Here is a 60948-nt window from a genome sequence, read left to right on the forward strand (position 1 = left end):
ATCTGCAACTGAAAATGTCAAAGCACAGGCTCGCTCCTTTCAAGTGTGCTGGTACTTCCAGCTGCCAGCATGGAAATTCAGCATTTTTGATAAAGCACAAATGAAAAGGATGGAGCTGGGAGTGGGGGCCTACACTGCTATGGTACATTAAAACAAATCTTTGAAAATTAAATGATAATTGGATTAGTTCTAACTAGCATAATTTATCCATTCTCTGAAAGCCTGTGTCCTATGCTGTGGCTATTAGTCTGAATACTGTTATTTCAAAATAAGGGAAGAATTCCTACTTTATTCTAGAGGCAGAACCTAGTGCAAGGCTGGATATAGTCTGTATGGAAGGATCCCCAATTCAAGATAAGAAAGGCCTTATTTCCCAACATGTGATCCTTTTGATAGCACATGCTTTTCCTTCCATACCTCCTACACTCCACAATGTTCTCATACCCTTCATCATCACTTCCCCATCTTGCCCATCTCCCTTCCCTCTTTGTTGCAATATCCTTGGTTTACTGGATTTTCCTACATGATACCACAGATCTCAAATGTAGGTCACACTCAGACTGCAGCCAACCCACCTCACCTGCTTCCCCACTGCAGCACCCCAGGGTCCCCCAACTTCCCTACCTAGACCACACCATAACCTCTCAGTTCCCACCCTCCACATCCCGTGCCTCCCGCAATGACAGCCTCAGCTGCCCCTCTCTCTCCTGTGCTCCCTACAGCATCTTCAGGATCCTTCCCCACCATCTTACAACGCCAACCTTAACACCAGTTCCCCAGCATTTGCCAAGGAGCAGCATGTATGCACCATAGATGGTGTAGAGTCACCCAGGCACTAGCTGGTACATGTGTGGCAACAGGCCCGACCACCCAAGAATTTGGGAATGGGAGCAAGGTGTGCACCAACCATGCCAGCTGCTGCTCGCAGGCAGCCACTGTGACACGCTGCCTACCAGATGCCTGGCAGGTCTGACAAATGGCTTCAAGGTTGGCATCTATTCCCCAGGCCACTGCTGCTCCTGCCAGGTCCCATTCAGCTCACTGGGAGTTTTGCCAGCTGTTTGCATGAAAGTGGCATCTGATCCTGAAGAACAAAAGGGGAGCCAGGCTCCTTCTCCCATGATGTTATCTCCCCATAGTATCCTTATAACCTGGCAGCAGCCTTACAACCACCACCTCCCCACTCTCCCCTGGTGCCCTTGCTCTTAGAAGATGCCCCGTGAGCAGCCACCGAGCTGCTTCTTCATTCTCTTTGAAGAAGTCTTTTTGTCAAGATGCAAACAAAAACATCAACCTGGAGATCAGAATGTCTCTCCTGTCTTTCCTTCTGAGTCTTCTTCCACAAGATCTCCATTGGGCTCCTTTGTTGATCTATATGCCTCTGCTGGCTGACTAACATCCAGAGCACACGTGCTTTTTGGGAACAAGGACTGCCTTTTCATTCTGTTCTTGTACAGCACCAGACACAGTCAGATCCTGATCTGCTCAGGATCAGTCATCAAAATAGCTTAGTTAACAACCAATAAAGTCTTACCAGACATTCAGTTTACAAACACGTAAGTGCCTGAAATTGGAAAGGAGTCTTTGCCATCGTATGCTCAAGTGGGAATCTGTGAGTTTATGCTTTCTTCGAAGAAATTGCTTAGAGGGAAGAAACACTGTACAGTAAGAATGGGGAGTGAGCCCTTTTTCCAATTGCTGTCAAAAAGTCTTGAATCAAAACTTCCCATAAAGCATGTAGGGCGAGTAGGGCTCGCGCACACACCCTCCCCACCCCCCCACCCACACCCCCACACCTCACCCCCCCCCCACCCCCACACCCCCCCCACACCCACACACCCCCCACACACGCACCCCCCACCCACCCCCACCCCCCGCCCACCCCCACCCCCCACACCCACACCCACCCCCCATCTCCTCAGAGGTGAACTCATGCTGCCTTTGCCAAAACGAGGTGGCTTTTTTATTTCCTGTTATCATCTTCAGCACTTCTAAATCCCCAGGAATCATCTGCAGGCGCATTCCAGAGGGGATATGGAATATTTTATTGACAGGCAAGCACTAAAGAACTGGTTTCCATAGTCACTATCTGCAAAAGTCTTCCCCTCAGGGCTCACACGGGGTTGGGGGGGGGGGGGAGCGTGTCCCTTCCTACACCATTCCTACTGAGAACAATGCCATGGAAGCCCACCACTTCCAGAGAGGCTCACAAACCTCCCTGTTGATCCCTGATGGTTTTGCTTGCCTTGAAGAAGGAACAAATACACATGCTTGAGATGAGGATTCCTGACTCATTACCTGGCCTTAAAGGTGCCAGCTGCATTAATTAAAAATAGCTCAGGTACCCATGAGAAAAAGTTACCTGCCAAACTCTGAGTAAGCTGGAGAGGCTGTTGCCCAATACACCTCTAACAGCTAGTCTGAGAGACAGCACTCTCACACCTCAGAGGTTTGCATATGACCTTTCTGAAGAGGAGGTATTCAAAGTGAATTCATTAGGGTAAATACTATGTTACTGGGATAGACATCAGTGCACAGTTCTCTTTAAACTTTTCGTCTTCAAGGCTCTCTGTAGCACATCACATCTGCACTAGATCTTGCATCTTACTATGCAAATATTTCAGGATCATGATGGTCTTCAATACAGCACCTTTCATACAGCAGGTCCCGTTTGGACTAATTAATGCTGCCTGATTGCCCACAACAGCTCTCCGGTCTCCCTCCAATCATGCCAATTCACTCACTCTTTTCAATCTTTCTGCCGTGACCTTTTATGTATAAGCAAAACACCAGAAATGGCTTTCTAGTAACAGATTTCTCCTGAGTACTCCTTTTTTTGACATAAATCCCAAGCCCGAGCCATGCCAAGCAAACAGATAATTAGTCCATGTTCTGCCTTGCGATCTTCTCCAAGTCCATATGCAACTTGCTTCATTTCTGTTGTCCATTCAGAATGTGTCTTGTATACCAGGCACTTCTTGGACAAAGCTGACTTTTTTCATGGCTCATGCAGCCACATATAGACAGGAATAGCTATATTAGCAAAGCTGAAGGATGTAGTTCATAACACATTTTCTTCTTGGCAAAGCTGGTTTAGGAGTTCTTGTTCATCCCTTCCAAGACCTGCCCATTTCTCTGCTATGCCACAGCCTTGCGTGCCTTCAGTGGTGCCGTGCACTCCTCTCTGCAACCTGGTTTGCAGCGTGTCCCATGAGCACTTCTATCAGCACCACTGAAAGGGTGGTGGCTGCAGAGGAGGGTGGGAAAGAATGAATGAATGAATGGCTGAGGGGGAAGAGAGATTTTTCAAGCTGGCTTTGTTGTTGAAGAAAACATATGGAATGACATCCTCAGATGGGGAAGATTTTTCATCTCTGCCCTCCTGCTGATTATCACCCCTCCCATATCCATAACATGAGCCATCACAGCTACACAAACATGTAGGAGATCGCAGAACAATCGGTTTAACTGCTGCTAGAGGCCTCAGATCAGATCAGTTCTTAGGAAATGTTTGGTAAGGGGAGATTATACAGCTTTTTCCAGACTACCATTGCTAAGCATGTAGTTTGAACACTGACTTTTTGAGGCAAAGGGCTTTTGCATCTACCTTCAGGCTGTACTGTAAAGCCACACTCTGGTGATACACCAGCTGTGTTCTATATAAAGAAATCACACCAACACCACAAAGCCCACTCAGGTGCTATCAGCAGATTAATTCAGATTTAGCTAATGGCAACATTAAACAGGTTAAAAACCAGGTACAGTGCCTCTGACCAGAACCCCTGCATACTCCTCAGCCCCACAAGAACCACCAGTCTTACTCAGCCACTGTCAAGAAGCCCCACATGAAAGTCCATTTGAACATGCAGTTTGTATACATAGACTGTGTAGCACATCTAGAAGGCATTGGGCTTCTAGCAGATCTGTTATGCAGTGTATTGGGGCATGTACTGAAATCCTACCTCCTAAACACATCAGATTTACTGTGCTTGCACTAACCAACTGTGCAGAGCATGTGCAATACTGACAGTCGTTTCAGGTGGCACAGTGTCCCTGCCTGGGGCTACAGCATAGAAATACGGAAGTCCCATAAGTGCTTTTCCCCCAGCTTCGCCCCCAGCCCTCTCCTATATAGAATGGTCATGTCCACTGCTAGAGAAAAAGCAGTTGAAAGGCACAAACTGTTCAGCTGAAGTGCAACCATGCAATATGCTGCCTCTGAGACGATCAATTCATTCTCCTAGTCCTGGCCAGGATACTCTGGTTGTCTCCAGGTAGCTTCACATTTTCAGGGAGAGCAAAGGATGCAAGTTAAGAACATGGGTCAGCAGAGGACTGACTGTGGGGACTGCAGAGTACACATGAATTAGTCCTGCTTCATAAGTAAAGTGATCTCTTGAGCTGATTACCAGAGAAAGCAAAAAACATAGGAAGAGAACGAAACTTTTTTTTTTCTCATTCTTTAGGCAGAAATGGCGTAAGAGCTGTATTTGGATTAACTACATTATCACCTTAGGTAGATAGCTCAGTTAATTCCAGGGAATCAGTGGCAAAACTCCCATTGATTCTAATGAAGCCTGGATCAAACCCAGACATCGAAAACAATTTGCTCTTCTTTAGACTCTGTTTTCACCAAAAGTTACGTGACCCAAAATGTATGGGACAGACAAGCTAAAGACATATAGAATTAAACAGAACAGCATTCTAGACCGAATAAGTCTCAAAGTAACAGTGTATTTCACATAACCCATGCATTACAAAACTTACATGTTAAAAGTAAAAGAATTGTATATCAGAAAAACAGAATAAAATCATTATTAGGGGTAAACTTCCCTTTCTTTTACTTGCATAACCCATAACTCTGCTGAATCATATTTACTGGCAGGTAATATATGAGTTATAAGTACAAAAACGCTGCATTGAAAAAAACCCAAACAAAACAAAAAAAACCCTCCACTATGTAAAAAATGCCCAGTGAAACTCCTCTATTGTGGCAGGAATCGATGGGGACATTCCAATAGATTTCTTTGACATCAGAAGGACCTGAGATAGCAAAGTGATATAAATACCAGAGCACAATTGTTGCCAACCTTTGGCTTTCAGTTAGCCCTTTGTAGAACCAAGATTATTAGGGATTAATGCATGAGTCCACCTGCTTAAACACAGAACTGCACAAATCAGAAAAAGAGTATCTCAAGACACAATGAATTTACTAGATCAATACAAGAAAGGCAGGTATTCACATTTAAATGTTAAAACATAGTAGGAGACAATACAGACAGAACAAGTTTTTCTAAGAAAGTTTCATGGGAAGCAATTGTGGATAAAACAAATTATTAGGGAAATAATCTCACTCAACGGACAATGAAGTGACAGGGCCAGAAAAGGAACAAAGGATTTACAGAACGTAAGTTTTCTGTCAACTCACTCTAAATACAGGGTAGCCAGGAGTTCTTTCAAAAGTACGCAGTTCTTATACTAACACTGAAAAGGCAAGATACAGTAAAATAAAAATATATGTTAATGGAAAATTATGGAAAAAGAAACATGGCTGAAGGTAATGACTGCTAAGCCGATAATCCGCTTGCAGGAAATATTTCAAAAGATCCCAGAGGCAACTTCACAATATTCCACAGATAAAAAAATTGCAAAGATCATCATAGGTAAAAGGTGAGGAAAAACAGAGAGCAACTGCCTTTAAAAAATCTCACCAAAGCTCTTTGGTTCTACCGTAGCTGTTTCAAGGCACTTTGAAATCATAAACAAAGTGTTCTGCCACAAGAAAAATGAAGATTTTTAGCATGATTATTACCAAATAGCAAGAGATGTTTAATCATTTCCCCCGGTAGGCTTATGAACTGTCTTTTGGCCATATTTTGGAAGAGTAAATACTGTTAAATGAAACTTCCAGTTCCACTCTGACTAGCCCAACTGCAATGATATTGACTCTCCATATGAGAAAATCCTCTCTCTAGTGCCCTTTCCTACAATTGTACTCGCATATTAAGAGATATTTCCACCTCTCAGGTAAGCCATATATCCACTAATATGAACAAGAGAGCCTTCTGGAGCACTTCTTACATAGCCCCGGAGAGGGAGGAAAGCCCAGTCTGGACACACCATCGGTCACTAGAAGTCAGAGGACAAGCAGAGACCAATCATGTGAGCTGTAGGATGTTCCTCCCCAGGATTACTCTGGTGATCTGCAGTGATTAGAGTCTGTCTGAGCTTAGGGAAGTACCATCCCTTTAGCTCAGCACTCTTGATTGACCCTTTCTCATTGTGTCAGTTGATGACTACAGGTTTATACATCTCCTTGGGTTTTGTTCCCATTGCGCACTAAGGAAATTTGCAGAGACAACTCCACTGCATTCACCTCACAGCTCCCTGCTATCCTATTCCCAGTGTGAACAAAGCCATACAGCAGCCAAGAACAACCTATGCCTTGTGTGATCACTCATTTCTGCATCCCTGGAGCCGTGAGACAACAAGCCTTTTCAGCAGTCAGCATGCTGGCTTCTCTGAAATTGAGATGGTTTCCTGCTGCTTTCTGCTAGCAAAAAGTTATTTGAACTTTCTCCAAAATGATGCACAAACAAATCCAAAGAGAACAAACAAAAGGTCTGGCAACCTACAAGTTCCTCCAGACAGCAGGTTTCTGTTTTGAAGGTAGGATGATCTCAGCTGCAATGAGGTAAATGCAGTCAGATGCCTCATGAGGTATCTCAGTGGGGGCAGGCAGGGTGTTTCTGCAATACACAAAAAAGTTGGGTCCCTGTGCTGAACTTGTTTTAATTCTTAGTCTCCACTTCTCCTTGGTGCTTATGAAGGGCAGAAGGGTGCTGGCCCTGGCTTTGGCCCATAGCTGATTGAAATATGGGTCCTGTATTAATTTCATTTTTAAGCATCTAGCTGAAATAAGGCTTGGGATGATTGATATGGGGACAGTGTTGGAGAAAGTTGTGTTACAGCTTAAAGCATAACAGATTTCACTTGGCTCTATTCAGTGGGAAATTGAAATCAAATACAGTAGCAGAGCAATATGTCAAAGAAAACTTGTTTGACTGAGCAGCAGAACCCACTTAAAAGTGTGTAACACCAATATATGAAACAAACGACATTTTCATTTCTTCCATTCCTTATGCCTTAAGGATATGGTATCTAATGCATAAGATCCGTTATTATAAATCAGAAAAACTGTGAGTAAGAGGCAATGTCAATAGGTTACTCTGTGCATTTAAGATTGTTCTGCAACTTTACCTTCTTCCCCAAGGCTTATCTATCCCTAAGCCACATCTGTCTTAGTAAGAATGACATAATGGGGAATTGTTACAGGTTTCAAGAATTTGTAGAAGAACGACTGACTAAAGGATTAGTCATTGCACTTCCTGCATTCCACTGATAATGACAAGGTACAATCTTCATCACTAAAAATAAATTTTCAGGGTGGTATATTAAACTCTATCAGGTGACTTGGAAGAAAGGGCAGGCTTTTCACAAGAACAACAGAAATAGTTTGTCATTCAAAGTAATTTCTGGTGACTCTATGGTATGAGTCTTGCAGGAGAGTCTGTGAGTACGTGGTTTAGGTTGGGATTTCTGAAGTCTACCTGTGCAGAATAAAACAGGCAGTTCAGAAGTATGTAGATGCCCAGTGTGTCAATGTTGATTACTTGAAGGCATGAGCAAAATCATAGAATTCTATTTTTCTTTTTGTATAGAAAAGGGGCAGCTTTAATTTTTTTGACAGTCTGAGGGTGTTAGGCTCTTCCATTTCCTGATGGTTTCAAAGGCAGTAGTGGAGACAGGTTAAAACCACTGTAAGCAAGCCCTCACTCAGATTTTATCACCTCAGAAGAAGCAGAAGATCACATATATTGCCCAATAACTTGAACACAAGTGCATAGTAATTTAAATTAGTAGGCAGGGCTGTGCAGTGTGGTACCCTTTGGCAAGAGGATGACTGGAAAGGCAGGGACAGTAACCTCCTTAGCCACTGCAACCAAAGCAGACAGGAACCATGGCTCAGAGACCTCAGTAATTACTTTCCTTTTCTCCTACCCCTCATCACCCCTTTCCATGCATATTCTATTCCTATGCTCATTTGGATCCAATATAGAAAATACCATTTATGAGACTTAATTTGGGGTTAAGTTCCTAACCTTGTCATATTAAAACACCTAAGCACCAAACCCAAGCGTCAGCGCTCTCCACCCTGTTTTAAACCCTCACTGCTGTCTCCATGCCTGCAATGCTCTGACAAGTCATCCATGCAGTGCAAACATGTATATCACACGTAAGATCTCTCATGCAAGAACATGCATTCCTCATGACTTTTCTTGTATTGATAAGCCTGTGTTTTCCTCGTGACGTTATGCCTGCCACTTTATGTTAAATCTGAATATTACACTTCTGGAGTGAGGGAGAAGTTTCCAGGATAGCAAAAGTACTTTATCAAGAAGAGAAACGTGCAGAAACATGTCAAGGATACCTTTGACTGTAACCTTTCCTGTTACAATTTTTTTATTGTATTATTTGATATCAGAAAAAAATTGCATTTGGGGACTACAAATCATTAACTGCAGGCCCATCAATATTGTGTTTCACGGTGTCACTCTAAAACTAGCTAGAAAGCAAAGACATACCGATCCATGCTGTTGCATGATTAGCAGCACATCACTTTTCAGTTTTGCACTCCAAACTGTTTTTCTGCTGCTGAATACCATCAGATTTTAGTGCAAGTTAGCAAAAAAAAAAAAAAAAAAAAAAAAAAAAAAAATTAAAAATTACTATTTAGGATGGGAAAAGGGATAATTTTTTTCTTGTTGTGTCCTTCAGTTATATAAAATGTAGCACAAAAGTATTAATGAGGAAAGTATGTACTCAAAGATATCAGAAAAGTAGCCCACCATAGTAAAATGATATGGCTATAATGTCACATGAAGTCTTCATTCCAAAATCTTCGGTTTCTCATCATCACACCCAGCATATGTCACCAGGCCAATTAAGTGTCTTCTCTGACCCTCTGGGAAGGGAACCAGACTCTGAGATGGGAAATAGATGGTGTGGTGCACCAGCACCGAGAGGTAGGTAGCAACACAAGTGGACTTACCTCAAAGCGTAGAAGAGAAACCCAGATTTCTCAGTACTAGTGTGTTCCCACTTATCAAAGAACTATGCAACTCATCTGCCCAGACTGTGAGAGATGTTGCTCTTAACATCTGCCCGTTATTAATAGGTACCATTTTCTTACCCAGGTAGATCATGCTGCTGCACTGCCTTTGTATCAAAGGCACTAACAGTCTCTTTTGATATAGTACCACCACACCCAAGAGCAATGAGGAAGAAAGTTATCTGATGATCTGATGGAAAGAGCAAAGAAAGAGGGAGATGATGGAGACAGCACGGCTGCACAAAGCTCCCTGCCACCAGAATGGGAAAGATATTTCTGACTCCAGCAGACAGCATGTGACAGTAGTAGTGGAACAAGCCCAGAACTGGCCATAGCATGCAAATCCTACTTCCTGGGAAACTGCATGGTTTTGGAAAATGTTTTCCTTTTAAATCACACCAAATATTTGATGAAAGGCTAGAGCTGCATTTACATGCTGCCATTGATACTATTCGTGACACTTACCTACTGGGAAGCCCACACCGCAGCTTTTGTTATACCTGGTCTGAGGCCAGACTTGGGACCTGCAGGTAACAGCCCTTACTGTCATCAGGGCTGCTGTCTGGCTGGAATGTGCTCAGCTTCTTCCTCTTCCTATTACTTTTCAATGGGGAGCATGCAAAGAAGGATCACCATATGCATTCTCTATTCTTAAATTCTTTCCATGGGCCTCTAGTTCCAACCTCGCAGAAAACAGGATCCAACAGTCAGATGTGTGTGCTCCCCCATTTCATCCTCCCCCTCTTCTCTGGCACCCAATCCTGAAGTCCCAGTCCTCTGTGAGAAGCCTTTCCTAGTCATAGCTTCAACAGAGCTGATATGTTTCTCAAGAAAGTTTCCTTTTCAACAATCAGCACTCTAAAATAATGTCTCTCATGACAGGAAAATTTTCTAATGCAGGCTTAGTAAGAACTTTCTCTGAGACAGGCAGAAGTTTATCCTTACACTTTGCTGATACCATTTAGCTTGTCATGCAAATAAAGTCTTATTGACTGTGTGTGCAAGCCCTTGAAGTTAAAGCCCTGGCTTTTCCCTGTGTAGCAGCAGTCTGTCTCAGTCAACAATGTTCCTGGCATCCCACCAAAGTCCATGGAAAGACTGCTATATGTCTCAGCAGGCTTTGGTTTAAACTCCCTCTGCATAACCAGCAGGCTGGGCCAGTACAAGATATACCTACCTGCATTAAAAAAATCACAGCATATTAAAATTCAAAACCAAATGGTACCTAGTGATTATCTTACTTTGACACTTGTGTGGCCCTCTTGAAGGAGATCCAGCTTGTTTCAAGAGTGTTCCTGAGAAGATCCAACCCTTGATACAAAATTTAAAACAAAATACATTTTTCCTCAAGGGAACTAAATGTGGTGCTCTGTGCACCTACAAGAAGAGGGTGGGTAGAGATGGCAAGTGCAATCCTCCAGTTCTGGAGCTGGCCCAAGAACTGCAACCGTAAGTCGGGACAGCACTGGACAGACTGCTGCTCATACCAGCCTGCCCCAGCATGTCCCCAGTTCAGAACAGGGAGGAAAGATAGGGTTGAGCTGTCATAGCTGAGACTGCTCCAGGCTTTTAGTGCAATGGACCATCACAAAAGGGCCATAGATGCTTTAGGATCCCATGGCCCTGAAACGCTCTCTGGAAACTAACTGGTTTTCAGTGACCCAGATATCCAAACCTGAAAAGATCAAATAATTACTTTACTACATTCACCAGTGACCCAGAACCCAGAACCGCGACCCTAGAAACTTTGCTTGCTTGAACCTTGCAACCAGCAAGTCCCCAAATAACCACAGCAAGTAATTTTGCAGTATGTGGAATTCTCGTTCTGACTCCAGGCTCCTAAAAGCTCTAGCGAAGGTGACTGCCTTTTTCCTTACAAGCTGTCAGGAATAACTGCTCTGAAGGCAGTAACCACACTGAACGAACTGCCTGCCAGGGCAACACCGAGCACCGAGTCCCACAGTGCACCCGCAGCCGTACGGCTGACCAATGCTCAGGGAATTCAGGCTCTTCTGCCACACCGAACACATGCATTGTTCTGCACAAACTGGACACTGACTGCATTCCAGCAAGGAGGCAGATGATTGTACAAAACAGAGCTGGAAAAGACTGCAAGGGGTCACCTCATCTGACCCCCTGCCCCAAGGCAAGCTCAGCTCTACCTAAACCATTCCTGACAGATGTTTGTCTAACATGGTCTGAAAAACATCCAATGACAGACATCCTTAGGCAGTAAAAATAACTTCTTCTGATCTTCCAGAGCTGTGCTCAACTCATGTACCAACTTACTTAAAGTAAAAAATGAGGGGGACGTCAACTTTTAAACATGCAAATGTGATTTAACTTCTCGATTTTAGGGAAAGCCCTCATGGGTCCAAGTGTGACAGCACAGTATTTCACACACATTTATATTGAAAGAGGACGCCTTCCAGAGCAGCCAATGAAGGAATGTAGGCCAGCAGCTGGGCTGCTCTGAAATAACAGCCATAATTCTGGACTATGCTGTTCCTTCTACACCAGTGCTGCTGCAGGCACTTAGTAAGTACCTGTGATCCACCTGAGCGCACAAAGTGCATCAGCCTCTCTGCTCTTCGCAGAGCAGACTTCAGCTGCAATGCCAACAAGGCTCACAACCCTGGTGCCTGGTAAGGACTGGTCTTGGGGAAAGTCCCCAAGGTGGCCCCAGTGTGACATTCCCACACATTCCTTTGCTTGGGAAGTCACCAGGAGCAATCAGTGCAGATGGGTGCTGACATTTCCATGGGATCTTCCCTTAGCTGGGAGACAGGAGGGAGACTCACCCCACAGTGAGATAATGGTTGCTTTAACTGATGGTGGAGGAAAAAGTGGAATAAAAGGATATGACCCTGTATGACAGTACTTCCCTATTCAGTATAGATGTGTATGTATGTGCATTTCTGTGAATGTGTTCAAAAAAAGTGAACAAGTCTCATAAAGGTCAGTTCCTGCTTTCAGCCTTTTCTATAACTACTGTCTTCCATTTTGCTAGCTGGAGTGGAAGAGACCTTAAAAAAGGTCCTATTTGATTTCAAGAGGTTTTTGGTTAGTTGTTGGTTGTTTTGTTTTATTTGTTTGTTTGTTTGTTTTGGGGGGAGGGGGCACTGGGAAAGGAGGAAAAAAGGTTCCTTGATATCCTTTGTCACAAAAGGATAAAATTTATTCTGCATGTTGCCTTCTTCTCCGCCGCTAGAGTGCCTGCACACTGGTGGTGTTGGACACAATTAGAGTTTCACCCTGCATCTCTCAAAGTCAAAATGTCTTGAAGTTGTCTTCAAAATGGCCCTTAGGCAATTTATAACATTTTTCGGAAGCCTCCAGAATGGAACTTATTACAACAGTTAGGAGAATAGCTGATTGATTTTAGTGTAATTAGGCAAGCTGTCCTTAGAAAGAAGGGGAAAGACAGGATGACTAAAAAGCAAGTAGTGGAGTTTATAATGGAGAACACAGCAGAGGGGGAGAGAAACTCCCCTGTGACCGGTGGATTGATTTGCCTCATCCAGATAAAGCACATGAAGAATCTGCATCACTGCTTTTCTCCCTGGAAAGGCATGGTTAGGTGAGACATAGTTAAGTTACTCCCAGGCAGAAGTGTAATTCCTGAGCTACATGACTGCCCTGAATTTATCATGTAGTGCTAGCTACACAACACTGGACACCCCAAAGCTTACCCCTCACACGTGGCTGCGAGTTGCTTTTGCAATATCAGTGACCTGAATATATGAGAGCAAAACTCTCAGAGAGAATTAGATTCAAGAGGCTTGAAGCTTCCCAGGAATCTGAAAGAGCTGGCATTTAGGTCTTCATGGCCCACTAGAGCCAGTTGAAAGGTCATAAATAAAAGGTTATTGACCTGTAGATTTTCTTGAGACTCAGAGGGCACCATGACTTCAGCCCTTGAGTTCTTCTCACAACACAGGGATCATAAAGGGGTTTGCAGGTCATTGACCCCACAGCATATGAAATCAGGAAAATAGCTGGTAAATTCACTCTGCATTTTATTTGATTGCCATTGAATTTAAATAAATTACTAAACAATTATCACTAATCAAGCAAGCTCATGAAGGGCACAAGTAATTCTCACTGCAAGAAATACTAAATTACATTCTTCAGCCTAAATTATACAGCCAGTCCAACGATGAGATCATAAGGTCCTATCTGACCTTACAGTCTACGAATCTCTGTTGTTTCCCTGGAGCAAAGCTAAGTCTCTGTGTCTGATTTTAGTTTTTCCTGTATTCCTTAAACTACATCTCTCAGGACCTTCCTAAAATCTATGCAGTTACTCTTTCTTCAAAAAAATACAGTCTATGCAACAAATCATATTATCTACTACACACAAGAAGGGTTTGTTCTTGACATGTTGCCAAGAAAGCTTGAGAACACAAGTCTCTCTATCACTTTGATCATGAAAGACAAGTGGCTCCAGTTATTTGAAACTCTATTTGACAGGATGGAAGTAAGATAGGAAGTGAAATGTTAAACTCCACCGTAAGATCAATGCTTGAGAAACATATGAACAAAACAGAAGTGGATTTTCAAAAGGCAATACAGGATGAGCAGGGAAAGACTCTAGCATATGTTTTATCAAACAACCCTTTAAAAGCCTGGCCCTGGTGCAACTGAACTCTTGATTGTTGCTGTGCTCAGAGTACTCTCGTTAATTCTAGAAAGCCACTCACTGGCAACAGCAGATTGCTAGTGTTTAGCAGTGTTAATTAGCATCAAAATGCTGCTGCAGCTTTATGAGCACCTTTTCACCCACATTCTTCCCTCACAGCAACTAAATCCTTGAAGTCAGTAGAATTAGCCCTGATCAAGGTTGGTGGAAATGAGAGGAGAATCAACACCTTGTCCCTTCGGGTGATAATCCTTGTAATAGTCTTTTCCTAACAGGAGAGCAAAAGCCACTGCCTGAAGAAGTTACTCCAACTTTCAGCTGGACTTTGAATATTTTGCATACTAAAGAAAACCTTGGAGAAATTAAATCAGAAATAGATGTCTATTTTAGTGCAGTTCTCCTGACACTACGGAGCAACTAAAATTTTACGTCAGGCTGAAAGTACATTATATAGATGAAAGACTAATAGCTTACCTAACCAACCTGATGACTATTAAGATAGCGCAGACCAAAAGCAAATTTTTAGAATGGAAATAGTTGCTATTTTTAAAAGTGTTCTAGAGCTGAGGAATTCTTTGATTTTTTTCTTCATATGGAGTTTATGTTTAAACATCATTAGCAGCCAATATACTAATGAAACAAAAGCAGGCATCATGGTGACTGCTGTTTTTATGATATTCTCAAAGTAAACTGGACTAATAGCCCTGGAAGCAAAACTCATCTTCCCTCTAGCCAAGAGCAGATAATGCCTTAAGCAGTAACCGCTTTAGGTCCTGCTACTATGGATCACTTCACATGAGAGAGCAACACAACAGCACAGCTGCCTTAGCTGTTAACACTTTCTGCTTTCTATTTTATACTCCTGTGGGTACCATGGAGAAGGACACAAAACATCTAACCATTGAATAGCAAGCTAGCAATCATCAATTTTTTTCCCCACAGAAACTTCCCCTTCATGTGTGTTTTCATCCCACAGTATCACTTGGAAAATGCAAATTAGTCCATCCATTTTTCATTAAAGGGCACATAATTCCTAACTATCTTACCCTTACCATGGAGGAGGTGGCAGTATGGGAAACCGCAGACCAGCTGGTGCAGAGTAACCTGTTATCTCCAGTGTCTTCTACACATAACCAAGTTTGAGAACTCTCACACAGTTCTGTAATATTGGCACCAACCTACTGGGAAATCCGTTTTCAGCTCACATATGAGAAACAACAGCCTCCAGTCAATTCTAACCAGAGGTCTATGATCCCTGAGCCTAAGCCACCAACCTTCCTACTTTGTTTTATCTAAGAAAATCAGTTTCAGCTGTTAGCTTTTTTTCCTCTTCCAGTGAAAACTTGATCATAATTCCTTTGAAACCAACATCAACATTTATGATATGAAGCCTGGAATAACATATTAAAATGTCAAGAGCTGTTGTAGAGATCTCTAAAATACAATCAGTGACAGACACCACTGCAGAAATGTGGTTGGCAGGCCAAATCAGATCCTGATATATTCGCTGACCTGCTTTCACTCTAGCCACTTCTGAGCAGAATTTGGAGAAGCAAGGAAAATAGCACTTGCCCATCACGTCCTGCTAAGGAGAACAAAAGAAATGAAAACGTGGCAGTAGGCCTCGAAATGAGCATTTGAGAATGCACAGCACTGGCCTGATGCCCGTAACTCTTTCACGGCAGCATAACAGCAGAGCCACCAAAACATATCTCCACCTCATCTTTTCATCATTTCCTTACACTCTGATATCTGACAACACTTGTTGTTGTTGGTTGTTCCCCATGCTGGACATCTTGCTCGGGGTGTAGGAAACATCTCTTGGTCCATGTTGGAACATCTGCATGCAGCAGGCAGATCTCATTGTGTGGGGCGGGATATCCTGACATACGGTATTACAAGAATAAGAAATTACATTTTGGTTTTGTTGTATTTAATAATAGCTAGAGATACTGCAGCCATTAATCCCAGCTATGATGTGAAGCCAGCAGGCCTGGATCTTTTCTGTTTGTGTTGTTCCCCTCCATTTTCCCCTCTGTAACCTTCCTGTCAGTCCAAGTATATCCATATATCCTCTCTTTTCATTCCATAATTTAGCTGTTACTAAGAGCTGAAAGCCTTCTCCTCCACAGCTCATTATTTACTATCTGTTTTCAACTGACATCCAAAAGCTGATCTAGCTCACACGTACCCTGAAGCAACAGAGACAGAAAGAGCAGGAGAGAGAGAATTCCCCTGAAGAAAGAGCCACAGGACCTCATTGTGTTCTCCCATAGCTGTTCCAGTTAAACAGTTTCCTCCTGCTTCCTTAGCTTTTCTCCATCCCAGGCTTGCAGAGCTGAGGATCTTGGGCATTACTGCCACTGAGGCAGCAGCTGGGCAAACCCAAGGCACCAATGCTGCTCAGGAACACTTGAAATAGAGCTAAAGGTTCATCCTAGCGCACTGTGGTGGTGACTGGAGCACTAGGGGTATTTTCACACAGATTAATCCAGTAACACTAGTACATTACTATTTAAACTGTTCTCTGAATTGCAGTAACTGGTAAAACCTGTTCTAACAACAGCTTCTGGCTTTGAGAGCAAGCAACTCCAGTGAAGTTGCTGCTGGAGGGGATCTGATGTTAAATGGAAGTATTTTACACCAATTTGGACTTTTTCCAGGCAACTGTAAATGATTTTTGGGACAGGGCAAAGTCCTACAGCTATCTCTCTGACTCAATCATCGTTCTTAGTTTGCAGCATTCAATACATTTTTTTACCACCTTAGGAAAACATATAATTGCAGGCAGAGTGCATATTCCCACCAGGTGCTTCAACATAAGCTGTTAATGACTTGTGACTTCCTTATGCAGTCAGGCAAAGAAGATTTGTTTCACGCTAAGCAGGTAAGCAAAATTTAAACCAGATGGTTCTGAAAAGGAGGGGCACTGAGAGGAGCAGGATTAACGTAATTTTATATACCTAAGCAGTGGCGCCAAAGCATTGGAGGAAAATAGCAATACATTGACAGCCTTTAGTGCTTACTTGGGAGACAAGACAAGCAGTTCACCATCTGTAGTCCTAGAAAAATGTTTTCAGTTACAAAGTTCCTGAAACTACTAATAAGCCTTGTCCTAGAGCATCCATTTAATGTAAGAAGGTTCTTGGTCAATTTCTGGCTTGTACAGCTGGACTGTAAAGACACACTGCGAGGCATTAATCATATAACAAGGAGAAATCAGCCATGAGACCACTTTAAATTTCATGAGCCATGTGAATCCAATTTCACCTGCCTTTCCAGTTCAAACAACAGAACTACATGGATATGTGGATTTAAATGAGTCCTGCTTTTATGTAATAGCAGCTTCAGCTGGAGTGGAGGGATGATGCAAATGAAAGCGTTTCGTAACACTTTACCAGCACCTCACTTCACTTGAACAGGGAGCAAACTGGTATTTGCAATCAAACTTAAATCTGGCTCCAGTAATTAAAGGGATCTTCTAAATCTCTCCTGAGTGGCAAGAGACTCTATTTACTGGTTAATTAAAGGCTGTTTCCTAAGCCCTTTCAGAAAAGACTTAAAAAAAAAAAAGAAGTGAGAATGAAAAGCTGAAATTATTGGTTAGGCTATAAGCAAAAGCAAAGATTTACATTTACCATTAGCTCATGTGTGCCTGAGTTTTGAAATGTCTTGTTTTCTTTGATACACTGAGGATGAGAAGGAAGGTGCTTGTATCCTAATAGCTTCATGGGCACAACTGAACTTACCAGAACTCCATACCCCAGCTGGGGTGGATGATAGGCTACAGTGCCAGCACACCTGGGCTGGCTGCATGGCAGGTCACTTTGCTATCAACACCGCAGGGGACCCTGACCACCCTCCAGGTGTCTAGAGATATACTGTACAAGAGAGGTGGAAGAACAGTGAGGGACAGATTAGCACAGGTGCAATATTAGTACAACTTTATGACAGTTAGACCTATCAAGGAAAAAGTAACATATGTGATATCTTTAGATGTCAACATTATTTAACTTTGAACATACTTTCCTGTTTCATTCTAGCCCTTGAGCTCATTAATTTTCAGAGTAAGGGTGGTTCGTCAGTCTGGATGCTGTTTAAGACTCTGGAAGATCAGGATCTGTTTCTGTCCCACACCACAAACTTCCTTGGTAAACCCTTGCTATCACAGGTAAGACAGTACAAATTACAGCTTACATGGATATACTCCTGTGACTCCTTGTACTCAAGTGATTGCTTGGTAAAATTACCTCACGTACAAAGGGATAAGACTGTCCCTTTTTGCCAATGCACAGCAGGGAGTCTCCCTCCTCATGGGCCTGTTATAAGAACAAATACACTAGAAAACATCTCATTTCTGGGATCCATTTTAGTGGATGCAAAACAGGTGTGTCAGCCAGAGGAACATGCTTGGGCTGTGCTTAGATCCTAACACTAAACAGAAAAATCACTTCCCAAAGCCAAGATCTTAAAACATTTTGCTAATGCATCTAATCAGTTGAAGGTAAGCCCTTTAATTTGATAACACTTTTCTACCTCACAGCCACAATTAGAAAGATTTGTTCAATTCCAACGTCTGTTCTGTCCCATGCACCATCTTTGTCGGCATAAGACTGAGTGAATTCAAGCAATATGCTGAGCACATGTGGATGTTGCAGAGGACAGCTGAGTATGAGGGCAAGGGGTGCTTTGTAGGTATACACCTGTATAGGTGTAGACATGGTATATATGTATACATGCATATATATATATACACACACACACACACGGTATATATGTGTACATATGCATGTATATATGTATACATGCATATATATACACAGGCTGCAATGTTTTGGTTTAGAGAACTTGAGTAAATGTAGGCATAAAAGCAATTTGATGGTTCTTTGATTCAAAGGTATTTAATTTCACAGTTTTCTAAAAACCCTGTTCTTACTTATTCCCCCATGCACCCCCGTTCTCCCTTCCCATAAACATCCCATCTCCTGCCCAGGCAGTCCTACCCTTCCTGTGAAGGTGCTGCAGAAGCAATGCAGACTCCAGTCCAGCACCTGCAACGCTTGGTGAGCTGGCAAAACACCGTGCACTGCAGGAGTCACACACCACAACACAGCCTTATGGAGACAGCCTTTGGCTACTGTAATATCTTAGCAGATAGGCATGAAACCAGGATAAAATCTGATACAAAAACATCTTGGCCACTTGCATTGTGTATCTGAATCAGCTGCCTTTTTTTCATTTGCTTAAATTTTGCTAGGCACTTCAGAATAGAGGCTGCATAAAAGATCTCCAGGGCTCCCTACGCTGATTGCATTCATAGTCCTGGATTTTGCCCACAGCTACACTCCTGGTCTTCAGAGAGCCCTCTGCCTTGTTCCTGGCTCTTGCAGTTCATCGTCATTTGCTTTTCCAGCAGGTGTAGTCTCCTATCTCCACTGGCTTGAACATCAACTTGTCCTCTGTATAGTTGTGGCTGTTAGGAAGTTTCTTTCTCTACCAGCCAGGTTAGCTTTCGGAAAGCTCTACCTCAGCCTCCTCAGCCCTCCCCACATACCTCCTTTCAGTCATTCTGTTTATTTAATCCTCCCTTTGGACTTCTTTCTCATCCATAGCAGGGAAGTGTGACAGACAAGTAAATCTTCAGCTGTCGTCACTTCTCCCTGGCGAGAAACTGACAACCTGGCCTTTTCCCACGGCTGAGCAAACTAGAACCCATGGGCTACATGTTTGCCAGTAAATTAAACCACTAATCTGTTGTGCTTAACTGTTACAACAGGTCTAGGCATACTTTCTGCCAGGGCAAATTCACATTCTCCTGAATATTGCTGACTTACATACATTATTGATTGATTAGCGGGTTTGGTTCTTGTAATAGGATGTTTTATCTTTTCATTGTGTACTTTCCAACAGGAATGATCTGTCTTAATTCACTGACCAAAAACTGATACAACCTGCAAAAGGCAAACCCTACTGTGCTTAAATTCAGCGAAGTGCAATGCCATGTAGCTTGCTCTGTTTGTGTAAGTCACTCTAACGCCCAGTGTCAATCAAAAGGTGAAAGCTGCTGACAAAGGCCACCTTTCCTAAATGTTTCCTCATCCCACCACTTCCTCAGCCCTTTCTTTCTCCCTTGGGAAACAAGTGGCCTTTTTGCTTTGCTCCAAAATTCTTCCAAAAACTATGTTTCCCAGCAGTGCCTAACAAAGTCCCACCTTCCCTTCAGAGTACATCACAGCTCCTCATCTCCTTCTGGTGGCCAAGACAGTCAAAAAGTTATGAAACCTCATCCTTCCATTATTCACAGGGCAGACCATACAGAGGTCACAGAGTGTCCTCTCTGCACAACCCTGTGAGGTCCTGCAGCAGCAGCCACATACAGCCAAAAATCCTCCTTGCAGGTACAGTCAAGCAGTACGAACCACTCTTTAGCCAAGACTATCCAATACTCCATCATGAACTAGACACAAAACACAAGCCTATTCAAAGCATGTGAGCAGTCTTCAGCATTTAGAAAAAACAGGCATGAGGCATCAGGTAAAGAAAAAAATCCCTGTTTTGGAAAAAGATGGGTATTTGTGAAGGCTAGTCCAGAAAATTGCCTCTGAAATATAAAAAGGTCCAAGGGAAAGGAAAATGCTTCTTTAGGCTCTTATTTGGTTATGTATCAATGTAATCTTTCAAGTTAGCTGTATGTCTAACTAGCTGTATATCCTTGGGAGGGTCTCTAAGCTCACAATTTCCCAGCCACTGAATGTTCCCTGAACACTGAAGGTACCTCCATCTCCCTGGAAACACAGGGGCAAATACCTGAGATGTGTTATTTGTAACATTATCAACAAATAACATTAAAAGAAAATAGTATGATACCAACAAGATAATTTGATTAAATTACAGTTATGGGTGCCCTCGGATGGGAAAGACTTCTTATCCTTTAGAGGTTATACAATAAGAAGAGGCAGTTACTTCCACCCTTTAGTCTTCATAGCCAAAAATGAACAGTTTTCACTTGATTCTACTGGATGTGCGTTTAAGATTTTTAGCAATAACAGTTAGACTTTGAATCTTCTTGGCTTTGCCGTCAGGAATGAGTCCTGACCAGAGAACATGGGTTTGCACAATTCTACATTTTCACAGTGTGCAGACACTCCTGAACATTTAAAAACGTTTGGGAGATAAATAGTAGCACAAGAGGTTTTCAAGTTTCTCAAGCTAATAAAGACAAATTTCTAAATTAATCTAAATGCCAAATTCAACTTTGACAGCAAGTTTGTGATTCTCCCATTGAAGGCAGAGAGATTCCAGTTCCTAAACACCTCCATCAGGGCTTTTGAACAAAAGGCACCCTGTTGGAAAGACTACAGAGAGATTGTGTATGATCAGAAGAAAGTGAGGTTGGATGTGCACTGAACAGATCCCTTTTTAGCTACAGCCCATATCACTATGATCACATTTTTTTAATGCAGAGAGAAAAACATGAACAACTAAGGTGGATTTTTTGAGGAAATCACATTCAAGTTTTTGGTCAAAAATTGCTTTTTAAACCAGTGGGGGGACCAAAACAGCAAGTGGAAAGTTGTGGCTACAATTTATGGAAGAAGGAAACAAGGATAGATTTGAGTCTTGAATCTCCAAAGACTGTTCCCTAGAAAATTCTCCCTGTTCTGGAGATGTCCTTACCCACACAGACCTGTTCGAGAGGATGCTTGTCAACAATGGCCACAGTCAAGGCAAATTCCGCATTTTTTTCTTTTTTTTCCCAAGAGTACTGTTAGAAGTTTACACTGTCAAGACAAAAGACAAGCAACTACTTCTCTCCTTCTGATCTATAACACAGGTTTATTAATCTACTTTTTAATTTACCATTAAACCAGCAGTTAACTATCTGATGGCCTGTCCTGTCTTCATGGCAAACTATTTTTGTAGCCTTGGTATGATGTTTTAGCTAATAAAATGGAGGCTGAGCAGCACCTTTTCCTTCCAGACCCTTACAGAAATATAAAGTATTTGGCTACAAATATCTAGCTAAAGAAAACCAATCTTTTGATCCTAAAAATCCCAGCAGCAGCATTGTTGCCACCCTCCAGCTTCACAACAGTGTGTGCATGTGGTTTTTGAGTGAGTCCAAAGTGGAGGTACAGAGATCTGAAATGCAACAGGACAGTTTAGGTCTGAAATCATTATTTTCTCAAGGGCTGACACCTTTCTTGATGATTTCCGTTTCCTCTCTGCACAATGGGCTGGTGAATAACTGATCTCTTCTACTCTCAGTATCAAACACAATACACTATTTACTTTCTTGCTCATAAATTTATTCCTCTTAATAAAGTCTCTCATACTGTCATTTTAGAACTTGCATCAGTATCTTCTCTGCCTACAATATATCAGTGCCATCACAATGCACTATTAGCAAATTTTGTACCTTGTTGGCTATAGGCCTATGTAAATCCTGCTCTGTTTCACACACCCATTTCCTACTATTTCTTTGTGAGCACTACATTACCAGAAAGATACAGAATCAAGATCTCAGGTGCTGGCAGAAAGGGACACTACCAGCTAATAACAAGAAATATTTTCCTTCCAAATCTTCCGTATTTTAATGTGTTTGCTAGCTAATGTCCCCCTACCCCTGAGATAATCTACCTTGTCCATTGGAAAGATATACCCCGCCTATAAAATAACACTGATTTCTAGGTCTCTGCCTTATCATAAAAAGACTGATCTTTATTTTATTACAGCACACTGTATCTCTGAAGCTTGTATACATAGTTAATATAGCCAGGGTTCATACAGTAGAAGTCTTAGTGAAACAAGACACAACACATGGAGTTTGTAATTTGAATAGATACTGCCCGTTCCACAAGAGACTCTAAATTCAGCAGTTATATTATAATACATCATTCTCATTTTAATTTAGTACCAAATCTTGGTTAGGTGGGTCATAGCTAGCCTCTACTAGCTTATGCAAACCATACACACTCATTGTGAACAACTTCAGTAAAACATACTTCCTACTATAATGACATTTCAGCTGCTGATTTAAAAAAAACAACAAACTTTCATCTATTTTTAAAACACAGATCAATTTAAAAGACATAGTCAATGACCTGATGGGAGAGTGTGGACACGTATCTGGACTCCTCAGACCTGTGCCCAGTGACAGCACAAGAGGCAATGGGCACAAACTGAAATACAAGAAATTCTACTTAAGCATAAGCAAAAATACTTTACTGTAAGGGTGGTAACACACTAGCACAGGTTGCCTGGAAAGGCTGTAGCATCCCCATCCTTGGAGATATTCAAACCTGACTGGATGTGGTCCTGAGCATCCTGCTGTAGCTGACCCTGCTGGAAGCTGGGGCAGAGGTTGGACTGCGCCATCTCGAGAAGTCCCTTCCAACCTCAGCCCTTCTGGCATCTGGTGACTCAGTGATGCTTGAACATGCTGGATAGAGACTTATTTTCAGCTCTTCATACTAACAAAACTATTGAATTATTATAAGAACCATTGTCCAGGTCCTGCATGCACGCAGGTCCTGGGCTGAGATCTTCTGTCCCTTGCTGCAGGCTCAGGTGAAAATGAGGTGGGGACAGAGCTGCTGGCAGACAGGGCAGCTCCGAGACCGGTCACAGGCTGCTGTGGGACAGGTAGTACTCAACATAGGTGACTTCAAGGAAACTCTTTCCTATTCAGGAAAGAAAAGAGAAACTTCTCAGGAAGGTTAGGTATGCCACAGGTGCCTGTGTAGGGTTTCTTGCAACTGTTCTGATGCATTTTATAAGGTGATTAACCCATGTAGGATGCTGAACTAGAGTAACAAATGTCTGCCCCAGCTTGGTGGTAGCCCTAGTCTGCGCACTTGAACCTAAGATATGCTCATTGCTAAGCGCATTCACTGAGCACATCTCCCTCAGAGGTGGTGTTGGTGTTCAACAGCACCAGAGAATGGGTGGATCACTAGTTACTGTGGCCATAAGAACAGAAAGAAATACATTTATGACTTTTGCATCTAATTCTTCACAAATATTGTGAACTCTCAGACCGGGCTGTAAAGATCACTAAGCAGCTGATCTCTTCCTGTTGTTTATATGCTTGGTATTATGATTTTCCAAACCATCTTAGTTGCTTTCTGTCTATTGTGTTGCTCAAGCACCCTTGGAAGCAGGTAACCTCTGTCCAAGGAGCAATATTTTGATGCCCTCACAATTTTTTTGATGCCCTCAACAGAAAACCTAAACAGTCCGGCCATGCCTCAGCCCTTTATATCAGTACCCTGCAGTGCTGCATCATGAAATCGTTTCCTATTAGCATGGGTCTCAATCCTGGAACAGGTGCATGCTAACATGGTCTCTGAATGAATCTGCTGAACTCAACAGGAGCACTCAGGCTGCCTGAAGTTAAGCACCCACAGACATGCTCACAGGGTAAATGTTGTATCTGAGATGACAAGGGAAAGCTAAGGTATTGTATGGGACAGCTTTTAATCAGAATAGCTCAACAGAAATAGGAAAAAAAGTCTTCACCTAGTTTAGAGATCCAAATGAATCCATTGTTTGCTACTCCAACTAAGTGAAAAATAATTCTTTCACATTTTTATTTAACTATTCTTGTTATGGGACTTGGCTGTACAATGTCTAAAGAGCCAGCCAGCTTACCTCTGAACTTACAAAGCCTATATCACAGGTTTTAATTTTTTTTTTTACCCATCAATATTTTTCCTCTTTGCAACTTTGAAATGGATTAGAGCAGAAGAAATAGCTTCTTCTTCCAAGGACTGAAGCAGCTGCAAGGAGTGAGAGAAAGTGCCTCAGCTTATTGGCAGCTGCACTTGTGGTTATCTGAAGTTGAGCCTCTGAGTAGAGTCAGGATCCGGGTCTGCATCCCATTTCTGGGGCTGGCATCTGTCCACCAGGGCCAGCGATTACAGTAAGTCCATTTCTCCACATTTTCTGTCCATGGGCCTGGGCAAGAAACAGCAAGCGGCAGCTCAACATGATCCTGAAAAAGGCAGAGGCTTGAAGTGAGCATGTCCTACACTTCCCTGAAAGCGAGACGGACCATAGATACCCACAGGCTTTTGATCAATAAAGTCATATTTTATTATAGCATCAGATAACATAACTTTTAAATAGAAACACCCAAATGCACTGCATGAAGTAACAAAGTGGAGATGCTTGGACACAAATATCATGTTTTCTTGGAGAAAGAACATAAGGCAGAATAATATGTATTTTTTCCTGCAGCCCTGCCCGCTAGTCCAACAGCTGTGAGCACTGAAGATACCCCACAAAATCTCCTCTGGTTCTCTATGAAACTCTATTCCTTCAGCATCTCAGAGGCTTTATGTTAGGACTTATCCAACTGGAAAAAAGCTCCTGTATTTCTCAAGGTTCTGCAGTCACCACTTGGGCTATCAACAGCACCATCCCTGCCTCCTGTGCTGCACATACAGAGCATCTCCCACAAGCATCTGCTTTTTATACGAGCAGATCTCCCTCCACCCCACAGTGTCCACCTCACTGCAATGCTGCAACCAGGACACAAGCAGGTGGGTTTCCTGGCCACTGCCAAGTTACACCTTGAAAAAAACTTCCACTATTGTATAGAAAACCAAGCAAACCAAATATCCATCACAAGGAGATTGGCAAAAAAAATCTGCAAAAAACATCAGGTGAGGAAAAACAGACTTACCTACTCTGTTGCTAAAGGGGTGGCATTTTCATCTGGGTAGGAGGTGGGAAGAAGGGAACTGTTTCTATCAACTCAAATCAATTCTGAAAATGCAAAGTAGCTAGTAAATCCCGACATAAAATACCTTCAGTGATGGGGAGGGTGTTTGGACACCCGTGAGCTGGGTGAGGTGGTCCCTACGAGAGCATCTGCATGTGCCCAGCTGTTCCAGAACCCCATTTGCAGGATCAAAGATGAAAGGCATGTTTCAACTAAACAGAAAAGGATATACATCAGCACTGATGACTAACCCTTTTAAAGCTAACACAACACATCTTACTTTATGACATGAGTATTTTCAAGGTTTTTGCAAAGTTAACCAGAAACAGCTACATATAGGCCTGTGCCAAACAGGGTTACAAACAGCTAACGGCCATAAGCCATGTGAAAAAGGGGCTAAAGCTCTGTTGTTCAGGTAGAGCAAAACAAAGACAGACCCTCTGCAGATTTATCAGGTCATGAGATGCAGCCCCTGGATCACATTCAGTGGCAATATGTAAGCAAATGCTGTACAAAGCTTTTCATCTCCATTGCTCCTAATGTCTGCAAGATTCGCTGCTCCCCCTCTCTAACTGTGTGGGCTGTGGCCATGGGTCTGTGAGGAGTTTATGCAGCAGTGAGCTGAAAGAGCAAAAATGGGGGTGAAGGGAAAGTAAGGGCAAAGTTGGCATGGAAATGAAAGCTGGACCACCATCCTGTGCACCCAGGGACACCTCCACCAACCCACTGACCTCCTCTTGCCCAGCCACTTCCCAAACCTGAACCAGGCCACCCCAGCCAGCCATTTGTCCTAGGAGAAAGTCTGCATTGCCGTCCCTTTAGAGTGATCCCCAGGGTTTAAAATACTCTTTCCATTGTTTATAAGGCAGGATGTTTCTATTTGTGGAATGGGAAAGAAAGCCTACTGCCTTTAAGATAAGAAGTCCAACCTGCCTTTTGCTTAGTACCTCTCCATACTGGGAGGGATGCCGAGGAGCAGGATAATGTTTTGAGTCAGTGTAAATACTCTGCTATGAGCAACTCCCTAAGCCTGTCTGCGTCCTAGCAGTGCTCTTTAGCTAAAGAGTAACTGTTTGCCTCAAAGAACTATTGTCCCTCACTGCTATATAAAAAGCCATCTCGCTTCTGTTTGCCTTGTGGCAAATGCTCCCTAGTTCTGTCAGTCCTGGGAGACAGGACTGTAACTAGTTTAACCCCTTCTCAAGGCAATTACAATGTGAATGAGAAGACAAGTTTTCACAGTCTTGCAGAGCAGCCTGACACCCTATTGACCGGTGCAGTGCACACAGTGGCTCCAGGAGAAAGTGCCGGGAGACCCGAGGAGGATCTGCTGCGACACCTCTCGCATCCTTTGACAAAGTCCCTGTGCCCCAGCTTCCCGGCCCAATGCTGAGACTAAATATTTTTGCTCCCTCACAAACCTGTTGTTGGGATGAAATGTGATGAGGTACCTTGAAATCTCATGGAAAGAGCTGCAGATTTGTAAAATCTTAAGTTCGTGTTTGTGACTCTGGCTTATATAAATATATAACTGCAACTAAGTAACACAGTCGACCATAAACTTTACTTCTGATTCAGAGCACAGGCTACAACCCACAAACTCCGCGTGGTGATTACAAAATATCTAATGAACTTCAACTAATACACAAGCTGTAATTTACTAAATGTCTAATAACATAAGAGTAGGATTAGGAGGGGTCCTGGCAGAAACTCCAGTGGCTTTACCTCCTTCACAGCTCCCCATTGTTTCAGAGATAAAGATTATGGTTTCTAGGGTAACTAGACACACACACACACACACACACACACACACACAAAAAGGACACATTGTCTAATTTGGTTTCCTGAGATTGTCAGAGCATTGCCAGGCCAGAAGCATAGCCTAAACATGAGAAAGAGATTTGTTATTTATTTAACCACTCATTTTAATTCATAGTCATGCCTTATGTACATTTTTAGTTTTAAGGGTAATTCTCATATTTAAACGTACAGTTTCTAACAAATAGTGACACTTTAAAATTCACAGACCATTATTAAAGGCACACAGAGGACAGATGGTCCTGTTGTGTATGTGCATACGTTACCACTGAGGCAGCTTGTGTTTGGCTGCATGCCACACCCACACCTAAAGATTTAAATAAACGTAATTTTCCTAGGATATTTATGTTTCTGTATGGTTTATGTGCATACACATAGGATAGACCAGATTACCATTTCAGATGGCAGCCTTTGGCACTGCAGAGGAGGGTTAATTATGCAGGTCTTACAGAAGTGTCAGGGCCAAAAGTGATGATAAAGCTGGGGACTAGTGATCCTTTAAAACAAGTGACTTAATTTTGTCTCATTCAATATTTGCTAGCCAGGGGTATGAGCACACATTTCTGTTCTCATGTTGACACTTAAGCTGCCTCCCTGTGACAGAGCTCCACTCCATTTTCTTTTTTTGAAACCAGAAGACGACACCATGCTGCTGCTGCAAAGCCCACAGGGCACTGCCACCTCCTACCTTCAGGTACACCAATCATTCTCCACCTATGTGTACACACTACTGCCCTCGTTGCACTTCCAAAGCTTCATGTCACGGCATATGAAGAACTGGCGTGTTTCCACCTCTTTGGGACCCATCTTTTCTACTTACCAAGGTTCAGGTGACTCAGAGAGCATTCCCTTCTCCACCTTCAACGGCATTTAGGTCACTAATGTTGGGTCAGACAACTTCCACCCAGTTATCCAGGACCTAAACATGAAGTTACTCAGATGTCCTGGCTGGGATGATGGCAATATATTAAACCACACTTGGGAATGTTCCCAGGCACTGGAAGACGATCATCAGTTCTGCTAAATTGTTTGAGCAGCCCCAGCATGTTTTTGGCCCATGCAAACTTGCACTTCTCTGGAGCGGTCCTGGGCAGGGTTCAGGAGCCAGAACGCTCCAGCAGCCACCTCAAGCAGCTCACATGCAGCCACTTTGTCTTGCCAGGATAAGCAGCTGCTCGACGAGCTCACGGCTGTTCTGTGCCAGCTGGCCTCAGTGCCAGAGACTGTTTCCAGGCATGTTCAATTTACTAGTATGGACAGAGCCTTCTAAGTCAGGGCTGATCATCCAGGTATGCTTGATGGAGCCATACTCAGTGCTGATTAGCTGATTCCTTTCTAATCATTCAAGGCATTTAGTATTCATACTTATCATAAATAAAGTCAATGCCTTGCAGGTATCTATTTTACAGATTATCAGCTGTTTTAAATCTAAATGTTATTATCTATTTTAAATTCTCACCATAAGTATCAGACCTCCAGTATGAGAAGTCTTCTACATTCAGAGCTAAGCAAAGGAGTTTCAATCACGACCAAAGTCCTCCAATAGGTAATGTGACACCCTAAAGTTACACCAGTGAGTGTGTAATGAACCAGTCTGTTCATCCCCAGTGCTGCTGTAAGCATCCCAGGCCCTAGTGAAATCCAGATTAAAACAAAACAAAACAAAACAAAAACAATGCAGATTACTGTCTAGAAAAGAGCTTGCAATGAGCACTGTAACTCATTTAACCTTATCCTGTTCTGTGGCAAGGTTGATTTCTTCCAGTATCCTTCCTATGTCAAGATTCCCTGAGGTAAGTGTCCTACTCTCTCAGCCAAGACTGATTGTAAATGCCTCAAACACAGGTTAACCCAGCAGTACCTAGGCCTGAAAGTCCCTTAATACTGTGGCTCTGACTCTTTTGGGCAGATAAACACCCTGAAGAAACAACTTTCAGGGGGAAGCTGCAGGAATTTTAATAGAGGTAGATTAGAAGATATAAAAAAAAAATCAGGATTCTTGCAGAAAGCAATGCTTCCTGCTACTGCCTTGCCTTTCTCTATCTCTGCTAAACAAGCACTACGATTTCATTTCCAGGGCCAGGAACCCAGGTGCTCAGTTACACAAGTCACGCTGCACACGCTGGAAGTGATGGCAACTGAAGCTGTGCTGTGACCTGTAGACATCTCCTCTCTTTTCACTTCCTCCTTCAGAGCTGTATAGGCAAAGGGATGAGATGGTAGGTAGTGAAACAATACAAGCAAGGAAGAAAGCACTATTCCTTTGCTCTAATGCATGCACACTCGAGGAAAATCCTCCTCTAGGCAGGACAGCATGTACTCAGCAGACCTGAGCAACTGAACCTCCACGGTGTGTGCATGAGTGCCCCTACATGATGTTATTTTAGACCTGGACAGTGGTCAGTAACACCTAAGACAGTGGTTTTAGAAAGGTGTTAAGCCAACACAGAAAATCCATAGCATTTAAAAGAAAAGAAAATAAAGCCAATGAAAAAACACACCACGCTGTACACACGTAAAAATATAAGTAAGCTTAAAAGATCAAAGAATTTGGCTATATGTGTGAATTATATAGAAAAACTGGAATGATTTAGACACAGCCAGCATTTTTTGCCTTGAAAATAATTGGGAAGGATTTGAGATGCCTAATTCTGCTTCCAAGCCGTATCAGGCACTAGCTAAACTGTACTGCAAGCACCAACAAACTTGCATTTCCTGTTCTTAAATGTTTTGAGGCTCTCTAGTTTTAACTGCTGAACTTTGAGATAGAGATCATAGTAACAGCAGTACAACAGAACAAAGGGAAGGGAAGTGCAACTGATGCAGAAGCTTAAACCACAGCAGTAAACTGCATGTTGTAGATGTGCTTTTATTAAGAGGACATGAAAAGGACATCATAAGGGAGGGATTCAGAGCATTTGGAGGTGCAGGAGGGGAGGAAGAGACAACATTTGAAATAAATGTTCCATGGAGAGAAAATCTCTAATAATTTATTGACCTTCAGTTTCACATTGTGAAAAAAAAAATGCAAGTTTTACAAAACCTTAAGACGTAATAGCAAACAAAAAACCACAACATAGACAATTTTACTTCACTTGCAGTTTTCTTTTAGCACATGAACAACATTTCCAATAGCCAGGAAAGGGAACATTATTCTGCTCTAATCATTCTTATTCAGACAGGTGTCAAACCTAGAGAAAAGGGGCTGCACAATTATACCAGAAGAGGAAGGCTGTCCTTTGTTATATGTTTCTATGGCAACCAGCCCACAAAATAAGAGGAACCTTCCCATCTTATGCCAGGGTTTTTGTGTGCACTCCACTGTGAACTGCATTTGCTTCAAAGTGTAGGGTGTTTTGCAGGACTGGAATGGTCAAGTAGCTGGCCAGGATTCCCACATCAATTCAAAGAGCAGGAGCCTAGCATATTCCCTGCAGAGGCAGAGGCCCACCCTGACTTCAGCTTCCTTCAGCCTACACATAGGAATTAATCAAGGACTTGAAAGCAGACCACAACTTTGGAAACAGCTGCAGAAAATTCATCCCACTTTTGGAAGTTGCATGATGCTACAAAACAGATTTCGTAAGCTGAGTAGTTAGATGCATTGCTGCTTCTTCATGTCTGGACTCTAATCAGCTTGACGGAGAGAACTGTCTCAAACCTATATGCCGTTATTCAAACAAGGGGTCCATACCCCAGGGACCAGGTTCACTCCTTCCTTGCACCTCACCCATCACTAGTGCCTGGGGAAAGGGCAGGCAAAGCGCGCCGGGAGTTTGATTTTATGGCTCCTTTTGCACCCCCAGGAACAGCAAGATGAAAGGCAACAGCAGTTCAAGGCTGTCTGCTTCAACAGGGCAACCTGTGCAAGTACAAGAATACAGGAAGACTTACCCTAAGATGTTTTCCTATCACTTAAAAGCCATCTAAGAGAAAAGAACCGGGGGGGGGGTGGGGGGGGGTGGGGGGTGGGGGTGGGGGGTGCTGGGCGCAGCTGGGGGGGGGTTTAAACATTTTTTTTGATCTGTCATTTTGAGAAATCAGTTTAACCAGAGGAACTGTCACTGTTCATATCTACCTGGGTCTCACCCTTTAAAAAACTGCTAATGTCTTTGCTAATTAACCAATGTTCTCTCAGTACTCACAGAACTCCAAATACTCTATTCCTGAAATGTAAGGGCTTACTCCAAACAGCAAGTCAAATATAAGACAGCATAGAGAAACTTCCAGTGACCAGTGTAAACACTTTCAGATGACAAAGCTTTCACAAATACAGCTACACACTGTCACACAGAAAGGCAAGCATCACCACCAATGTGACTATTTTTGTTTTGCATGCACACATGCAGCTGTTTACTTACACTGCAGCACACACCAACCATGTTACTGAATGTGCCAGTTAAGTTGGGCTCCAGAAACATTCAGGAAAAACCACAACACAATACATGCTTAATGACAGGATCTGGCAAAGAAAGCACCTGTGAAACACAAGCTTCTGAAATCCAGAAGGAAAAAAAAAAAAAAAAAAAAAAAAAAAAAAGAGTTGCTTCATCTCTTTCTCAAGACCAGACTGGTATGAAACAATTTATTTAAAAAGTAAAGTTTGGTTTCTCAGGATTGTATATGACACTTCTGAGCAACCAAGTGTTTAAAGACACACCTGGCTAAGGAAAACAAAAGGCAGCAGAGTCTGAGGGCTACTTTTAAGATTAAGAGGTTTGAAATTCATTTTTATATCCCCATAAGAATTTTGCTAAAGCACTTGAGTCTTTCACACCTGGTCACTCAGATGATCATCTGAAATCCAGATGGATGAGGCAATCCAGTCAGTGCAAAATTGCTGCTCTTCTTTATTCTTTTTTCTTTTTTTTTCTTCTTCTCCTTTTTCTTTTTTTTTTTCTTTTTTTGTTTAATAACCTACTTTGAGGTTTTTTGTTTTTATTCTTGAATCACCATACTCCACTCATTCAGGTCAATGTGGCTATATTGTAGGTATCCCTCTCCTCCAACCTAATAAATAAATAAATAACTTTGGACAATGACTTCATCTGGGCTTGGTATCCAGAAGCTCTTCCACAGTATTTGCATTGCAACCAGGAAGCTGCACAAAGAGAGAGCTGCAAGAGATTTTGGCTATGTCCAGATTAGAAATTGAAAGGCATGACCAACAAATGAAATGTAGCAAGGACACCATCTACAAGACACACCACATGCAACCTGGGGAGCTGGTGGCCTGAGAAAGTGACCTCCATGGCTTCTTCCTTTAGTATGTGTGTAATTTGAGATCTTGCCTTGTAATCCTTCCATTTCCGACTGGGAAGCCACTCCTCCCTCCCACCTCCAACTGTTAACCCAACAGTTCTCTTTCTTTGTGCAGCAGAGCAACTCAGCAATCACAAAATGTGCAAAACATAAAATTCACACAAGCCCTTGCAACATGAAGACAATTGCAGGCATTGTTTCAGCATGCAAGCACTGAACAATAAATAACTGTATCTACAACAAGTAACATAACAGGAATGGGACAATTTGAGTTACTTATAAATACAGGGAGGAAAGGGAACAAGGAGGATTTGGGGGATTTAATTTTCATTCCCCACTGTTCCAAAAACACTTCACCACTGGGCTGTCCCTTATCAAGCAGAAGGTCACTCACTGCACACAGGACAATGCAACGCAGGACCTAAGAGATGCTGTAGGCACTGCCTACAGACAAGCACACTCCAGTTGGCAGAGTTCAGCAGCAATACCACTGTATCTTCATCCACAGTGGCATCTCACCATTTCAGAGCTGGTCTGCTTCCCCTGCAGCTGGCGCTGGCACTTCACACCACCACAAAAAGAGGTGACAACCATTTCAAATTTCACATATCAACAGCAGAGTCCATGGAAATAGGGTGCTGTGTGCTGCACAACTCAGAGAAGTTCTGTCTCTTCTTTTTCTCCTGTGAAGGACTGATTAATATTGGCATTAATCCACAATTACTAGCACAAGGACCAGATCATTGGTTCATCTATTCATATTTAAACCATGTGCTGAAGCACTGAAGACTGGGTTTTCTTCCTCCCATTCCTTCATATCTAGGTTAGATAATTTACAAGGTGCAGATGACTTTCTTCAAATGCAAGAGATGCTGAATGATCTTTCTTCATTAAAACCGTTTCTCCAGATCCGAGGTTCCAATTCTCTTCTCCAAATAAAGGAGTAAACTAAAAGCATGGGAAGGGGCAGGGGGAAGAAGAGAAAATAAAAGACTTAAAGGGTTTAAAGGGTTTTGCCGAGACAATGAACCATAAGGTTTTTGTTAGATGTCAAAGAAAATCTAAAAGCTAGGCTTAGGATACAATCCATTTGATAGGCTTCTCCAACCCACCACCACCATTGTGCTCCTGTGCAATAGTCAAATACTGATAAATGAGCCAGCCACAAAGATAATTATTTAGGGTGAGATTCTGACTTTATTATTCTACTAGCCTTACTCTGTAAACCATCCTACTGACCCCAGGAAGACTTTTTAATTTTCTGCCTATAAATCCAGTCATTTGAAACCTAAATCAGACTGGTCCAATATAGTTCAACATGATGGGCTTCACATCCTGCACACTTCAACATTTCTATGTTCCCTCAAAATCTTAAAAGTTTGTGGATTTAAGCAAGCATAAACTTGTGCAACTTCTCTTCCACAAAAGCCCACATGAACACTTAGTGTAAAGAGTTTTTCTGTCCTTGGGCCAAAGCAAACCTGGCTGGAATAAAGCCGAAGGGGAGATGAAGGTGTCTCACCCCAGTGCCTCTGTTCACCATGAAGAATTCCGCATTGAAATTATTCACAATATAGAAAGGGACATATAATCCCCTTACTTAAAACATACCCACTATTCATTACAGCAGAACTCTGCCTCATTTCTTTTCACACAGCAACGCACCATGCATCAATAATTCCATACTAGAATCCTTTGTAACACTTGATTATTCAATGAGAAATTCAGCCTTTGGATGCTGAGATTGTTTTGCTTTTTCACTATGAAGCTGTATTAAAATGCCAGCTTCCAACCCATCACCAGCTCATCAGAGCCATTTCTGACAGCACTGCTAGAATTTTAGGAGGCAAATCCCACATCATTGCAATGCAAAGGAGCTCCAGCGAACTCACAGTTCACTTAAACCTATCACACTTCTCTCAGGCTGTGATGTCCAAGAACAGGGAACGCTCACAGGAGACACTACAGCCTGCACAACAGCCCAGAGCATCAAGCCTCTTTGCAACCATGGACTTGAAATACACTACCTTCAATACACTACCTTCATTATGTCTAAAAAAAGGCCTCTGCACTTGTTGTTGACTAGTCTTTTCTAGACATTCTTCAGTGCAGTGTGTCCTTCTTCCCACTGAAACAGACTACCAAGACTGAAGCCAAAACAATGTTCCCTGTCATGGGATGAACTTAAAACAAATAAATAAACAATTCCAGAAGGGGAGGAGGGGAAATCCCCAACCTACTCAAAAGTCCCAAGTTTGAGGAACAAGACAAAGCAGACTGAAGTCCTCCTAAAAGCTGTCAGGCTGGGGCCACACAGCACTATGAAAACAGAGAGTAATCAGAAGTAATTTCCTTTTTGTCCCTCCCACCCACTGACAAAGCAGCAGGAGTCAGTAGAAAAAAACCGCACTACTTGCTGGATGAGCACACAGCACTGGAGAGATTTCACTCTACAGCTGCATTCAGCCAGTTATCTCGTGTGTTAGTTAAGCCAGTTATCTTGTGTTAGTGACACTAAAATAATGGCTTTTAACAAGATACTGCAGACCAAAAGAAAGCTTTTTGCACCGTTATATTCTGAGGACTCTTTTTCAAAATAAAACACTCCCTTTCATGTACTGTAAACTTCAGAACAATTAAGTCGGTCTCAGAAGAATAAGTCAATATTTTTCTTGGCACAAACCTGGGTCTGGGCATTCGATACTGCTCCTCTGATAACACTGAGAACTGCTGAAAGTCAGTAATAATAGAAATTATTGAACTGAAGACGTCAAGACTTTGTTCCCCACTAGGGAGGAAGCCACCCCACAGAAATCAGGCTTGGCATCTGCTGGCTGTCAGGGGTGTGATTACTGCCAGCACGCAGGATCTGGTAAGTCTCAAGGGTCTGCCCTGCTTTCCCAAAAGTAAGTCTGGGGAAAACAAAGCAAGGAGAGAAGACAAGGCAGCGTCTTCAAGACAAATGACCACCTGAGACAAGAGCAGCTGATGCCACAACACAGCTCAATTTCACACCAGATTTCCACACTGACCTGCTGCTTTGCATGGGCCCAACCATGTATTCTTTACTCAACCAAAGATTGCAGTCAGCTGAAAGACAACTACAAGATGAATCCTCAGTGTACCACAGAGAAAGGAATTTCATGACTATCCTACATTTCTAGGTATATAATTCTATCTACACTGCTTCAAAGACATTTAGGTTTTGTGTTTACCATTAGTCGGGCAAATGTCTCCAGCTGCAAAGACACCAGAAGAACATATGATCTGTCCTGAACAGAAGAACCTAGGGAAGTCTTTACACACAAGCTGTTCTTCCTATTTTCTGGAGAACCTCCATCAGTCTGGACTTCTAGGTAACTTAGATGCAAATGCAGAGCTTGTTTAATCACTACAACTGTATTTATTTAACTTGTTACTTCTAACCTGCCTGCCTTCATGGTTACAGTATACACTGTTCAAATCCAAAAACAAATTATCAGTCACAGGGCATGGATTATTTAGGACTAAGCATGCCACTATATTTGTTTGGTTGGCTGGTGGCAATTGTGATTCTGTACTAAAGTCTCAAGGTTGGAGTAAACAAGCAACACAACACTACGGGAATTATGCCAGATATGTTGCAGAGATTAGTAGTCCTGGAAAATGTCAATTACTTATTTTAAGTGATGTAACCCTAGAAAAGATAAAAATAAGGAAAAAGTTAGTAACAGCTGAAGTAAAAGTTAGTAGTTAGCATGGAAAAAAAAAAAAAGAATTGAAAAATATTGGCAATATGGTTAGGTACCCAGACTTCTTAGTGGCCTTTTTTTTCCATCAACCTTTTCTGTTCTCCTCCCCAATACCAGAAATCCACAACCACCAAACAAACAAGGCCAAATTCAGACTTGCTTGTGAGAAGATACAATGCTGAAGTTGCATCTGGTAAGAGCTTGGCCCATTATGTATAATTAAATTGTTTTGGAACAGTCTGTGCTATAGACTGGTAATTATTTCAGCCAGCAATATTAATTATATGTCTTCCTGACACTGTATCTAGTCCAACATATATGACCATAACTATTTTGAAAAATTTGTATATCAGTGGAGCAAATGCAACCTCAGTCCATGCAGGTGCAACCACGCTGTCTAGGTGAGATGGAAAATGGGGCCTGAAGTGCCTGCAGAACACCTTTCACAAGGCAGCAAGTTTCCCCAAAGGCTGTCTGCATGGAGAAAACATGCCGTCTGCCTGGAAACTCAAGTGAATTCACTATCAGGCTTCAGATCGGAATTCACAGTATCTTTTTGGGGCACTGTTACTGGATATACAGAGTGACCCTGCCTCTGTCAGGGAAATGGCACCAAAACCTTGTTTTGCATGAGGTTAGTATTTAAACGCAGGGCACGACTCAGTTTCCAAAGGTTATCTGCATTTCCCTAGAAGTTGAAGATGTTATTTTTGTTCAGCCCTTTCTATCTAAATCATGCAGGAAGAGGTCCTGTAAAGAGAAGTGGGTGCAAGATATCTTCTAGCATCTGGCTATGTAAGAGATGTGGTGCCTGACTTACAACGGCCTGTGAATGTGTGTGTCTCAGTTGCTTCAGCTGTAAAATTGTACTGAACACACTCACCCTCCCCAGAGATGCTGCTGAAAATTTTTGTGAAAAGCATTATTATGGTGGAATTCAAAGGTGCTGTTTCTTACCTGATAATTTGTAATTGCAACATACACACAATTATGAGGGGAGGTGCTTCCATGTGCTGACAAATGCCGTGGGAATTAGCGAATATGGCACAGTTGTTATGCTGTTCCACACATCTAATGTGGGATCGTAGCAGTCCAATGTCTTGCACCTCTGAATGCCAAAGTAGCCTCCGACCACATACAATTTGTTTCCAGATGCCACTGCATGGCAGCTCATTCGCTTAGCTGTCACATCTCCCACCTTAGTCCACTGGTACGCCTCGCTATTGAATTTGTAAGCGGAGCATGCAGAGAATTCAGTATCTCCACCCATAATAAAAATCTGGTTACCCAGAACAGCTGCAGCTGTGTAGCGCCAGGGCTGGGGGCAGGTGGCTGGTACTGTCCATCTGTTTTCACACTGATCGTAGCACTGAACTTTGGGCAGCTTGTCATGGCTAACGCTGGTACCTCCAAAAGCAAACAGCTTAAGCTTTGCACTTACTACAGCTGCATTGCTTACTCCCTCTCTCAGTGGGGCAACCATGGTCCATTTGTTGGTGACTGGGTCATATTGTTCCACTTGCTTTAAGGATACTGAGGGGGAAGCTGGAAGACAACCAGTTGCTGCGGTATGTCCTCCTACTACATACAGACAGTGCTTAAGTTCAGCAGATCCATGCCCAAACCTAGCTACCAGCATGGGAGCAGCCTTCGACCACTCCTCATGAAGGGTGTCATACACCCACACATCTTTGGAGACTCCGTTTTCTGACCCTCGTCCCCCGGTGATATACACTTTGCAGCCTATGGCACAAGCGCTGAACTCTTTCCGTGGACTTGGTATGTCAGCCTTTGGAATGATCTCTTTTGCCTTTTGGTCCACCAGGTACAGCTTGTCACACATAAAGGTTTGGCCACCCAAAAGAAAAAGCGAGTGGCCAGTTTTACGGGGTCTGGCACACAAACTAGTGACAACTCCATCATTCTGTAAGATCTTTAACTTGCATCTTATTGATTCTTCTACAATCTCTTTGCTTTTCCTTTGCTTGGTGATAAGTTCTTCCATGGCCACATTCTCCATAAGGTATATGGCTGGCAAGAGGGCCAGTCTAACTGTCTGCAGTAGCTCTGGCAGGTAACAGTGACGCTTACTCAGGTCATAGTTGACCCAGTTGATAGCTGATTCATATACCAGCCTTTCATCGTCAGTTTCCAATTCTTCACTGGAAAGGAGCTGCACTACCATGTCTTTTGGCAGCTGGAGGAAGTCTTCACTTTTACTGATACTCTGGAAGTTGCTTAGGCACATCCTCCAAGAGAGTTCGTAGAGCTTGGTGCACTGGTGAGCATCTGACAGCAACAGCATGCCAAGACAGTTGGTGGGATGAAGGTTTTTCTCCAGAAATTCTGCACAAGCATCCCGAATGTCCTGAAACTCCAGCATGTCACCGGCCTCCAGCAACGACTCCGCATTCTCCTCGTTGATGATAACCCTGGAGGAATACGCATAGTCCAGAAGAAGCTCCAAGACTTCTGGATGAATGGAATTATGAAAGTTGACTTCACTGTCCTGGCTCTCTTTCAGCCCTCCACTGAACATTGCTTCAAAATAACGGCTACAAGCAGCTAGAACAGCTCTGTGGCAGGGGAATGACCTGTTCCCAGCATGGAGAAGTACATCTGTAAAGAGACACTGCTGACGCAGAAGGTTCAGGTGAGTGAGGACACTATCAGCATAGGATGACTTGTGGAATAAGTATATGTTTATGGAGCCAGTACTGGCCCTAGATTTGCGATTTTCATGCATGCTGACTGACATTTTCTTTCACACCTATAAACAAAGAAAAAAATTAAGATCAATGAGACAGTTAAGTTCATTTTTACATATCAAAAAGTGTATCTACTATTCACCATAAACGGGGAAAAAAAAGTCTTCATTTATATGAGTGGACTGAGAATTGCATCTACCTTTGGCATGTGTTTATTTTTTTGTAAAGTGAGTTTCATAAATTACATACTCTAAATTTGTTGCCCAAGAGCAGGTTTATCTTGAGAAACCCGATCTCCAACTTTTCTAGCGATGCACTAAGCAAGTAAGTTGAATAAGAAAATGAACCAGGACTGATTTTCTCACCCTTCCCCAACCTAGACCAGCTGATTCATTACATACATACACATGCACATGCTTGAAACATTCTCCTGTACTGAATCATAGCAGGAAGAGCTACCAGAGAGAATACCTAAGGAATGTCAAAAGCTGCACGGGGAACAAAAACCTACTAATCCCATTAGGAAGCTTCCTTTTGGTATAATGATTCCATATGCAACAGCAGAGCATGAAAAAAAATCCCTTTTTTCATTCTCTGGGTTTTTCATTAGAAAAACCTAGCAATGATCGTAAGTTCAGACTTGTGAAACCGTAAAAAAAAATATGACGACTGAATTTAGAGATTACATCTTGAACTCTGCCAGCGGCTGCCTGCTACAGTGATACAGCATATACACTGCCAAATATAGAGTCAGCAGAAAGAAGTGTTTTGACCATCAGGTGAAATCACCAAGGCATCACCTCTGAAGCTACCTTGAGTCAGGTACTCAGAGCACAAGCCATTAGTGCATTCTGAGGTTTGGAGGAAGCATAAAACAGAAGACATACCCTATCCTACCCTATTCCTAACAAACACAACGCAGTTTGGTCCCTGTTTGAAGGTGAATGTTACGTGCCATGATATGCAGGTCTATGTATGATTACAGCAGCGAGTTTCCAGATTTAATTAAGAGTCAAGCCAAAATAGTACAGAGTAGGGAAAGGGAGGAACACTGGCACCCATATAAAGCTAACGGCCAAAAAGCCACAGTGCAAGTAATAGGAGATTAAGCATACAGAGCCCAGAGCTGTGGCTGTGACTGCTACTGTTAATAATCTCACTTCTCTCTCTCCAAACTGCAGTGGAAGCTTGGAGAAAGATGAGAACCAAACTTTCCTCATTACTACAATATTTGAACGCCCAGCGTCCCTTTTACTGCACCTTCAAGTAAGGAACAGGGCAAAAACCTACCTGGGAAGCACCCAATGCTAAAAGTCAGAGCATGACCTGGGGCCACTTGTAGGAGGTTTTTAATGTGGATACACTTCTCTCTCTCACAGGCTTTAACATTTTCATATTCCTGAGCATGTTTAAGCAGTACAGAACTGTACAGCTCTATTCCCACATTTCATGCTTCAAGATGACACAAGGGTTTATGAGCCTCAAAAAAGCATGTTTTAATAAATAAGTCTATTTTTCTAGATTCATATGACCAGAACATTCAACAAAATCAAAATCATGTACGATTAATTTGGGCAGCAGACTCCATTTCAGAACCAGTGATCTGTGTATATGAAATATGCAACACCTGCAGATTAACTACAGCATAGCTGATTCCATCCTCCTTGCTAGTTGTGCTAACATACAGAATAATTGATTCGCCACATCCAACAGCAAGTTTGTGATACACCTTTCCCTTCAGTCACAGCAAAAAAGCCCCTCAAACTAACATCGATTAAGGCATAAAGACACCTTACAGTAAACTACCTAGCCCATTTCCTTTAATCTGAAACAATACTTCCCTTACGAAATATAACTGGGATTGAAAAGAACAAACACAGCTCAATACACAGTGCCCAATCCAAAATCCTCCAAAACAGAGAGGAATCCTTCCCATCAGAGCCATAAAGCAGAGTATCTTTCTCACTCTAGTATGCAAAAGTTCAGAGAGGTATTTTACCAATGCTTCCTCAACCAACCTATCAAATGTACTAACACTAAGCACAGAACAACTTGAGGAAGCTAGAATGTCTTCATAACAAAAATCCTTCTACAAAGAAAATTATATTACCTTTAATGCAATCGCATTGTCTGGCAAATAAAGACTCAGATGGCATTCAAGGACCCTGAGCACTAATCTCAGACTAAAACTACCCACTTAATCTACAGCCAGAAAGATTATACCAACCATACACTGGTTGAAACCTGCCGGAACTGAAGGATTACAGAAAGGGTCATGGCTTGAAATACTAGTACAGAAACAGTTTGGATACACAGATGGGAAGGTGAACCTTATGGCAAAGCACCTCCTGCAATTTTTTCACTCTTACAGGCACTTTGCCACTTCAAATGCCATTATGATGCAGCGCAAAGCCTTCACTGTATCTCTACAGATTGGCCTTCCTCACACTGAGGACCTACTCCTGCAAAGGTTCCTCACCAGGGAGCAGCATGCCGGGGAGCAGGATGGGAGCTAAACACCCACTGATCAGAGACAATAGAGCCACGAGGATCTGAAGATGCTCTCCATTCCATTTAAGCAAACATGCAGACACCACGGTCCAGGCAGGCATGTCAGGATCTCTACGAAAACACAGGACCTCTGCTTCCCCCTCCCCACGCCCCCCATACTGGGGAAACGCAGAGTATACTGAAAACTTCCCTTTACCATGAACAGATCAGGGTTCAGAAATAGGGCAAGTAAAGTTCACATCAGAGAATGGAAACGCAAACATTCAGATCTTTCAGCAGGGTCTACTCCTGTGAGTGCCACTTGCTTAGCACCATTCAGAATGAGCCCATAACCACAACAAAATAGAGGCAAATGTAAGAAACCCATCCTGTAGTTATGCATACGCTGGAGATTAGTGAGCTACAGACCATATGCAGAGGGGATGTCACCTAAGCCCACCCACAGCACTAGTAACAAAGACCACTGCAAAAAATAATAATAATAAAAAAAAATTACGAGCCACTCTCAAACAGCTACGGAAGACACTCAGCGTTTCACCCCACTAAAATAGAAAATTTGGTCTTTCAGTGAACAAGGCCCTTCTCAAGAAGTACTTACAGATTTCACATATGCTGGTCTTTAACTGTTCCACTAACATTGCCTTTATCATCACAATGTTATCTACTGAGAAGAATTCAATGTATGCCAATTCACACTTAAGATAAGCTAAAGTATTTCCCCAAACAGAACAAAGATACATATCTATGCACATCTTTTTCCTCCCCTGTGGTTGCTGAGATGAGTTCACCCATGGACTAGTCGGACAAACACCCTTACAAGCAATTATCATAATTTACTAACAGGCAGTGTTTCTGTAAACATGTCCTTCTGCAGTTCATGACAGTTAGCTCAGTCCTGAACTTTACAAGAATATTACAATGTATAAATGGCATCTCCGATTTCTCTATTTGGTGTTGGAAATTATGCAAGCCTTAAATACTTCAGCAGAGTAACTTGCAGTCAGCAAATGTTCATCTTGAATAATTTAAGTCAACTCCCTTCAGGCATTTTTTCCTTAGAAATAATATTTGTATGTAAAAGACAAGAAGTGGTCAGTAAATTACTGATACAGATTTTATCTAGGAGCAGAGGCTGAACCAAGACTTTGATTTATAATTACACTTCAACAGGCTACTTGTCACAGCAGCCCAGTGGTAAACACTACTTTAAGATTGAACAGGCTGCCTGCCCTACTTCTAGCAGCTCTGCAGCACGCCGGTCTCAGCCTAAACCAAATGAAAAAACAAGTATTTTCGAATTACTGACACATCTCTGATGTAGGCTCGTTTTAATAAGACCGTAATTACATGGTGGTGGTTGTGGTTTTGTCTAGAATCAGTGAAACAGCTAAAGGAGAGGAAATTTGCTAAACATCACATCGATTTAACTAATGCCGCTTTTAACTCCTAAATCTGCAGCGATACTACCAGTTTTGCAGAGCCTGACCCTACCTAAAGTCCTCCAGCACAAACTCAGTGGCTTCGTAGGACCTGCAGCGAGATGGAAAGCAGAAGAGGCTGCTCCTGCTAGGAACACACTACCGCTCACCACATGCAGACAAAGAAATCCAGCTCTAAATTCCCCTCAGTTCACTCCATCGCAACGCCTCAACAACTCCGTCTCTGCAAAGAAACTCGCTGGGTTTCTTCCCGAACTGGTAAAAAAACAGTACGAGAAGCTGAAATGCACTCGGTTCCCTTTGCAGAGCAGTAACCACGTGCAGAAGTTTCAGTGCCAGCGCCGGGAGCGCAGCGCCGCAGCCAGCCCGGCTGCTCCCTGCCCTGCGCCGCGCCCGCCGGGAGATGCTCGGGCCCCGGGCCCCCGCAGGAAGCCGCGGCCCGCCGGGCAGGCCGGCAGCCGCCGCACCGGTCCCCGAGGGCAGCCGCACACCGCAGGCAACAGCTTCGGCGGGCGCCTGCCCACCAACCACCCGCTGCCCGCGGAAGGGGCGACGGTCCCCGCCGCTGCGGGCCGGGCGCCGGCTGTGCCGTGCTGTGCCGGGGGGCAGCGGGGCAGCACAGCTCCAGCCCAGCGCCGCGCTGCCGGCAGCGCAGACCCCAGCGGCGGCGGACCCGGGCGTGCGGCAGCGCTGCCGCCCGGCCCGCCCCCCGCCCCTCCGCCGAGCCGCGCTGCCCACCCGCCTCCCCACCGCGGTCGGCGCTGCAACAGGTCGGCGGGCACCGACTTACAGCGGCGGCTCCTGGGCGAGCGCGGACGTCCCCGTTCCTCCGCGGGCGGCGCAGCGCCGCGCATGGGAGGGCAGCGCGGCTGCCGGCGCGGCTCGGCGGTGCCGCGGAGAGGCTGCCGGGCGGGCTGCGCTGCCGGGAGCCGCGCAGCGCCGGGCGGAGGTGGTGCCGCTGGCGGGAGGCGGGCCGCGGAAGGAGGGCGGGAGGTGGGAAAGAGGGACGGGAGGAAGGGAAGCGGGGCGCAGCTGCTCCTGCCACCGCCGACCACAGCTCTGGCCGCCCGGGGGAGCAGGGAATGGGTATATGGGCTGGGGGCGGGGGGAGCGTTTATGCAAAGCGGGTGAGTGACAGGCGGGGGAGGGACGGGAGGACGAGGGCAGCGTTCTCACAGGAGCTGCGGTCCCGGCCGGCGGCCGGAAAGGCGCGAAGGTGCCCCCGCGCCGCGCCGCCGGGGGCTGCAGGACGGGGTCCCCTGTCCGCACCGCGCCGCTCCGCACGTCCGCCGGGCAGGGCCGGGGCGGCGCGGTGGCCCCGCGGGGTCAGGCGGGCCAGCCTCCCGCTGTGCGAGCTGCGCCGAGCAGCGCTCCCGGCTCTGCGCACAGCGCCGTGAGGCGAACGCTGCCGCCGGGGCCGCGGGGCGAGGCGGGTGCTCCGCAGGGACCGGGCTGCCAGCGCCCGGGGGGAGCGAGCGGGTGCGCTGCGCTTTGCGGTGGCCGCAATAACGGCGTGGGGTGGGGGGAGAGCCGCGCCGAGTGGCCGGCGGGCTGCTCTGCCCCGGGTCCGCACGGCGGCGGCGGCCGAGCGCGGGGAGGAGCGGGGGGGAGCCCCGCCGCAGCGCCGGGGGCCGGCCGGGAGAGGCAGAGGAGCCCGGGGCCCGGCGTCGCGGGGGGCAGCGGCGCTCCCGGGCGCAGCTCTGGCCGCGGAGCTGGCGGCGGCGCCCCCGTGCCGCTCTCGTGAGGCCTCGGCAGCGGCAGCGCTGCAGCGGCACGGAGCGGAGCCTGGATTTAATTAGTTCCCAGTTAACGAAGTATGAGAAAAACGCACTCGCGCAAAAGGCCGATTTCAAAAGTAAACATCTTCTAGACGTAACAGCAGGGTTTACATCATGGTATCGAGCAGCTCTGTACGAGAAAAACGCAAGGTAGCATACTAAACGTGGTTGTACAGCTAATTGACTGTTTGGTAATGCTATTGAAAGCAATGGTGTTAGTCTAAAGCTTCAAGGAAGATACGAACAATTACTTTATTCCCACCAGCCAGAAACTCCTGGTTGCATATAATAGTTTGGATAATTCATTCGTTCATTCCTCATGATGGAATGTCATGCAAATTTCTCCTGTTAAATAAAGTTCTGTAAGCAATTCGGTGATGTGCAGAGGGTCACTCGTATTCCTGTTGCTGGACTCGAGTCTGCAGATAAACATACACATAGCGTACAGCAGGACACATCTGAAATTCCAGAGAGCCTGGGGGCATACACAAGCCTGGAGAATGTGGCTGAACAGAAAGCAGATGAAAGAGTAATTTGTTTCATAGATTCTTTTTACAATATTTTTTGATTATGACATTAAGTATTGCAGATTGCAAGGTCTGAAAATGCTGCGCATCTGTATGTAAGTTTCAAAGCTGTTCAGGTGTGAGAAGCAGTTAGAAATTTCAACCTTACACAAGGGGTATTCACAGACACCCATGTTCACTTCAGTTGTGTATCTCTAAAGGATTTTGGCTTAGACTGAATTTTCGACCTTTGTTGCACATTTGATTGGCCATGTTATGCGTCCCAGTTTTTCTGTTCACCACAAAATTTCCCATAAAGTGCCTTGATCCTACTTTCTCCCATTTTACCTCAACAAAACCTGCAGAGATTCTATCCGAACCCTGTCCCCTTAGAGCTAATTCCAATATGCTGAACCTTCCATGATCTGGTGTCAGAAAATTGTATTATATTATCCTGTGTAACTAAAAACACAGGGATGCATTACTTCATGCAGAATCAGGACAAACTTCAAACAAGCAGAATGATCACCATGAGTGAAAAACAGAAATGATAGAATAATGGTACCTAATCTACCGCTCAGCAACATCTAAACTGTAAAACTGATTTTGAGCGTGGCTATGAAGAATGGTCAGTGAAAAACAAGGGGACAACACACAGGGCTTACACAGCTGCCCACAGCACGCAGATTTGGGCAATACTTTTCATGAACAGAATGAGGCGATAATCCAGTAAGAGTGACTCAATGAAGTACTGATCTTCCTTGTCCTCTATAAAATGAGGAACCTGTTGAAGTTAATCAGGGCAGAATGATTGGATGATGCTACACATCATACGTTGAGGAAACAACTACACAGCCAGACAGCCCCTTCTGTGTGCGTGCAACTCAGTGCAAATGCACAGTGTAAAGCACTGCTACTGGTGGGAGCAGAGAAGAGCAAGTAACTCCGTATTCCTCTGCCTGTAATTCCACAACTGGAACACTTATAAATCGCAACGGCAGTTCTCTTGAACGTGCTCACAGGAGCTCCTGTTTATGCTCTGGTGACAAAGAACATCCAAAGTGCCTCTGCTCCTTTCTGCACCAGAGTTAAAACTAGGTAGTTCTTGCTGAATACAGCTTATAACACATTTAGAGTAAGAATGCTTGCATGGCTAGCATGGAAAAAAAACCACTCCAGAAATTAACCTGGTCCAAAGCAATTCTTTGGCCTGGTTTATGTTGGTCTAAGAACAAAGTCAGGTCACATCTAAACACAGTTCCGGTTAAGCCAGTTCTGTAGATGGGCCAATCCGTGTTTTGACAGTCCTGAGAACAAAGCTGGCCTAACCTATGCCAGGACATAGTTTAACATGCCCACTGAACTAGTTTAGACATGTTTCTCCTAGTATTCATATGCCAGGATTGATAGGATCTTTGAAGTGTTGCTAAATATTATGATTTTATCACAAATCACAAGATAATTGCCCCTTTCCTAAAGCCCCAGCTAATAAAGTCATGTGAAATCAATAACCTCTTAGGGTTGGTTTTGTAGTTTGGTTTTTTTGTTGTTGTTTTTTTTTAATAAGTCCTCTGAAAGAATGATTATGTGCAATGGACATGTGGCCTTCAAAAACATAAAGCATATAAACCCCCAAATATTTTCAGTTTGGAACTCTGGAGTGTAAATGCCACATTTGACTCCAGAAAAATCAGGGGAGCAAAAAATTCTTTGTTCAACTTAAATCCAACTTGCTATGCAGAGAAGCACTGCTGTTTTAACTAAATTTGTTTCACCTCACACTTTATTTAAATCTGTTTGGCTTCTGTGTTAAGACAAGTTCTTGGATCCCTGAGTGTATTTCAAACTTTATAATACGGCTTTATTGACAAACATTTTGCAGGCATACCTATGTAGCTAAACCATCTCCAGACTACCCTAGCAACACCAGCAAGAGTTCTAATTCTGGCAAAGCTGTACCAGCAAAAATAATCCATTTACCAGTGCAGGTTATTTCATTTAGGAGATGGAAATACATATTTTGTTTTGTTTTGTTAGTATTAGTTGCATCTACCCTATCAGGGTTTACCAGTACAGCTATCTTGGCAACCCTTTTAAATGCAAACAAGCAGTATGTGCCTACAGCACGGGCTGAGATCTCATTTTTAATGCTATTAAACAGCTGTGTCTTGAGCTTTTGCCTTGTTAAGACTCTTTTTAACCACATCATTTTGTTCAACTGCTAAATAAACAGCATGGGGTTAAATGTATTAGTGTAATTTATCTTCATTCCTTTCTAATATACACTTTGAATGAATTAATTAGAATGATCTAATTAACACCGTACAACAGCAGTATCAGTGCAGAGCTTTCCCAGGGGGTTGGGGCCAGGAACACCCCTCAGTGACCTACACCTGCTTTTCTTACCATTTGCCATTGATGGGCTTCTCCAGCCTGGCCTGCAAACAGAGGTTTGGGGTGATACAAGCCATGTGGTACAATACTTGTATAGTGCCAGAGATGTAGTTAAAGTATTTGGCAGGAGGTCAACATTCAACAGTTCTTGGCAACAGTTTATGCCACCTTGCCCACTAGTTTGGGAGGGGGAGAAACCCCTCTTCTCTCTGTTCTCCTTTTCTCACCTCTATGTGTGTTTATTTTTCAAAAGGATCATATTCAGTCAGCCTGGCCCTTAGATGTCATTCCTGCATGGCATGGCAGCTCAGACCAAAATGAAAATACCCACCGTCTAAAAACTAGCAGCAGTAAGGGACAAATGTTGGCATATGTGACGTGTAACTGCTACTCCTCTCCAAAGCTTTTATATTGTTTCAGTGTGACAAGCAGTTGTGAGGTGCAAGTCCCATGTCACTTGTGAAGTATATGAACAGTAGCCCCTTTGAAGTTGGTGAGTTATGCCATCATCTTATGTGTAAGAGATAAGAAAAGTCGGGCTTTGGTTTCTGTTTAAGGCTGAACACGATTTGTACAGAAGATTTTCAGAGGGGTCAATTTTGCTGTAAAATACCATAGATATGGATAACGTCTGAAGAGAGAAAATTTTTTACCTGAAGTTTCTTGATCCTTATGGGAAGCCCTTGGAAAAGCCTGCCCATTGCATCTAGTCCAGAATTCATAATTCTGCATTATGCCAGCAGTATATGCTTATACAGAAAAGTAGTACTGAGAAAAAAATACATCTCAGACTATAAGGAGAAGCCATCGACTTCTCTTTTGTACACGCTTGCTCTGTCTTACCATTTGCCAGTTTGTCTTGCTCTCTAATTACTCCCTCAAAAGTCCCTGCTACCTAACTTTATTTTTTGCCTATTCCATATTGCCTGTTCTCTCTCAGCAAAAAAAGTCATTCCTGGTCAATGATGACAGCAGTGATGAAGATCCACTTCTGACCAGGTTTGTTTGGCAAGGGGTCCCAATTATTACTGGTATGCAAGCCACTTCCCCACAGATACTTGGACCAGCACAGGACTGGGAGTACCACTGCAGAGGGTGGTTGGTGCTACTTCTGCCATCACTCATGGCGACGTTCAGCAAAAGTCTTAGCATCTCATTCGGATGTTCATTATCAGGAGATTTCAGTTCCCTTTGCTGGCTGTTTCTGTCTCTGAACAGTGACTCCACACAGGGGCAGTTTCTTGCTTCTCTCAGGAGCTATCCGAAGTCGGTGCAGCGACTTGCCTTTGCTTCTCGCTTGCTAAGTAGCAGTGGCCCCCAGTGGCGACAGCTAAGCTGGCTTCTTATTTCGAGTGTTCCCACTCGGTACTAAAAAGCCTTCAAGGGAAACTTCCCCTAAGGAGTTGTGAGTTCCCCACATCTTCCAGTTCTGGAGGGACCATGGGCCAGTTCCTCCTGACCACTTACAGACCTAAGCTTGGAACCAGGCAGCACAGATGAGCTTCTGGGAACAGGCCCGTACCTTACATAATTCATTAAAAAGTTTAGTCTTTAAGAAGGGTAGGTACTTTAAACAGAGAACAGTTTGTCATCTAGGGAGACCCCTAAATGATGGAGATTTTTTGCTTGTTTTCATCTTTTATATTAGTGTGGAAAGCATGGAGACAAAAATGTATTCATGCAAATGAATAGCTTTGGCTTTGTAAGGACTGGAATGCACATCTAAGTAGCTGTTGTTGCATTCATGAGTAGCAGGACACATTTAAATACTAGGTATTTAAGGACTTTTAATACTTAAAGACTGTTTAAGGACTTCTGTTCAATGTATTCAAGGACAAAGATTTTTCATGTGAGACGGAGATACCCATACTTTTTTCGGTGGTACAACTTTGGATCACTCAAGCCTGAAGATAGAGACATGTACGTCTCAAAAAATATTACATTTTAGCCTGGGGACTTCTTACATTGTTCCACTCACTTAGATGCTATTTTGCTGTCAAATCAGAAGGGAACCAGCTTTTCACGTCTTCAGGCCTCCTGAAGAGCCAAGCCATGCACTGATAGATGCCAGAAAAAAGGCAATGCATAGGGCTTGAAATGGCCTGGCTGCATCACATAATTAGCAGAGAGCTTTGGATTTCTTGAGGTGGATGAGAGCAAACATGAGAGAAAAGCTTTTTTGCTCCTTCTGATTTTCAGTGCTAGAGACACTGAGCTAATCTCTCCTAATGGATATATAGGTAGATCAGGACCTTGGGTGTAAGCCCAGGTTGCTCATCAGCCAGAAGTCTATCTCTCAATGCTACTATCATCCACTGCATGAAATTGAAGGGAAAGCCAACAGACATCTTGTAGTCGTGCTTTCCATTATCATACACATACATCTTATAGGACTAGTTTGCAAATTACAGGCTGTGAGGTCATGGGAAGTAGTCCACAGAACCAAAGTAAACTGTGAAGTTTATATTGTTCCTAATTCAAAAACTTTGATGGTAAGACTGCATGAGAAATTTGGAAGCTGAACATGGTTTGTTGGGGACCACTGCTTTAAAGAGACAGAGAGTACAAGATTTTCTGATTTTTATGGGTTTAGGACAGATCCAGACAAGTATTTTAAAGCAAGCTTGTTTGTGTAAGTATGGCTTTATTAATTTTCCTGCTCAACAATTCACCACAAACATCTGGAACAGCATTAGTAGTAGTTTTGAGGCCACATTAATTCTGCATGTTCCTAAATAGCATTTTTACAGATACTTAAGAACACTTAAGAAAGGAACACTTTTGAAGGCTCTTGGCAGAACATGAGAAGATTAAAATAGACTCTCAGTTACCTAGTCTTATTCTGTGAAGCCTGATGATTGCAAGGACTAAGTAATCTGATTCCAGACATTTTAACAGAGTGAAATGTGTCTTACAGAGCTGGTATTTCTGTGGTGTAGATTGTAACTTTTGAACATGTTGCCTACAGCAGGGGTTGTTTCCCAGGCATTCTTATATGCACAAGTAGCCTCAGTATCCCATCAGCCTATGTCTGTTTAATGAGAAGGACTTAAAAGAACACACTTATTTTAAAAGACTTGTTTATGTACTCTCTCAAAGCCTTTATTTGAGACTTTATTGTTCTTGTGTACAAAGGAAACCGGTGAATTGGATCCTGCCACAGAGCCCCTGTATTATACAGAGGTTTAAATCCTTCATGGTGTTGGTTTGAATTTTATCTTTTTTATTAGCAAGCCTTTGTAGAAGATTAATTCACTGTTGATGTAGTGCTGCTGCATTTAGATCTGCAGCAAAACCTTTTTTAAAAAGAAAAAAGTTTATGAGTGAAGAAATGTCACATCATAATAGGCAAAGAAGCCTTGCAAGTTCAATGTTCAACTGTGAGAGGAAACCAGATTTCTTAGGTGAACCATATTCCAAAAAGGCCTGTTATGTCTCTGCTCTATAGTTTGGACAATTTAGTTAAGCACAAGTCAAAGGGCTTAAACTTGGAAGAATGTGTAGTGTGGGTAAAGCTTCAAAACTTCCTTCATACAGTCATTGTGGCATTCACTCTGGTTATTGATTTGATCTTCAAAGCTCTGCTCTATTTCAGGCTAATGGAGTTTAATTAGAGATCTGATTGCTGCTGAAAGTAGTAAAAATGAAACTGTTGATGCTTTATTTGAGCTAAACATTTTCTGGCAGTTCTCCCAACCTCCAGGGCATGTCTGAACATGTTTTTACTTTCCTACCTGAAGAAGGAGCCAGTTGGCATGTCAACATATGTATATTTTGGCTTAAAGAAAAGACAGTAGTTTGGAAGTACAAAAGACAGCTTCTGTCTTTTGTAACAAGTCGTGTGTTAAAATGTAAAAGAGGTAATACATTAAATTAGAAAGAATTTTGAAGTGCATAGTTGGAAGATAGCTAACTGATCACTTGGGCTTTCTTAAAGAAATGTATTTAAGGTTTTAGTTAACAGGCAATTTCCTTTTCAGAATCTACTTTCATCTGTATGTAAACTTAGAATTTTGCTCAAATAGAATAACAAAGCCTCATGACTCACCACATCCAAATAATTGATTGGAAGAATCATCCGGTTTTCCTTAAAGGAGTAATGCAAATCCAGCTGTGGAAGCACTCCTACCCTGTGCTGGCTAAAAGATTAGAAGATTCCCACCAGTACATTCCCTAGACATCTCTGAAATTAACTGCTTATCACAATAAACTGCACAAATCCTGAAGTATTCTAGATAGAAATATACTTTGCAAGCTTTGTCATATCACAATAAACAGATGGGGGCAGGGGCTGGCAGCCTTAAGACAGTGGTCCTCACATAGCAGTTGTAAAGCACATATAAATGGATTTTGTAGCTCAAAAATAATAGTTCACCAAAATATTTAAGCAGATAGCTCTAAGTGCTCAGTAGCTTGTGTGAAATGCTGGTACAGTTACAGCACACACACAGACACACAAGCCCAGCCTACGGTATGCACAAGCCCAGCCAGAACTTGTGTTTGTACACGTGCTATCTCATTTTCTCAGCTAGAAACATAAAAATTAAATTTGTGGATGACCAATTATATTAAAATTCATCAGGTTTGGAAATCTGGCTTCGAAAATTTCTACAGCAAATTTTACGTGTTCATTGTTCATATGGAGATTGAAAAGACAAGTAAACTTCAATAAGTATTAATACGACTGCCAGATTTTCATGGAAATGAAAGCTGCATGCATATGCAAGCAGAATCCTAAGATTTGCCTAGAGGATTATCTGAGCTCCTATGACTAAGATGCTAAGAAAGACCTTCTGTTTCTTTTCTGCTGAAGTACATTTCAAGAAGCTTTTCTTCTGCTGAGGGTCTTTGAGATTCCAGTAAGTTAAATGGGGATAAATCTTTGAGGTACAAGATGTCTGACAAAAATCATAAATGCTTTCATCAGATGCCATTGGTTTTCCCATATCACAGTCAGATTAAAAGAAAAAAGAAATATTAAAAAAAAAAAACAAACAAAACCAACATAGAATTCTCCTTTACAATTGACAGTGGATTCCATACAGTTTTTATAAAATCAATAAATAAAATAATTTTATGTTGCTTCTCTGAGCAGGTCTAGTGAAGATGTGTTTCTGCAAAACAGCTGTGTTGTCCAAGAGCAAAACAGGTTTAAATTTTCTAGAGTTCCTACTTCTTATTTCCCACCAAATAGCATTAACATGTGGACTTCTAAATCATGCATTAAGTAATGTGATGTCATTTAGCTTTTTCATGCTAATGAATCTCAATAAACAGACCATAGAAATTAAAATACATATAAAACACAGGGCTCCCAGCCCATCCAAATATAAAGCATAAAATTTTGTTCATGATCTTTATTTATTTATGTAAATTTTAGTAAATCTAAACGAGTAATGTTTAGACTCCTTAACCTGTCAGTGTTTTTCTTCTGGTATATCCTAAATGTTCTATGTATTTCGGCATACCTCGTTATACTCCTGTATGAGAAATAAGCTCCAAAAAATCCAGTCCATTGCTTTAAAGGACCAAAAGAAAAAGATCCTTTAATAATTTATTACTACAACAAGGTTTTTACGAAGAGGAAATGTCTTCAAACCTTCGTTCTTCGTCTAGTGTTATAGTTACAGTGCCACAACTACTACCATGGAATTACCGCCACATTCAACCGTTTACTTGCTAGGTGCGGTGCTTTACACAGCTCTTTTTAAACAGTGACAGTCATGAAGTCTGGGCTGAGTTCTGCAGCCATCTCCCCCCACTGTCCCTCACAGCGAGGTGGCAGGAGCCTGCCCCAAGTCAGCACCTCTGCAGGCAGGGAGGACATCAGCACCCTCTCTGTCGGACGGGGGGCAAGAACATGGCACCAGGTAAGGCAAGAAACTGCCCAAAGCTCATGAGAAACCACGTTCAACTCACTGTTTAGGCAATCCCTTATCATGGACAAACATCAGACATTTGAAAAGGGATCAAGTGAATCCTGGCTTTGTTGAAGACAGTAGACAGATGATCGGAGACATGGTTTTGTCTCACTAATTATTACAGAGCTAGGCAATTATGTTTAGTGAAACAGACATGTATTTATATTACCTAGGCTCACAAAGGTAAAATAACTCCACCCTTCCCTCTTTAAATACAACCCTCCTCCCTCTTTTATTATTACTTACGGTACAATTACTTATTCTTTATAGATAAACACATGCTTAAGGAACTCATGACAATGGTATTTTTTCCTTTCTGCATGTATTTATTTCTCATTGCACATTCCTGTCTTGCTCCATCTTGGTGCAGTGCATTCAGGCCATGTCCTAACTGTTAACAACATACAATTCTCTTAGCTGCCCTCCTAGCTTAGCAGTACTTGTCCGTAAAGGTAAAAGGAGCCGCAGAGAGAGGGGAGCCTGCCAATTGCATGGCCAAAATATACTCAGTCACACCCTGGTAATGGACTGATTTTGGAAGGATTGCACAGATTCCACCCCAATAGGTTTTGCTGCCACACCCCCTCCCTGATCGACTTATTTCAGTAAATCCCACAGCCGTGAAAAGATAGGTCTGACCTGATAATGCCTGGAGGCATAGTTGTCCTCCCTGCCCTGATCTGAACCAGCAGATTAACTCAAAGTTTCTGAAGCAAATTTCCTCAGCATTATTCAATTAAGAGCAAAACCCAGCTCCTGTGAAGTCAATGGGAGTTTTGCCAGTGAACGTCAATGCCTCTGCTATTTTATTCCTTGTCTTTGCAAGCAGGAACTGCCAATCATGCTGTATTACACAGTAAATTTATTAGGCATCCAATCATGCTTTCAGTGAAGTAGAGACAAGTTACCCTTTGCCTTTGCCAGAAAGAGAACTAGGTGCCTTCAGCAAACCACCAAATTCTATACATTTTTTTTTTGTTGGAAGACACAACTCTAAATGACTTCAAACCATTCTGACTTCTGAATTGAAAAACTAAAACATTATGCCATTACATATATGTAGCATCAAACTCCTGTCTGCAAGCCTATTTTCTGGCTTCTTTCCCCTCTATTTTTTTTTCCTCTCTATTTTTGAGACCTAAGTATTTTCCCATTTCCTTCCTAATAGCAAAACCTGTAAACTAGACATTGGTAGATTCTATGTTGTATCATGCTGCTAATATGAAGTGTCAAGAAAACAGAAGAAAATTTAAAAAATCCAAATCTTATTTTTCATCAGCAACTTGAACTTTATAAAAATGTGTAATTATTACTTTAGACTCTGCCTAGAGGTATGTATTTTTAACTGAGGGGTCTTTGATTATTTTTTAAAAATAATAAATCTACATATGACAAAACATACGGCTAATGATACGAGGTAATCTTACAATATTGGCATCTTGACACAGCAGCTTTTTGGCAGAACTGAAAGCAGTAGACAGATACGGCTTTACACTGTCTTCTTCTCTTTGTTTCCCTTTCCTCCAGTTCCAGCTACAGCCAAAGCAAAAAGCCACCTCCAAGCTTCTTTTCACAATGTTTACATTCAGTAGCCCTCAGGGAGGGAAAGCAGAAAAATGGCAGTACATGTATGCTAGTTCAGGAACACGAACTGTGAATAGCACAAGACTCCTCCGTCCAGGGAGGATTTATCTTGCTTTAGATTGCTTTAAAGCTGTTTTGCACCACCAGCATTGGCAGAGGCAGTTCTAAGCATGGGGTGCCATTTGACTGCACGCTCCTCCTACCCACACAATTGACTTGAACAAAGCTGGCTTTTTAAGCACTCTTGAGTGAACAAACTTAGTGTTGAAAGTGATAATAATAAAAGGCATTATAGATTAGTATAGTCTATTTCTGATACTATTTATTCATAGCGGTACTATGAAGAACATTTATACAAAGCATCCCAGGTAATATGAGTAACTAATGTCCATGAAAAGCAGGAGTTAAATAACATGGTCTGACCGCTTCTTCTGACAAATTAAACTGCAAATACAATACAAAAGCCTTAGAGATCACTGAACAAAAGGGATTACTTACAGACTGCCAAAAAAAAAAAGCAACATCTGTTACTGGGGTCTATACAAAGAAAATATTACTGTTTAACTGCAATCAAAACCAGTCTGCAGCTCTTAAAATCCACAGTTCACTTTAAATGTATTGAGGGTTTTTTGAAACTTGATATTTTGTAAGGTTTTCTTTATCACTTAAAAAAAGCTTTTCTCTAAAATATTTCACAATAAATCTTGAAATTGTTTTCAACGGGTCTTAGTATACTGAGCAATACTGCTTACAAATGCCTTTTTGTTACATCGTGGTAGCTCTTTGGATCATTAATCATTGTTTAGTCATATCTTTCTTTGAGACTGTGGTCATAGCTTTCAGATCACAGCTCTCTGGGTGCACACTGTACTTCTAAATGAAATTATCACAATAAATTTAAATATTCAAGTAAAGATTAGGGGCTTGGGGCGGTGTATGTATAAAAAACTACATTGATTATCTATTAAAGGATCAATTAGTCATTTATTTTATGAATACAGAGAAAGTGAAAAACTTTTCAAATCTAAAGTCTTTCTTATATACACAGCACTTTTAAATACAAACTCCATAAATTCCATAGCGTTTACTCTGCTCTTCCCCATTAAGTGATTAAATTAATTTTGAGAGCTGAGATTCCTCGACAGACTAAAATATGTCAGGTAATCTTTATTGTGTCAAAATCATAGAATATTAGCTGGAAAGGGTCTTTGGAGGTGTCTAGTCCAACTTCTTGCTCAAAGGAGGGTTACTTTTGCTGTTCAATCAGGCTGATTATGGCTCTTTTGAAAATTTCCGGGAGGATTTTGAAAAATCTCCAAGAATGGAGAATATTGATTTCCCTCAGCCCACTGATGATGGTCTTGCTTATACTGCTCAGGATGCTGTTTGTCTTCATTGCTGCAAGGTCATGCTGCTGACTCAGGTTCAACTTGATGTCCACCAAGAGACCCAGTCCTTTTCTGCAAAGCTGGTCTCTCACCAGTCGGTGCCCAGCTTGTACCAAAGCATGGGGGTTTTCTGCCTCAAGTGCAGGACCTCACACTTGTTTTTGTTGAACTTGTTCCTGCTTGTTCCATGGTTGCAAGGTTCCATGGGTTCTATATCACCAGCTTATTTAAGTATTTCCTAATTTGATCCTCCTCTACTGTGGGCAGTATCTCTCTCCTCCAAACTTTGCTAGTAGACTAAGAAACCTTATTAGAATAGAATAGAACAGAACAGAATAAGCAGAATAGTTCAGTTGGAAGGGACCTACAATGACCATCTATCTAGTCCAACTGCCTGACCACTTCAGGGCTGACCAGGAGTTAAAGCGTGTTGTTAAGGGCATTGTCCAAATGCCTCTTGCACACTGACAGGCTTGGGACATTTACCACTTCTCCAGGAAGCCTGTTCCAGTGTCTGACCACCCTCTTGATAAACAAATGTTTCCTGTTGTCCAGTCTGAATGTCCCCTGGTGCAGCTTTGAACCCTTCCCATACATCCTATCACTGGATCTGAGGGAGAAGAGATTCCCCTCCTCAGGAAGTTGTGGAGAGCCATGAGGTCACCCCTCAGCCTCCTTTTCTCCAAGCTAGACAAACCTGAAGTCCTCAGCCACTCCTCACAGGACATTCCTTCCAGACCTTTCACCAGTTCTGTTGCCTTCCTCTGGACACATTCAAGGACCTTCACATCCTTCTTAAACCGTGGGGCCCAGAATTGCACACAGTGCTCAAGGTGAGGCTGCACCAACACTGAATACAGTGGGCTGATAGCCTCATTTGACAAGCTGGTTATGCTGTGTTTGGTGCCCTCCAGGATACAGTTTGCCCATTTGGCTGGCAGGGCACACTGCTGACTCCTCTTGAGCCTGCTGTCAGCCAGCACCCCCAGATCTCGCTCTGCAGGGCTGCTCTCCAGACACTCTGCTCCCAGTTTACACTTGTGTCCAGTATTGTCCTGTCCCAGGTGCAGAATGCAGCATTTGGTCTTGTTAAATTTCATGCCATTGATGATTGCTTAATGCTCCAGTCTGCCTAGATCCCTCTGCAAGGCCTCTCATCCCTCAGAGAATCAACAGCACCAGTTTATTATCATCAGCAAACTTTTTAATGGTACATTCAACTCCTGTATCCAGAGGACTGATAAAAGGATTGAACGGAAATGGCAGAACCTGGAAGGCTTAACAGGAGATTCTGCTGGTAAAGACTGGATTAAATAAAGCAATGGGTACCTCAGCCTCTTCCATGCTCTTCATTAGCAGATCACCTGCCCGATTCAGCAGCTGGTCTGTATTTTCCCTGGTCTTCCTTTGGCTGCCAACATACCTGCAGAAGCCCTTCTTGTTGCACTTATCTGCTTCAATACCAAGCAAACTTTGGATTTGCTAATTCCATCCCTGCCTGCTGAAGTGATGCATCTATACGCCTCCCTGGTAGTACATCCCATCTTCCACTTCCCATACACTTCCTTCTTGTGTTAGAGCTCAGTTAGGTGGTCTCTTTTTGACCGTGCTGGTTTGCTGTGGTGCCTCCTATATGTCTTGCATATTGGTATAACCTCACTGGCCAAAAAAGACGTCAGGCACAAGCAGGTTGAGTCTACTTGAAAACAAGGGAGACAATTGTCAAAAAAAAGGTTCCAATTTGGGCTTCAAGAGCACGCTGTTATTTTGGCTTAGAATGATTTTTTTCCTAATGGAACCACTCCACGTTGTCCCTCCTATCTAAATTACACATTGAGGCTGAGACATACTAGTGCCTTAGTCCCTTTCTGTCAGAGCTATAGGTTATGAGTAAACCCCTATGTGACAGTTTACTTATTACCACAATCAAGGGGTTGCCAGAAACACTGTTTGAATCTTGGACTTGAATGTCATGCCTTTTTCTCTAAGCCATGGTTTCCTTTTGCCTCCTCAATCTTGTTACTGAATGAAGCATGTACACCCACTCTGCTCATTACAGAGTCAAAATCAGAAAAGGAGATAGAAATCCAGTGAGAGTTCTGAAAAGCAGAAGCTTGATGTTGAACCTGAATTCAAAGATGCCCGGCTGGAGGGATGGATGGAGAATATAAATGCAAAAGTAATCTAATCACAGTATTCTGGGTCTTCTGAAGCTTAAGAGTACAGGGATTTAGAAGAACTATAAAAGAAAGCGTTGGAATGGTTGAGACAAGAAATTATTTGAGAATGAGTAACAATTTCAGCAGAGCCAGAGCTGAAGCAAGGAAGAAGCCTGGCAGTGCTGTAGAGATTGTGAGAGGCCAGTGACACGCAAGCAAACTGTAAGGAGGGTAGCAGTTTTGAAAATCAGTTCAGGCTCAAGGATGGCTTCAAGATTTCTGGCCTTCACTACTGCAGAAGATAATTACGGAAATTATTGCATTAGTTGGAGTCCTCTTACAAAGTTTTTTAAAAAAATTAAAAGATTTCATAGCTGCCAAGCTAGCATCCCTGCAGGCTTTCCCTCCCTTTCAATAAATGTTAAGGGAAGGAGGGATGCACTAGAAGAACTTCAGTGGTATTCTGGTACTGACACCTGTCAAGGCTGGCTTCAGTGCACATGCTTTAAAACAACCTATAACATATATTTGGAAATCCACATATAGAGGATTTACTTGTTTGAGAATATATTGCAGAGTAAAAAAAAATAACTAAAGAAGCTGTAAGAGAGATTTGACATTGACAGCTCTTCTACAGGTAATAACAATGGAAAAGGACATGGAACAGAAGAGTTATCACAAATGCAGAATATTGTAGGATCATCTCACATAGACAGAGCTTAATGGGGTCAACAAAAAAGGGAATGGTACATGAAAGAAAGCTGTAGGTGCCATTCTTGAAAAAGCAGTGACAATTCAGGCTGAAAACAGTAAAAGTAAAGGTATAGAGGAAAGAACAGGTCAGTTACCTGCTTTTCAGGGCTGTTTGGAAAGTAACAATGATGAAAGCAAGGTGGGCAGGGTTCTGTAGAATCCCTTTTCCACCCGATAAATGTTCAGTTCACCTTGCTTGAAAATGTTGTGCAAGGCTGTGAAAATGGAGACTGTGCAGCTGGCTTTTATGCAAAGCTGTTGTCTTAGTGAGAAAATATGAAAGGCTGAAGAATAAACATAAAAGCATAATTATTTCATAGACCTGTAAATGTAACAGAAAACAGTCCTAGAAAAGAAATAAACAACTCTTTGATCAAAGGATTCATAGATCACCTTCACTGGAGGAATAAGTAGAAATTTATTAGTTGCCTTTTTCTTTTTTTTTTTTTTTCCCCAACAAGCTCACAATAAGTATACAGCTTAATGTCAATTTAAATTACATCTACAGTTTTGTGACAGATTCATTTGGTTTTTCAGGTTTATGTCTAACACACTGACAGTTTCTAATCAATAGGAGACAATTCCCTTAGAGAGTTATTAAAATATACCTTGCATTTAAATGCAATAAAAAGCATGACTGAACATGCCTCTGTTCCTCATAACACATAAATACCACATCTGGTCCATAAAAAGCAAGCATTATAAAGAGGTTGTATGAATGCCAGATACGTATTATTACATGGAACTGTTTTATCCATCTAGCCTAATTTCCAGATGTTTTATTACTTGTAGACAAGAGTATTGTCAAAACTGTTGCTGGAAGTCCATTTATTTCAAGAGGGCAAGGGACAGTTATAGTGACTTAAGCCACAGGAAATGTTTGTGATACAGTTAATGGCAAGTCATGTGACTAAATCATCAGTGCTATCATGTTTAAAGAGATGCACTTAAAAATTCAATTCCAGACTAAAATTTCAGTTGACTGCATTTTAAATACGCATTTACCTATTTTTCCAGCAGTAAATGGCACATAATTGTACGTAATATTTACAAAAACAGAGCAAGCAACTAATGGAAATGAAATGGAAACCATTAGTACAAAAGTTGCTGGTAACTATAACCATATCCAAAAAGATATCAAGCAGTTAAGTGAAGATTCTGAAGACATTGAAAACTAATATCCTTTACTTCCTCCAATTTGGAATGGGGCTGTGGGATTTTTCTTGGATTTTTTCTCTGTAGGGAACAGAAATGTGTTTTCAAATGTTATTTGAAATGCAAGTGACAGTTCTCAAGGAGCTGTATGACATTCAAAAACCTTGTTTGGGCCCCCCACAAAAGCAAGTTTTCTAGTGCAATAGTGAAACTATGAGGTAGAGGAGAAGATGAAAGAGCATGTAGGTGAGCGCATAAAGGAAAGAAAAAGCAGCAGACACTATGTCATAAAAATGGTG

The 60948-nt window shown here is 42.6% G+C and overlaps 1 protein-coding gene across 1 annotated transcript; it reads right to left on the reverse strand.

The window, feature by feature from the left end:
• Positions 1-32242: 32242 nt before the first annotated feature.
• On the reverse strand, positions 32243-44048 carry ENC1 (ectodermal-neural cortex 1). The gene is made up of 3 exons (XM_055791466.1): positions 43802-44048; positions 37311-39123; positions 32243-33570 (listed from the first exon to the last, which is right to left on the reverse strand). Exon 2 carries the CDS (start codon positions 39109-39111, stop codon positions 37342-37344), a length of 1770 nt encoding a protein of 589 aa, XP_055647441.1. The 5' UTR covers positions 39112-39123; positions 43802-44048; the 3' UTR covers positions 32243-33570; positions 37311-37341.
• Positions 44049-60948: the final 16900 nt, after the last annotated feature.

This window comes from Falco peregrinus, chromosome Z, assembly GCF_023634155.1.
Source record: "Falco peregrinus isolate bFalPer1 chromosome Z, bFalPer1.pri, whole genome shotgun sequence".
Classification (NCBI taxonomy): domain Eukaryota; kingdom Metazoa; phylum Chordata; class Aves; order Falconiformes; family Falconidae; genus Falco; species Falco peregrinus.

What these genes read in the sequence shown, in the direction of transcription:
- ENC1 (XM_055791466.1), bottom strand. Translation starts at nt 39,111, where the DNA reads ATGTCAGTCAGCATGCATGAAAATCGCAAATCTAGGGCCAGTACTGGC.